The 63473-nt window shown below is 32.3% G+C and overlaps 5 protein-coding genes and 1 long non-coding RNA gene across 10 annotated transcripts; 4 read left to right on the top strand and 2 right to left on the bottom strand.

Moving 5' to 3' along the window:
- Nucleotides 1–15468: 15468 nt before the first annotated feature.
- On the bottom strand, nucleotides 15469–20277 carry Upf1 (Upf1 RNA helicase). Its single transcript, XM_070638142.1, has 5 exons — nucleotides 19982–20277; nucleotides 19229–19635; nucleotides 18305–19154; nucleotides 17656–18181; nucleotides 15469–17593 (listed from the first exon to the last, which is right to left on the bottom strand). The coding sequence occupies exons 1-5, from the start codon at nucleotides 20120–20122 to the stop codon at nucleotides 16269–16271; spliced, it is 3249 nt and encodes a 1082-aa protein (XP_070494243.1). The 5' UTR covers nucleotides 20123–20277; the 3' UTR covers nucleotides 15469–16268.
- A 65-nt stretch (nucleotides 20278–20342) lies between these two features.
- On the top strand, nucleotides 20343–22400 carry HDAC1 (histone deacetylase 1). The gene is made up of 3 exons (XM_070638146.1): nucleotides 20343–20479; nucleotides 20720–21565; nucleotides 21627–22400. Exons 1-3 carry the CDS (start codon nucleotides 20431–20433, stop codon nucleotides 22241–22243), a joined length of 1512 nt encoding a protein of 503 aa, XP_070494247.1. The 5' UTR covers nucleotides 20343–20430; the 3' UTR covers nucleotides 22244–22400.
- Nucleotides 22401–22738: 338 nt separating this feature from the next.
- LOC139088849 (protein suppressor of white apricot-like) lies at nucleotides 22739–25967 on the top strand. Of its 2 annotated transcripts, none has more exons than XM_070638162.1 (5): nucleotides 22739–23096; nucleotides 23776–23948; nucleotides 24014–25327; nucleotides 25431–25560; nucleotides 25699–25967. In XM_070638162.1, exons 1-5 carry the CDS (start codon nucleotides 22918–22920, stop codon nucleotides 25886–25888), a joined length of 1986 nt encoding a protein of 661 aa, XP_070494263.1. In that variant the 5' UTR covers nucleotides 22739–22917; the 3' UTR covers nucleotides 25889–25967. The 2 variants fall into 2 exon arrangements, with proteins under 2 accessions (XP_070494263.1, XP_070494264.1); XM_070638163.1 differs by lacking the exon at nucleotides 22739–23096 and adding an exon at nucleotides 23234–23532.
- Nucleotides 25581–27341, bottom strand: LOC139088850 (uncharacterized). The gene is made up of 3 exons (XR_011544256.1): nucleotides 27058–27341; nucleotides 26865–26997; nucleotides 25581–25914 (listed from the first exon to the last, which is right to left on the bottom strand). It is a non-coding gene; the product is annotated as an uncharacterized lncRNA (long non-coding RNA).
- An 807-nt stretch (nucleotides 27342–28148) lies between these two features.
- LOC139088870 (inositol oxygenase-like) lies at nucleotides 28149–31554 on the top strand. Its single transcript, XM_070638192.1, has 5 exons — nucleotides 28149–28395; nucleotides 28533–28567; nucleotides 29147–29283; nucleotides 30002–30578; nucleotides 31334–31554. Exons 1-5 carry the CDS (start codon nucleotides 28375–28377, stop codon nucleotides 31440–31442), a joined length of 879 nt encoding a protein of 292 aa, XP_070494293.1. The 5' UTR covers nucleotides 28149–28374; the 3' UTR covers nucleotides 31443–31554.
- A 9851-nt stretch (nucleotides 31555–41405) lies between these two features.
- Nucleotides 41406–60492, top strand: LOC139088851 (zwei Ig domain protein zig-8-like). 4 transcript variants are annotated; one of them, XM_070638167.1, is made up of 9 exons: nucleotides 41406–41805; nucleotides 52166–52384; nucleotides 52481–52706; nucleotides 53591–53842; nucleotides 54529–54726; nucleotides 54808–54870; nucleotides 56767–56894; nucleotides 57915–58083; nucleotides 59901–60492. In XM_070638167.1, exons 3-9 carry the CDS (start codon nucleotides 52649–52651, stop codon nucleotides 60125–60127), a joined length of 1095 nt encoding a protein of 364 aa, XP_070494268.1. In that variant the 5' UTR covers nucleotides 41406–41805; nucleotides 52166–52384; nucleotides 52481–52648; the 3' UTR covers nucleotides 60128–60492. The 4 variants fall into 4 exon arrangements, with proteins under 4 accessions (XP_070494268.1, XP_070494267.1, XP_070494266.1 ...); XM_070638166.1 differs by having other exon boundaries at nucleotides 41406–41834; nucleotides 52166–52706; XM_070638165.1 differs by having other exon boundaries at nucleotides 52166–52706.
- The last annotated feature ends 2981 nt before the right edge of the window (nucleotides 60493–63473 follow it).

Genomic DNA, 63473 nt, shown 5'->3' on the forward strand with positions numbered 1-63473 from the left:
AGTATGTTTGTGAAAATTCTCAAACATTTAACAAAACACAAACAAAAAAATTTAATAGCATGCGGAAAAGCGACTGGATGGAGAGATAAATAAAAGCTATGGGCAGCAACACGCTATAATTGCTTTCATGTACAGACAATTCTCGTCATTCGCATCCAACACATTGAACAATTATCAACAATAAAAAAAAGAAAAAAATTCACATGGAAAAGTTCAAAGCAGTTTTCACTGTAATTTATCGCTCAATTTGTTACATGTGAGTGTGAAAAACATTTCAATCAAATTACCTTCGCGAAAGAATCAGCGAGAAAAGAGTAAGAGTAATAATATGGCATATAAGCATAAATTTGTGGGGTGGTTAAAGCAGTGAATAACAGCAAACATGATTTTCATGAAATTGAAAATTACCATGGCTTTCATTTCGTTGCTTAATAAAAAAATAAAAATGCTTTTGCCAGCACAAACGACTCTTTAATGAAGCAATTTTCATTCACTGCTTTTTTGCACTTCATTGTTATTCACTTCAATGAATATTTTCGCAAAAAAATCTGTATCATGGAAAATTATTTTCACACACAGCCACAATAAAGAGGATTCGTATGATAAGTTCAACGTTTGGAGGAGACATGAGCGTATTTTTGGGGGTTGAGTGTGTTTGAGAACTTATGAAAAGTGTTTGAAAAGAAAGAAAGCATAAAACGTTTTTAACGGATTTCTTAAATTCGAATTATTAAGACTTTTGAGATTATAATAATTTGTATTATAGTAAATAAGCTGAATAAAAGTTTTGAACAAGATGAACTGAAAAACAGAACAAAATAAACTGAAGTTTTGAATAACCCGAAATAGAATGCTGAATAAGCTGAATCAAAGTGCTGAACAAACTGAATTGAAGTGCAGAACAAGTTGAACTGAAATGCAGACTAAGCTGAATTTAAGTGCAGACTAAGCTGAATTGAAGTTCTAAGTAAGCTGAACTAACTGCTAAATTGATTTGCTGAACTAAAGGAATTGAAGCGCTGAATGAACTTAATCGAATCGATGAATAAGCTGAACAAACTGAATTGAAATGTTTAACTAGCTAAAAGGAATTGCCGAATAATTTGGTTAGATGTGCTTAATAAGCTGAATTGATATGTTAAATTCGCTAAATTGAAATAAAGTACAAGCTGAATTGAAGTGCTGAATAAACTGAATTAAGGTGATGAATAAGCTGACATGAAGTGAACATGCTGTAAAAGCTGAATTGAAATGCTAAATAGGCTGAATTGAAATGCTGTATAAGCTTAACTGAAGGACATTACAAGCTGATTTGAAATATAGAATAAGTTAATTTTAAGTGCTGAATAAGCTTAATTGAAGTGCTGAATAGACTCAACTAAAGTGCTGTACAAGCTGAATTAACTTAATTGGAGTACTGAAACATTTAAACTAGTTGATTATAATTACTGAATGAACTGAATTAATATGCTGAATATGCTGAATTGAAGTACTGAACACGCTGAATCGAAACAGTAAACAATCTAAACTGAAGTGCAGAACAAACAAGACTGCAGAGCTGAATTTAATTAAAGAACACCATTCATAATGAAACCAAACTTCTTCCTGCCATCCAAACACGACAAAAACCTTCACAAAAACCACAACTTTATTGTTCAATAGTGCAGCAAAATAAAAGTATAAAAATAAGCATAACTGAGTGTTATGCTACGTGGTATGGAAACTTTATTAGTTTTGAAAGATGAAATGAGTTCATGGAAATGGAAATTATGTTTCAAAAGTGTGAAAATTATTAAACAGTAATTTATTAATAGACATATATTTACAAGGAGATTATGGGAAATCAATTGTAAAAGCAGTTCCATTTCCCCAATTTGATTGTACACAATAAATCACTAAATTCCATTCCTTAATTCTCATTTTAGTATGTGAAAGTAAATCGTATGATTTTCCAATAAATTTATTATCATATCACCTCATTTATTTCACATAAAAGCGCACTGTATTCAGAGGGTGGAAACAGAAATAACTTTACACACATATCGAAATGAATGAGAAACATTTTCATGCATTCACGAAGCATTTTGTGGTTCACATGAACAATTTAACTGATATATGTATACACATTTTGCTGCGGATATATGGAACTGGGAATGTTATTCGCGGCTTTTTATGAATAACAACAAATTTATATGAGAATAAATGAACATGTGTGGAAATGAGATTTATAGCATACATAGTTGGAGGCAATTTAATGCAATTATCAATGTTATTTGTTGATGGTGATAAAAAAAGGGAAAAAAGGGTAATTTAGATGAAAGGATTTTTACATTAAAACATTTGAATTATGTTTTATTTAATTGCTGAATGTGTGTCAATGGGGGGTTGTCTAGTATTGTAATTGAAAAATAAGGAAAATTTAATTTTTGCGTCTTTTTTTGGAACTGAATTCACTTAAGATGCGAAAGGATTTTTCTGCCTCATTTTTTACTGAGCATTCATTTGATGCGAACTATTTCTTTTCTAACGAACTGCCAGTTCAGCTTCTTTTTTTACTGAACGCACATTTGATGCAAAAAAATTTCTGCGTCATTTTTGACTGAACACACTTTTGAAGCAAAGGATTTTTGCAACATTTTTTTTTACTGAATACACTTTTGTGGCGAAAGATTTCCGCATCACTTTTTTTATGAATAAATTTTTGAAGCAAAAGATTTTGGCATCATTTTTTACTGAATAGACTTTTGAAACAAAGGATTTTCTGCATCATTTTTTTATTGAACGCACTTTTGATGCAAAAGATTTTTGCATGATTTTTTACTTAATACACTTATGTAATAAAAGATTTCCGCATCTTTTTTTACCGAATACACTTTTGAGGCAAAAACTTTCGCATCATTTTTTTATTGAATACACTTTTGAAGCCAAAGACTTTTAAATCATTTTTTTTTCATTGAACGCACTTCAATCGATAAAGTAAATCTTTACTCCATAATTACAATATCAAGATCCATTGGCCCACCTTCATCAAATTAGAATTTCTTTGAAGTCTTCAGACGTTTTCAACCTCATGTCGATTTATTTTCATCAAAACATTTTTTAAATTAAATTAAAATCTTCTACAAAACTATAAAAACATTGAATTAAGAAATATGAAAAATATTCTTAAAACTTTTCTTTGTTAAATTTCAGTTCATGTTTCTTAACCGAGTGGCATTTCAAAGGAATATCCACTTTTTATTGACTGAATGAATTTAAGTCACGCAAAGTTATTTTTTTTCATACGTCTTATATTAAAATAATCAAAAAATAACACTAAAAATAGAAATGATCCGAGTGATGATTGATAGTTGAAATGAAAGAAATATAAAAAACGAATGAATGTCACGATGGATTTTAAACTCAACAATCATGTTTATGCTGTGTGATGTTAGACTAATCAAAATTGTTCACAAGTTGTATTTTGTGTCTTTCATTTGAATTAAAAGATTGTTAATTGGTGTATAGTGGCTTTAAAGAGTTTGTGGCAGACAATCGACCTTGGAATTCATCTTATTTCGTTAGTTTGGAGTTGAATTTGAAAATGAGTTAGGAATCTTTCAGGATATTAGATATTTTTCAATATTTTCAGCTTTTTAGTGCTTCATAACATGAATCTAAGAAACCACGTGTTTAAATTTGATAAAAAAGTTAAGATTTTATCAATATTTGAAAGATTTAAGAATTCTCTGTTCTGGTATTAGTTTCTTGCCACTTTTTTGAACTTGAAATACAAATAACATTTTCAAGATGCAACTTCAATATTAAAATTATAGCCAAAAAACTTTTCGAAGTGGAGAAATTTTCAAAAATTTTAAAATTCAAATAATTTTTAACGGTTATTTTTCAAAATTCAATGTTTTTTCAAGAATATTAGACATTTACACAATTTTTGTTTAAAATTACAGCTATAAACTCCAAGATCCATGCACAGCGATATCCAAAACAACCACTAAAGTTGAAAGTTTTTTCATTCGCGAAAAAGCATACATTTGCATAATAAAATCAGGAATGATTCTTGATTTCTCCCTCTATGCAATAAATTTGAAATGAAAAGTTACAAAACGTCAGTCGAGAACTCTCAGAGGCTCATAAAAAGGGCAAGACGAGTGAAAAAAGGCAAATGAACAAAAAAGTTATGGTTGCACTTTTCGTAATACACACGATTACGCAAGAGAGTCGAATGAGTGAGCGAGTGGTAAAGGGAATAAACATGCAATAGCTATAAGTAAGTGGATATCATAATAATAATCATAATACAACATGGATGGAACTAAAAAAAAAGAGAAGAATTTCGCAAAGGGTAAATTATACATTTTTTAAAGGAAATATATCGTAAAAATAAGAGAAGTACTATAAAAATTTCATAATAGCCACATGGAAAGTCATGTTTTATACTTTTTTTCTGTGCTATACGGGAGTTGAAATAAATGAAATGCACGATGTACAGTAAGACAAAATTTGTAAAATATTTAAACGCGGTATATGCAAATATATAAATTTTTATAGTGCCATAATGTTGGAAGGTGCAAGATGTTAAGATTTTTTTTTTTTTACTTTTACGATAGCCGCATTAGCCATGGGCACACGCGAAAAAAGGATGTGCCAAAACTATAAAACTTCATCTGCGTTTTAAAAATTGACACATAAAAAAAAGAGCACACCGAATCACACTTCAGGTGGTTCACTGCTCATCGTGTAAACAGAGAGCCGGGTAATAAAAGTTAAGTATTAACATTCGGAAGTGATGGGATATACACAATCTCCTTCTACTTTGCTGTATAAAAAGCAGCCCCGTGAAAAAAAAGAACATAAATGAATTTAATATCATCATTTTTATGGCACGAATACAGTAAAGTTCATTTATTATGGTAATGTGTCGACAAAATATGTTTATTAAATTCATAATTTCTTTGAAATTTTTGCTTTAAAATCTCCCTTGTTTGTGTTTACTTCTTTCCATGCTAACTCGCGTTTCTTAATTTTATTTCATTTTACTACAATTTTTCATCATTTTTGAAGAGTAATTTGAAGGAATTGTGTGTTTTGAGAATGTTTTAATTCTTGAGAGTGAGGAGGTTCTTCGACGGATTTAAAGTTTTGAAAAACGTTGAATTTTTGACAAAATTTCAAATGCTAACTTTTGGACCGATTCAATTTTTTGAAAAATGTTAAATTTTTGGACAAATGTAAATTTTTGAAAAATCGTTAATTTTTAGACAAATTCAAAATTTTTAAAATCGATAACTTTTGGACAAATTCAAAGTTTTGAAAAATCGTTGATTTTTAGACAAATTTAAATTTTTGAAAAACGTTAATTTTTGGACGAACTTGAATTTTTTGAAAAACGCTCATTTTTGGTCCAATTTAGATTTTGAACAAATGCTAATTTTTGGGCGAATTCAAATTTTTGTACAACGTTAACTTTAGGACAAATCCAATTTTCTGAAAATCGTTAAATTTTGGACGAATATAAATTTTTGAAACACGTTAAATTTTGGACAATTTCAACTAATATTTTGTAATTTTTTTTTTTTTTGTAACTAATATTTTAATTCTATTGTCCTCATGAAGAATTGAATTGAAAAATTCAAGAGCTTTCTAACACGCACTTTCCATCGACATAAAGTATCTATGACAACTCGGTTAATGAAGGCCACATTTTTTCACATTCATACTTCCATCCATAACAAAATCACATAACACAACTCATATGTGTAGGGATTGCAATTATGCACACAAACAATAGACTTCCGCCTTTACAAATATCTCAACGTATGAATGGTCACTAAAGGACACATGTGCATCGCACTTGATGGAACAATTTGACAGAATCACAATAAACTAAATTGGTTGTATAACATATGTTAAAGTCAATTTTGTTGTATAAGATTTTAGCTTGAATAGTAAAAGTACCAAAATTGTCATTGAATTAGACTTAATGGTGATGTTGATAACAAAATTAAGTGAATAAATCTTCATTTCTTTTGTTTTATTTTTGTGTATTTACTTGGCGGGCTTCGGCTTGTGGGAAATTTTTGGGGATTACAAGGTTAAATTGTTGGATTTGGGAGAGAAAAGCAGAGTTACAAAACAGACAAAAACCGTCCAAATTCTTGATAATTTTTATGAATTTGTAAAAAAAAAACCATACAAATTATCAATAATTTGTAATATTTTTGCCTGTCACAGGTGCCTGTTTTGCAACTCTGAAGAAAAGTAAAAGATTTTTTAAGGGAAATACTGGAAAGTAAATGTAACGGTCATTTTAGATTTGAAATTTTTGTGTTAGGGGTAGTTAACAATCTGAAAAATTGAATTTGATCAAAATTCAGCTAAATTAACGGAAATTGATGCACAAGTCAACATATATGTGCTCAGTTGTTGTGGATTTACTGCTTATAAAGGAGATTAATTTAGCATTATTTAAATTCAAATCTTTATTGACAAAATCAAGAATTTAATGTGCTGATTCTCCCTGAATCAATAAATTCAATTCAAATGTTTATTTTTCTATAAAATATCCAACTTTAAAGCAACTAAATTACCAGGCCAGCTTTAATACGTCCAAAACAGCATAAAAACCTTTGAACTTTCGTATATCATTCATAAAATTCAATAGAATTTCCATATCCCAACAATTTTTTATCAACCAAGTCGCAAATTTGACTATAAAATGCTTCCAATTTTCACCAAATGTTACATCTCAATACAATTTATAACTATCAAAAAAGGAGAATATTTAGTCATGGCATGTAGAAAATTCTTATTCTCCCTCATTTCCATCCGTCCAACAAACTAACTTTAAAACAACAAGAAGAGATGACAAAAATATTCAAAAAATCCTAGAAAATCCCAGTGAATATAAAAAACTAAAGTTTTCATAATTTTACGCATATATATCAAGAAATATACATCAGTAAACATTACTATCATACTTTAAATTCTCATCGAGAAGCGTCAGTTACTGTTTCGCATGTATTCATCGTCCCCAAACATATATCTCATTCAAATGTCCTCGAGTCAACCCCTCCAACTCGCCCTTAAATTTTTTACCCCCCACCCCCATCATCATCAACCCACCTCTTACTTCCACCATCCCTCATACCATCAACATTCATTCAATGCCTTTTGTAAATTTTACCATTTTAAATATCCACGCATGTTTCTCTTATGGATATTTTTCGTATATATATATCTCAACTGTACATTTATATATATATAGACTAAAAAAGTTTTTTTTTTTGTCATGCAGAAAAAGCAGAGAGCGAGAGAGAGATAAAATATATATTTTTGTGTATTGTTCTGTGGAATGAGGAGGCCGACTTTCATGTCCTTCTGAGATGGGTTTTAATATACATTATGTAAGTATATCCATACACATAGTTTTTCCACATGTGAAAAATTTTCCAGCAGCGCTTATACTGAAAACATAAAAAAAAGCAGCACAGCACACGGAGAAAGAAGAAAATTTCTGTAAAATTTGTATTCTTCTTTTAGATGAAGGGGAGAGTTTGTGGATGACGTCATTTATTGATTTTGAAATTTAAAGGAACTGGTATACAGTTAAAGGTAGTGTGAGACTGAAAGGATGCTGGGTTCTCTCTTTCTTACTTACTTCGCTGCAAAGTTGCAAAACAGGCACCTGTCACAGGCTTTTGTACTCAAAACCATACACATTATTAAGAAATCGTACGGTTTTTACTTGTGACTGGTGCCTGTTTTGCAACTCTGCTTTGCTGACCGTACAGATCAATTGTGAACCAAGGCTTCATTCAGTTGTGCTTAAAAATGGTCCTATATCCGCTTGGCTATTATGAATTCACTGGAAAATTGTTGGATTCTTTGTAATTCAAATCAATAAAAATTTCTAACGAATTTTTGGACAACTTTTAAATTTCCAACGCATTTGCGAGATTTAAAATGTTTTGCATCCTTATTTTGCATCAATTTATTCAAAAACGAATAAAATTTTAACGGATTGTTGAGGTTCTGAATGTTTTGCATCTTTTTCGCATCTATTTGTATTTATTTTTAATGAGTTTTTGAGGCTCGGAATGCTTTGCATCTTTTTTTCGCGTCAAGATTTTTAAATTTGGGACAATCGTTACCTTTCAAACGTATTTTCAATGTTTCGGATGTTTTGCATCTTCTTTAACAGTAATTTATTTGAAAACAGCTGAATTTTTAACGTGTTTCTGAAATTTAAAATGCTTTACATCTCTTTGTCACCTCAAAATTTGAACTTCAAAAAGTCGTTTAATTTTGAAAATTCCAAAATACGCTAAATTAAGCTAACAAATTCATAATTTTGAAGCAAAAATCAATTGTTATCTGATAAAACGGTTGTTGATGATGATTAGTTTCTATTCCGTTGTGAGTCGTTTTGAAGCCACAATTCATCTGTACGGACAGAGAAGTAAGTAAGTGAGTAGAACGGACAACAAATATCTATTCCGGATTATAATATAGCTACTTCTGAAATTCACAAAAACCAAAATTTTTACAGCACCAGACCTCATCTAACCTTAAATACCAAGTCATCCAAGACATCACTGACCAACAACTCCCTAACTTGCCTCCTCATGTACGCACAAATGTATATATACATCTATATAGGCAGCATCAGCAAAGCAGCAACACATACATATTTTACTTATATGTAAAGTAAGCAGTTGGCCAGCATACTTCGGACTTTATACATAAAAAAAAAAAATACACACACAAGAAGGGAGAAAGTGAAAATAAAAAAATTGGAAACGCTTGGCCATAAAAAGATGCGGAATAGCAAGAGCAAGAATGAAAATTTCTTCCTTTCACTTTTCAATACACAGCACATCCACCACCCCTTTTACATTTTCATAGAATCATCATCGTAATGTTAAATTTTCACTTTCACTTTTTTTTTGCTGCTGCTGCTGTTCAGTGTGCTGTGTGGGGTGGGGTAGGGTGGGTGAGTTGCGAAGCTGGTCAGAACTCTGTGCTAGCCTTTTCATTCCACCCTCATACCACCTCAATGTGATTTTTTTTATATATATTTACTACAACATTACTGAAAATATAAAAAAAAAAAAAAAGTTTGAAGCATAGACAGGGGCTGATGATGTTAAAGCTATAGAATATTTTTGCTCTGGCTATTCTCAAGAGATTTTCATTCTTTTTTTTTCCGACGACCGACATCCCATCGATGCGAAAAATTTAAAAGGCTTTTAACACACTCACACTAGTGTATTTTACCCCTTTTTGTTGTGCTGTTTCCTATTCCTGCCTTGGCTTGTTCCTTTTTCTACATAAATTTAAGTATTATAGAACTTATTTTGTTGTTGTTGTTGTCGGAGAAATTTTTTTTTTTTTTTTGTCGTGGAGACTTTGGAGATTTTTTTGTCATTGTGTGTGTGTATTTGTGTCCATTCTCAAACCATTCAGTTCCAACAAGCATCAGTACATAAAGAGGACCGCCGGTTTGAAAATTATTTCATGTCACCCTTTCTCTCTTTTTCTCGATGCTTCTCTTAGCCTGGACGAAGATTGAAAATTCTTTATATATATTCGTGTATTTTCATTCACTCACCCATACCCTAGTCATGCTGAATGAATTTTGTATTCAACCTCATACCATTCAATTCAATACTTTTCTGCACGAAGGAAAATGACACAAAGATTGCATTAACTGTCAATTTTTTTTTAAGGACGGAAGCAACTGTTCATCGAACTTTAATAATAATTTCATTAGTTCCATCCCCCACACACAGAACCGTCTTACTCATTAAATGTTACAATTTTTAAATGACCACATCTTTCTTGTCCGATCTGTTCGTGTTATCAAAGTCAATTTATCATTACTTACTCCTTTTTTTTTTTGTTGAATTCTCACACTTAAATGATACTTTTCGTTATTTTGATGAGAAATGGATGATGGTTAATGGATATTGGATAGTTTTGTGGCGCATTAAATTGATTAAAATGGGATATTGGAGTTGATTTGATTTTTAACGGATTTTTGAGTTTTGAAAATTGTTGCATCATCAATTTATTGCTCTTTTGCATAATTTTTATTGAGATATACTTCATTGAAAAATTTAACTACAAAATAAATGTATTTTTCAACCTTGAAATGTTTGCATCTTTTATCGCATCACTTTCGTTAATTTTTTTTACGATTTTACCGTATTTTTTAGGAATAAAATGTTTCGCTTCTTTTTTGCATCACTTTCGTTAGAAATACTGAAATTCGTAAAGTTATAGATATTTGGAGTGATTCGGATTTTACTATAAACTGTAGGTCTAGGTTTGAATTCAATGGCTTAATGGACTCTCAATCGTTAAGCTGTCATTAGCCCTGAGACGCAAAATAACACGAAACTCGAAATTTCACTTTTTGAAAGAAATTTTTAACGTATTTTTTAGTTTTGTACTATTTTGCATCTTTTTTTGCCACACTTTCGTTAAAAATTTTTGAATTTTTCAATCATTTTAAAATGTTTTTAACGAATTACTGAACTTTAAAACTTTTGACATTTATCGAGTCACTTTCGTTAAAAATTTGAATTTTGAAAAGTCGTTAAATTTTGAATTTCAAAAATGCGTTAAATTTAACCTAAAGATTTGTGATTTTGATTTGATAATCTGTTCATATTTCACAAAATGTTGTTGATGTTTTGTCCTTATTGATCCAGTGAGAATTGTAGGACGAAAATAAAGTGGTTTAACCGGTTTATATTCCGTATTATACAAAACTTCTTCTGTAATTTACTTAAATTATTGTTTTGATTTCTTCTATATGATTGCTGATCTCACACTTTGCACTGACCCAATATCTCAAAACAGTACATAACTACATATGTGAATGACATTAAATTTCAAGACTATAATAACATATTTTTAAATTAAATTTAAAATTTTAATATAAAATGCAATGAATTTTTCCATCAAATAACCCTTAAAATAATATCAAAAAATTCCATCAATTCCGTCCAAACTGAATAAACCCAACTAACACCTACACATGAGAATTGCTAATAAGAATATCCATAAATTTTATATTGTCCACTACATGAAAAATTTTCCGTTTCGCATAAATTTTATAAGGACGACAGTTTTTTAAACAGAAAATAACAAGAGGGGGTGAGAATAGAGACTGCATGCTTTAAAGAATTTATCTCCATTATTTGATAAAGAAAAGTGTATGTTCATGTTTATAGGAAAAACAAAGGAAATTCTATAACATCAACTGGCTATGTTGAATTTAATTAAATCTCATTTATCATTTACGTATGCATGCAAAGGGGTTAAAATTATTTTAATAATATAGGGATGGAGCGGAAGAGTCTAATTTAAAAACACAAGACATAAGAAATTTTTGATATAAATAGAAATCATAAACAGGAATGACTTGTGTGGTTTAAGTGTTTTCTACCTTATAGTAATTGTTGTGTGGTTTTGAACGTGATAATTGCAAGGTTCTTAGTGAATTTCTATTAGTTATCACGGAAGGTATACTGGGGTGGTTCAGTGTGACGTCAGGCTGTTAAATAAGGTTGTTTACCTTTTTCTAACCTCAATCCTTTTTCTAAAATAAGATTTTTCCTTGACACAAACCTTTGGAGTTTTATACAAGCACTTCTATGGAAGATTAGATGATATTTTCTGAGAAACCAGCTATTGGAGTAGTGTGACTAAACGTGACCAAAATGACACACAACGCCAAAAAGATCATGAATTCCAAGCATAGCATGGAATTGACTAATCACAGTCTGAAGAACTCTGGGTTGTATTATCTGTGCTAATTTCAAATCTGTTTTAAACCGACTTGGCGATTATCTGGTGCTAAATATTGTCTATTTGACTCTCGTTCAGAGTGGCCTTGAATACCATGTTCTAGTCCAGTGGGAGACAACGTTTTGTTTTTCACCAACCTTGGTGGTAAGCCTTGATCAAAACCGCACATGACATACGGTTCATGACATCTTCTTGCTCTGCCAACCTTCCTTTCCTTAACTGCACTGCCTTAAAGCACATGTCACAAATCCAAACATAACTTAAGAATCATTACGTAACTAAGAACAGAGTTACAAAACAGGCACCTGACAGGTTTTGTCAGATAAACCATACACATTACTAAGAAATTGTACGGTTCTTGACTGTTTTGCACTCTACCTAAGAATTAAAAAAACTTAGAAAACGCAACCTATGAATTCTAACCTCAAAACCTCCACCCCTAACCAAAAAATCCTCAAAATTCCAACCACAATACATCATTTGCCAACAACTCCCTAACCTTAATTCAAAGAAAATTTTTCTAAAATCATCAAAAGAAGTATGAAGAAAAAAATCAATTACAATGTCCATAAAAGATTAAAATTCTTTTTTTTCTGCCTTCATTTAATGAAGGAATTTAAAATTAATTGAAAAGCAGTTTTCTGTGAACATCACGCGCAGGATCCAATTATGCCTCCCAAAACGCTTAACGAAGTGGACACTGTGAATAAACATTTACTTTATTTTTCACTTTCTATCATCAACCCTTTTTTTTAAAAATAAGAGTGAGTGAGTGAGAGCGAGAGTGCCTCATACTCTTGCGATATATAATTAATAAATATTTCGCACCATAGCACAAAATTCTCGAAGCTGTGCCTTTCATTTCTTTTTTTGATACTTTTTCTCCTTTGCCAGGCTCTAGCAAGAAAAAGATCTAAAAATTGACATTATGAAAGGGTGAGAAAGTGGTGCTCATTAATTTTTTACAATACCGGACAATATTTTTTTTTTTTTTGCGTAAATAATAAAAGACTTAAAATTGAAAAATTTTTCTTTGACGTGCTCTCTTGTGCTACATCCAATTTTTTTTCCATTTTCACTGAAAATCTACATGCATGTATCTAAAATGATGAAATATTTATGAAAGAATAAAATCCTACCAACGTAATATTTATAATATCCTGCTTGCTGGACATGTTGAACCCCTTTTCTTTTTGCCTCAAAGAATAACATGAAAATTTATCACAGAACGAGTAAATGAGCAGTTGGTGAGAGGTATCAGGAAGCGATTTTGATTGTTAAATTGAGAATATTTAATTTAACGGAAATTTTTGATTTGAATTTTTAAGTTTGAAAATTTGTCCACTTCGAAAAGTTTTTCGGCTATATTTATGGATTTAAGTTAAATCTTTAGGATGTAATTTAATATTATGATCTAAAAAAGTGGCAAGAATGTCATTTTATATAAGAATTGCTGTTAATCTATCAAATTTCATCAAAAAATCTATTTTTTTATGATAAATTAAGACACGTGGTCGACAAAAACTCAAAATCCAAGCTAAAGAATAAAATTTGACCAAAATAAATGATTTTAATCATAAAACCCAAGTCAAAAGCAGTGGATATGGAGAAAAATCATGTGTATATCCAAAACATTCGAATATATTTGCATGAATAACAAGTGAATGTTAATTTATTTTTTTCTTCCTTATGTTTATGTATGCAATATATTCGAGAAAATATTAATAATAATAAGAGCACAACAACAATAATATTAATATTAGCTACCACTGCTGGATATTATTTTATTTTTTTTTCTTTCTCAAAGAGTCTCTCCAAATGTCCACGCTCGCCTGCCCGGCTCATATATTTACACACATATGCAAAGTATTTTTTTCATATATGAAAAAAACTCAAATCTCACGAAAGGTTCGCCCCAAAAAATGATGAAAAATTCTACACTCGAATCTAATCTTTGTTCTTCTTCCTTCTTTTTTTTTCATATATTATATGTATGTACAACGTACGTACGTTGAATCGATTTATTCGCCTTAGTCCGAGAGGAAAAAAAAAATTCCTATCTAAATATTTATTGTTTGACGTTGTTTTGCATATATACCCAATTTTCTTTACCCCCCTCCTCTCTTACTCTCTAGCCTCTCTATCCATTCATTCTCATTTTACATATAACTTTTCATACTTGCGTCCATCTTTTGCGCCGTGCACCATATAAGAAGGAAAATGAGAGATAAAAAAAAATTGTCTATGAATGTTTTTTTTATCAACATAGATCTAAAGGGGATTGTTTGTGAATGATGGGTAATTAGAATTTTGATTTACATATTGAAATCAAGGTGATTTTTCAATTTTTTGACGGAAATTTGCATCAAATTTTTGAATTTTTAGGTTAGAAAACTCTAAATTGACCAGATGTAATGGATGGAGATATCTGTCGTTAGTGGGAATCGAACCCACTTTGTCTTAACTGACCTATTAATAGCCAGTCGACCATACAAGCTATGCTAAAGTCCGTGCTACCCAAAAGGACAAAATCACGATTGAACTAGATATCAACATATCCACTTGGGTTGGCAGCGCGAGTTTGAGGACTCAAAATTTCCCGAAAAATTCCATTTCCATCCCCAACATACCCGAAAGCCTTCCTAAGACGTCACCAATAAACAACCCCCACCTAAGCAACGAAATTTGTAAAAAAATTCCAATATTTCCGTTGACCATCCTTCAATTATATGTAGAACAACGAGCCTATCCATCCATCCTTTGATATTTAACATCATAGCTCCTATCTATACTTTCAAATTTCAACCCCTTTATACGCTTTATATTTTCGGTCCAGTTCAAAGAAGATTTTTCCAATTATCTTTCTCTCTGTCAAGAATGGATATATATCCACTGCTTTTTTTTATAGAAATGAAAACAGCACTTGGAATTTTTAAATTAAATAAATATATGCGTACATAGAACATGATAATGTTATTGAAACGAGAACAGAAAGAAAATAAACAGAGGAAATAAATGAAAAGCTTTTGATAATTTTGGAATGGGAAGGAATCAGATGGACATGTGAGGATTTGAGAATATTTTAGATTAACTATCAATTTTAAGATTGAAAATAGCAATTGTAAATGAAATTTATGAAGATGATTAAGCAAATAATTATCAAAAATGAAATTAGAGAAGTGTCAATTATTTGATACTGTTAAGAGTTCGAATCTTTTGATGATGTTTAAAAAATTTTTGGGAAATCCTTTCGTCATTTTTTCATGACCTGAAATTTTTTCTATTTTTTTTAACCAATTTTTCAAAAAACTTAAAAAGATTTTAAAAATATCCTAAAACCTCACAACAGCAGGAGGATTTCAAAAAGCTTCAAATCATTAAACAGTTAAACAATTGTTGAAAACCCTTCAAATGTTTAGAAAACACATTAAAACCTCACAACACCAAAAGTTTATCAAACTTTCTAAATGCTTCAAATCACCAAAGAGCTAAATAATAACGAAAACCCTTCAAATGTTTTACAACAAAAAAGACTATTCTGAAACTGTACAACAGCAAAAGTTTTAAAAGTCCAAAATATATTTAAAACCTTTCAAATGTTTTCAATCATTTTGAAAACCATACAACAGCAAACTATTAAAAGTCAACAAATTTGAAATTTTGCAAAGGAAAATGAAATTTATTTCCAAAAAAGAAAACTCGTGAAATTTTTGTTGTTTTTTTTCTTCGTTTTTTGAAACAAGTTAAAATTGATAACAGACTTTTTTTTTCAGTTGAATAAGAAACAAAACTAAAGATGGAATAATAATAAAAAAAATAAAAAATAAAAAAGTTCTTTTCTTTTAATAAATTTGTTGCAGCGAATTGAAGATTTTTTTCTCTATTTACTTTCGTTTCATCATGAATGATTATCTCTCACTTCAAACTCCAAACATATGAGTAGTCTCCAAGAGCTCTTACTTTATTAACGTCGCTATTTCTGATGTATTTTAAAAAAATCACGCATCAAATGTGTATATCCTTCAGTCGTCACAATTCATCGTCGTAACTTTTGGCATCCAAAAAGTTCTTTTCTGACCATTTCAATGTTCGCGAAGGAAGAGAGATTTTTATGCAATATTCTATAATTTTTTTTTTGTATTCTTTTTTTTTCATATTTAATTTGTAATGAATTTGTCGTCAACATCATTCAAATTGGATATTATTTTTGATTTTTTGTATTAAGTTTTTGATGAGTCATTGTGAACTGTTCTTCGTAAAAAATTTTCCCACCTCATTTTTTCATAATTTTTTGTTTGTTTGTTGATGTTTAGTATCATTGTTGATGATGTCTCATGACATGTTAAATTGCCATCTTTCATGCTCTTTATGTCCATTGTGTTTGTTTATCGCAGCTTTGATTTGCATTCTAAATCAATATGGTTCATATTGCAATCATCATTAACTGTTCATCAAAAATTTTGCGACTGGAAATTACTATAAAATTTATCAGGACCTTGACTGTTTGCGAAATCTTGTGATAATAAGCCATCGCCTTGTGATTCTAAAAAGTCACCTTGTGAAAAGTCAGCATTAAATCCTGGCTGACTCATCATATTTTGACTCATTGATTGCGTTAATGGACCGGGTTGACTATTACGTCCGCGCATTTTTGATTGCGATGCACCGGCATTGCCGATTTGATTTGGTGGCATTTTCTTAGCACGACTTTGTTTGGCTGCTTGTTGAATTGCCGCTTGTTGGAAATATCTTGGCGGCATATTATTTGTCATATTCATAAACATACCAACGGGAACTGCCATTCCTTGTAATGCAGCTTGTGCACGATCTGGTGAAATGTATGATATTGAGTCATGTGCACGGAACATATCCATACCCCAAGTATTATTCATTCCCATATTTCCAGGCATCATTCTATCATTATTACTGTTATTGCCATAGAATGAACGTTGAGGCATTGCTTCTTTAGCATCAAACATTGTCGATGACATGAAATGTTGTCCAGGATTAAATGTATTGACAATTTTCTTCGGTTTTGCGAACTGTATCATTGATTCCTTCAAATTGTTAAGTGATCCTTCAACAAGAACTTTCTTTTCCTTATAAAAGTTCAACAAGTTATTCCACAACTGCTGTTTCGACAAAACTTTTGGATTCCCTACAATAATGATTCCATACTTTGCACGCGTTAGTGCTACATTGAGACGTCTTGGGTCATTCAAGAAACCAATTCCTTGATGTTCATTTGATCGGACACAAGACATGATAATAATATCCTTTTCACGACCTTGAAAAGCGTCAACAGAAGCAATTTCAATTTCTTGATACAATTTACTATGTAGACTTCCTTGATATTGCATATATTGAACGAGATAAGCACGTTGTCCTTCATATGGAGTAATTATTCCAATCTGCTCAGGTTTTAATCCAGCTTTTAAGAATCTTGTTGTGATTTTTTCAACATTTGCCGCTTCCGTTCGATTCAAATATGACGTTCCACTTCCGGCAATTTCTTCAGCTCCTTGAGTGACAAGGAAAAACATAGGACATTCAGGTGATGGCCACGGAAAATCGACACGTAATTTTCTCTCTTCGGCACAAACGCCATTCTGAAGTGAACCTTCATAGAAGAAATTCGATGGAAATTGCGACAATTCAGGATGCATACGATATTGAACCTCTAGACGGAATGGTCTGATTCCTAACACAACGAGACGTTCAAAAAGCGATTGAGACAATCCAGCTTTTGCTGCTTTCTTGCACATAACGACTGGGCCTGTAAAAATTAATATTATTTAGTTAATCATTTTAAAATTGCATACAATTTAGGGAACTTACCAAGCTGACAGTGATCTCCAACAAGAATTAACTGACGTGCACCGAGTACAACTGGAACCATCGCTTCTGGTTCTGTCGATTGCATAGATTCATCAATTAAGATTGAGTTGAATTTAATACGAGATAATCTTGGATCTCCAGCACCAACACAAGTACAGCAAATCACATCAGCAGCATCAAGCAGTTCCTTTTCTGCTTGCTTTTTAAGCATACGATAGCGTTTCTCATCTCCTGAAGATAATTCTCCAGTTTCGTCTTTTAATTGTTGTAATTTCTTTAATTCACTGTTCGTTTCCATATTACGAATTTGATTGTGCAATGCCAAAAAGCTAACTGGTGAGTCAATAGCTTCACGTGATTTTGCACATACTCGAATGACTTTTAAGTTCGTACGATGAATCTTTTCAGTCAGTTGATCAACTGCAGTATTACTTGGTGCACAAACTAAAACTGGACCTCCATTGATTTTGACCAATTGGTAAACAATCGTTGCTGATGTTACGGTCTTTCCAGTTCCGGGTGGACCCTATAAAATTAATAAAACATTTAATAATTTTAACGGTTTTCAAAAATTTGAAAATCAAAGTTCAAAAGTAATTTGAATTTTGATCTTTAAAAGTTCAAATTCAAAAAGTTCGTTAAAAATTACCTGAATTAAGGACAATGGTCTTTGGATGGCATGTTTAACAGCATAAACTTGAGAACGATTCAAATCAGGCAAGTTAGGGGCTGAAAAGTGCTTAGGTGGATTATTAATCCTAAAGGTTACATCATCAGCACCAGAATGACCTAATAATCTCGAATAGATAAAGTTCGACACCGAATTGTCGTCGACAGCAAACTTTCTTAAAGCCTGTTGCATTCTATCAAAACTAGTTCCTTTCCATATGAAATCAACAACAAAATTACTCGTGCATTTAGTTGGCGGATTTGAGCTATGCTTTAATTCCAATCCAACATCCTCTCCAAAATTATCAGGCACTTTAATGACGTGGCCAATAGCCGACCAAGATTCATGCAATTCTCCAACATAGCGTAAACGTAACTCGTCGCCATGCATTAATTTCATGTCTGAATCGATTTTGGCTAGCGTAAAGTATGCGATAGTCTTCTTATTCAATCCTGTATCCCAACGAACTTCAATTCCCTCTTGAGTCTGTGACTCTTTTAAGCGTTTATCATAATCAGCCTCGAGTTTAACAAGAGGACCAAAAATATTTTGATATTGATATCCGTCATCATATCTAAGCTGTACTTGTGACGGTTCCTTGTCAATTCCCGGCTTTTCTAAATCAGCAATTGACGCTTCAACATTTTCTTTCCATAATTCTTCAAGCTTGTTAATCGTGGCAGCAGTTACTTGACGTGCGCGAAGCTGTTCCTGCTCAGTTGGAATTTTAACGAGCCATGGAAGGAAGCAACGATCAGAAATTAATGGTTTCCAATTTTCCTGATCCCAATTCATATCCTTTAATGAATTTTGCGATGCGCACGGTTGTCTATAAAGTATACAAAAGTGTGGGAAAATAAGATTAACGTCACCAAAAACATTTCTTATCTTTCGTCTACTTACCGACACAAAAGTACAACGACCGAATCAGCTTTCGCGGGAATAAAACCCAAAACGAAAACATTGCGTATACCGCAAGAATAGCATTCAAGAACAGTACTTCCAAGTGGTCCGTCTTCGTGTAACGTAACTTCACGATGTTTGGCGCGAACTAAATGATGAACAATATGTGATCCAGACGTATTTCCACGTCCATTACAGAACCACTTTTTGCAAATATTACACATCACAACAGTCGATGGCTCAGATATTCCGCAATAACGGCAACTATGAGCGGATAATTCTTTTGATGATATTTGATCATCATCTTCTTCTTCAAACTGCAAATCATTTAAGCCTGATGTAATAGCATTAATCTTACTGCTAGTACTTATTGGCGATGGCGGTTCCAACTTATCAAAGCCATTGAGCTAAAATAAATGAGAAACAAATAAGTAAATTGCACGTATTATAAAATTTCTATAAAGCAATATAATGATAAGACTTGCTGACTCAAGGCTAAATGTAAGGAACGAATTTTTATAGGTTTGTTTCCTATAAATTGACTTCGTGCCACAGGTTGTTTCACTTTTGTAATACAATCAGTTACTTCCAATGGACAAATTAAAGACATTTAATTAGTTGAGACAAGGAATCAATAACGAGTTATAATACATTTTGATTATGTACAGATTTTGTGCCTTCTTTTCTCTTTTTATCGCAATTATGCGTCATCATTATTTTTTCTTGAATTTCATAAGTTAATTCACATTTTACCTGACTTCCAATATGATGATCTATCTGAGAAGCTTGCGATTGACTCGGCAATGTAAAGTCTTGAAAGTTAAATTGAGAAAATGATTGCGAAATAATGAAATCATCGTCTTCTTGAAATGATAGACTTTGACTATATGACATTTTATAATTCACTCGATTCTAGTTTTATTTCTGTGGTGCAGTTGCCGATGTTTTTGGCTTCTCTGCTTTCTGTCTTTATTAATTAGCGTGATTTTAATTATTTTTTGCGATCAGAAAATTGTGCTTTAAAAGTCGTATTTCGAATGATCATTCCAAATGTGTTTACTATGATTTAAATTTTTAAAATTCGTTAATTTTGAACTTTATTTTCTAAACGTAATTTATTGCTAATCGCACTCAAGTAATTTTTCTGAACTTAAGCAAAGTTTTGTGTGGTTCCCCATAAATTGAGCCAAATTTAATTAATTATGACGACTGTACCGCATTCAAAGAAACGTGTTTGTTATTATTATGATAGTAAGTATTATAATTAATTAAAGTATTGATAGTTTCTTAGAAAATAGTGATGAAAAGTGAAAATTGCAATTTTCAAATTTTTACTGGAAATGTCGAGACGCGTCACTTTACCTTAGTTGATGACCGTACAGTAGAAATGCTTACAATATAAAGCCGCCAAAGTGTTATATGAAGATAGTTAAGATAAAAATTTAAATTTAGTATAACCAATAATATTTTCTTATCTATTAATTATACTAGGTGATATTGGAAACTACTATTATGGACAAGGACATCCGATGAAACCCCACCGTATACGAATGACACATAATCTCCTATTAAATTATGGTCTATACCGTAAAATGGAAATTTATCGTCCACATAAAGCAACACAAGATGAAATGACTAAATTTCATTCGGACGAATATATCAGATTCCTCCGATCAATAAGACCTGATAATATGAATGAATACAGCAAGCAGATGCAACGTTTTAATGTCGGAGAGGATTGTCCAGTATTTGATGGCTTATATGAGTTTTGTCAACTTTCAGCGGGCGGTTCTGTTGCATCAGCCGTAAAACTCAACAAACAAGCTGCAGAAATTTGCATTAATTGGGGTGGTGGTCTTCATCATGCTAAAAAATCAGAAGCATCTGGTTTCTGCTATGTTAATGATATCGTTCTTGGCATTTTGGAACTTTTAAAATATCATCAGCGAGTTCTATACATCGATATTGATGTCCATCACGGTGATGGCGTAGAAGAGGCATTTTTCACAACTGATCGAGTCATGACTGCAAGTTTCCATAAATATGGTGAATATTTCCCAGGAACAGGTGACCTAAGAGATATTGGAGCTGGCAAAGGCAAATATTATGCTGTAAATGTTCCACTTAGAGACGGAATGGATGATGAGAGCTACGAGTCGATCTTTGTACCAATTATGACTAAAGTTATGGAGACTTTCCAGCCATCCGCCGTCATTCTTCAGTGTGGTGCTGATTCGCTAACTGGTGATCGTCTTGGATGTTTTAATCTCACAGTAAAAGGACATGGAAAATGTGTCGAATTTGTCAAGAAATACAACCTTCCATTCATGGTTTTAGGTAAGATCCAAAATTGAGTTTTTAATTAATTCATTTAACTAAATTCGCAATAAATTTACAGGAGGTGGAGGCTATACGATAAGAAATGTATCAAGATGTTGGACATACGAAACATCAGTCGCATTAGGCGTTGAAATTGCAAACGAACTGCCCTACAATGACTACTTTGAGTATTTTGGTCCAGATTTTAAGCTCCACATTTCACCATCAAATATGACGAATCTCAACACAACCGACTATTTGGATAAAGTAAAGTCACGATTATTTGAGAATCTTCGTATGCTTCCGCATGCACCTGGTGTTCAAGTTCAACCAATTCCAGAGGATGGAATTAAAATGGATATTGATGATCAGGATGGCGCGGCCGAAGATGATGATAATAAGGATGAACGCTTGCCACAGTCAATTAAAGATAAACGCATAATGGGAGATAATGAATTCTCAGATTCAGAGGATGAAGGTCCCCAAGGTGATGGCCGTAAGAACCGTGAATCATTTAAAAATCCAAGAAAGAAGCAGAAAACAGATGGAAAAGCTGAAATAGACGGAGTTAAAGAGGAAAAGAACTCGTCAGAAGAAAAGTCGTCCGAGACATCAAACCAAACTGAGAAAAAAGAGGAAAATGGAACGGCTACGAAAAAGGAAGAGTCAAATGAACCATTGACATGTGAAACTTAATTTAATTTAATTAATTATATCATACAGAACAATTATCAGAAATTTCTTTTTAATTTAAGGATACAGATTTAGTTTTATTTTTTTAAATATTCTCCTATCTCACATTCAATTAGCAAATACACACAATCAAATAAATTCATGTAAAAGTATTAAAAAAATATTGATTGATTTTTGTCGATAAATGGATGGAAAATAAAAATTAAATTTATTAAAATTGTCAAGTGAATACAACGAATTTTTGAATTTTGAAATTTTCAGGGTTTTACCTTTGAATAACTGTAAATTTGAATCTCATTTTACCGTTAAATCAGTTAGCTTATATTTGTTGAAATTTGATTATTTTTACTTATTTTGTCTGACTGTCATGATTAATTAAGGAAATGTTTTGGATTAAAAAAGACTAAAATTTATTAATCAGCTGCGAAATATATAAATTTCAGAAATTCTAACCTAAAAATGACCGAAGCGCTTTAGCCATCCAGTCTTCATTGAACTTTTATACTTAATGTGAAAAAATTTGCTATAAAAATCGTAAATAGACGAGAATAATTTAAGAATTTAGTCAATTAAAATAGAAATTCCGGCTATAAACGGCAATAAGCTTGTCAACAAGACACAGTACTACACATAGATCGATGAGGACGTTAAGGAAATCGTGATTTTAGGCGTTAAACATGAGTCATAAAAGTGGCATATTGAAAGTCAAGTCAAAATACGACACTGCAAAATCGGTTGATTTTTTGGTATTTGGCTATCATTGTAAACTATATAGAGATGACAAAAAGGCATTAGAGCTTGATAGAGAGAGTCATTTAATACCAGCACCATACGAACCAAAAGATTCAATTTCTAGGTATATATTTTTATCTACTTGTATTATTCTGTATGTTCTCGATTTTAAGACTTATATTTCGCTTCTACGCAGTGTCATGTACATATTAATGATTTATTATTGTACATTTCATACCGTAGAAACACTTATTGTGAACTAATGAACTAAATAGATTTAGATTTTGCAGCAACACAAAACATCCTACATAAAAAAATCCACGAATTCTTAATATAAAAAACATTCATTTATATTTATTAAACGTGTTCATCACGTTATCGTCGTCCTGTTCGAATATGTGCCTATCCCATATGTCTTTCCAATTAATTAAATAAATAAAAAAAGAAAATTTGAAAAAAATATTAAAATTTTTGGAAGACTGGGCCAATATAAGATTTCTCATTCTTTAGATGCTTTGAATGATGAGTAGCGATGATGATAAAAATGGTTGGTATAGATGGTAATTATTGCGATGTTCCATTTTATATATATTTTCTATTACATATGTTAATTGATTTTTATGATAATATAGATCCAGTGGTGCATTGATGAAAATTTGGATTAATTCATCGATCCATCTTTTCTTCTAATATGCCAATTATTCTGAATGATAACTGAAATTCAGACTTAATATCCATTCCATTTCCACAATAATTAATGCATTTTTCTTGTTCTCTCGATTTCTTTCAATTTTCATGACTAGATATGACGTACGAGCAACATTATCCGAAATAACACCATATGAATCATCATCAAACAGTTATATCAATCGATTGGATGGATTACCTCCTGCGGAACAACAAGCGGAACTTTTGGCTGAAGAGGAACGATATTATAGTCTCTATAAAAATGAAGTTGAAGAGGAAATGTATAAGGGTAAGTGCTTAATTAATTCAATTACAATTCATATGCTAATACCTTGGTGTTGTAAATTTTAACAGAGGAACTGGAAAAACGACAGACAATTGCAGGATATAATCAAGTAGAATTCAGTTATGATGAAGTTAAGGAAATTGGTCCAAAAGAGTCGGCGGACGTGACACAAGAGGAAAATGAGGAAAGTGATGATACACCATTCATACCAGGCGAGAATCTTAATTTACCAACTGACATGGAATATCCAAATACTGTTAAATTGAACCAAATCATCGAAAAGACTGCCAAATTTATATCATCACAAGGTCCACAAATGGAAATTCTTTTAAAGACAAAACAATCATCAAATCCACAATTTGAATTTCTCAATCATAATGGACAGTATAATGCATATTATAAGCACATATTATCAATGATAAAAAATAATACGTATGTATGGCAGAATAGTAAAATTAATGAGAATAGCATGGATGATAATTCAAATACAAATGATTCAAAATATGAAAACGAGGAAGTGGCAACGACATCGACAATAATTATACCAAAAATGCAGTTCAAACCATCTGCGGATTGTGCTTATACACAACTCATTAGTAAAATAACAAAAGCTCCAATATCAGAATTGGAAAGGAAGCAAGAAGAAGAAGAGAAAAGGAAACAAATTGTAACAAATTCAGATCCATCAAAAATAATCGGGGGATCTTTAAGTCTCGTTGCTAGTTACAATTCCGAAAGTGAAACGGATCATGAAGAGGACGAAGCCGAAGAATATAAAGGTCCAATACCGCCATCAGAAATTCAAATTGTAATCGATAAAACAGCAACATATGTTGCCAAAAATGGACCTGAATTTGAACAGAAATTGATTTTTAAACAAGATCCAAGATTTCAGTTCCTTCATGAAAATAATGAATATAATTTATATTATAAAATGAAAGTAAAGAGTTTTCAGCCATGTAACAGCATTAATATAGTGCCTCAAACAGCATCAAGCACAAAAGTCATTGAAGCGCCTAAAAAAGTGGAAATTGTTCTTCCAAAACCCCCGCCAGCGCCTGTATCATTTTCGATAAAGACAAAGGAAGAACGACCGCCATTAAAGTCAACGAGTATGGCAAATAGCGACGATGAAAGTAAAGAGAATTGTCATAATATTCCTCAAACGCCAAGTCCACCACGAATAACGACTAGCATCGAAGAAGAACTCGAACGACAAGTTGATATTATAGCCACAGAACGTGAGGAGAAGCTTGCAAAGGAAAGACTAAATGATAAATTATTAAATGCAGCACGAGCAAAAATGGGAATGTTGCCGAAGGAAAAAATGTTGCAAATTGAACGGAAAAAGAAAGCAATGATGTTCATCAATCAAATTAAAGGTATGAGGATAGTCTATAGTATAGACCCTTTTTATGCTACTTGCTACTTGCCTCACACAAAAGCTTCCATAATTTTTATTCTAAACATTCTTTAATCATTTAGGATCTAATGGCAGTTCAAATGGTGGAAGTAAAAGGGAGGATGATGTCATAAATCTCACGCAATGTGGTGAGGATTCAAATGATTCTGCGTCTGTTAAATCGTCAACAATGTCGGAGAAATCTCGATCTAGGTATGAATTTTATTGCTTCATTACTTTTAACGGTTCTTTTTTGAAATTCAAATTTTGAAGTTGAATTTCAAATCTGAAATGACCGTTAAATATTTTTGAACTTTACAAACATTTATTAATTTTCTTATATTTTCACAGAAAAAACTCATCATCTCGAAGCTCCAGATCAACATCTCGTTCACGGTCAAGGTCGTCGTCGTCAAGAAGCAGCGATTCATCGCCAAAAAGGAAACGTTCAAAGAAAAAGTCACACAGGAAAAGGAAATATCGAAGAAGTAGAAGTAGAAGCAGATCACCAGGACGATATAAGCACTCAAAGAGATGGTAGATTTGTTTTGGTCTGTGAATCTTATTCTGTTTAAATATAAGAAAAGAGAAAATAAATTTTTTTTCAAAGGATAAAAAAAGTAGTTGAAATTTTTATGTTATCAAAGCATATTTCAGCTTATTTACAGTACATCTAATGCTGGAAAATAAAGCATAAACAGGAAATATAAATTTTTATGATGTTGACACAAAATGATTTAAGCATTTATGTTGATAGCTTGTCATAAAAGTGCAAAGAAGAAAAACTGATAAATTATCATAAATTTCAGTACGTACAGACACTATTTTTATTCCACGTGCTGCATCTATCTCGTCAACAGTCAAAACAAATTTTCTAGTAGCTTGCATACAAAAAAATTAATCTCACATAATATTCATTCCTCTTTTTCCTTAAAAGTTGATTAACTTATAATAAAATATGAACCTTTTTGACATTCACATGCTTTTAACGGTAAATAATCTCATTGTCGTAAATTATATGCAAAAAAGTTGTAAATTTATTTGAAAAGACTTTAGATGACTTTATTTTTTTATGATTTTATGGAAATGAGAAAGTGCATTAGAGATTTGAGTGGTTATACTTAGAACTTTTAAGCATTTAACGACTTTATCAAATTGAAATTTTATACTTTTTGAATTTGAGTTTTAACGAGTTTTTAAAGTTTGAATTTTAACGACTTTTTGAAGTTTGAATTGTGATTACTTTTTTAAATTTGAACTTTAACGACTTTTCAAAATTTTGAAACTTTTTGAACATAAAGTTCAATTTTCTGGAAGCGTTGGATTTTCAAATTTTAATATGTCGTTTTTTCAAATTTTCAAAATTTAATGTTATTGCACCTAAAATTCAATTGATTGAAAATCGTTAAATTTTCAAATTTTGAAAAATCGTTAAATTTTCATTTATTTTTCTGATAATTGTTCCTTTCATGGAACTTTTAACAACTCAATTCTAAATTGAAAAACTTTTTTTTCACCTTTGCACTGCTTTACACATTAAAAAATTTGCAGTATAACTTTTGTTATCCATAAAATATCCCATGACACATTACAACTTGCTTAATTATGGTTCTTCTGGGATGTGTACTTTTTGTGTTGTTGCTGCTCATACTGAAAGAAACATTAGACAAACTTTAATAAATTAATCTGCAGAAAAAGTTTTTTGTGTACATATGTGGATATGATGAACAATTTTTTTTTATGTATGAATATGCAATCGTCTGGAACACACAAAGTGAAACTCAACAATTTTATTTTTTATAATCCTTTAATCAAAATAATTCGTTTATCATGTGATGGAAAGTCTGTCCATGCAGATGCATAAAATTGAAAAAATTAAATCAGTTTTCAAATCATAAAATCCGAATATATATTGAGTATTTCAGCAACAAATTGAATTTTAAGCCTATTTTGATTGTTTGCTAGCTTCAGATTTTATGAATTTATTACTTTGCCCTCGGGATACACCCCAAAATTTAAAAATAAGGCTAAGATTAAAAATGAAAAATTCCAAAAATAACTACGCACACGCTTATTATTTACTTTGGTTGATTACGGAGCATAATTAATGTCATTCCAGCTGAAAAAATTTTAATTTGTTTGTTTTGAAGCAAATAAATAATAAATAAAGCTTTGTTATTCTAATTTAGGGATCATTCATAAATTAAGACCATCAAAAGATTGAATACTGGATTCTCCAAAACTTTTTGTATTAACCAGGAAGGAAAATCCTTTTACTTTGATACTACCTTATGGTATTTTTGAATGAACGTAAAATTGAAGGATTTCGTCTCAAAAAGGTTTTTGCAGAACTTATTCATTCAATTTTGATTATTCTGATCAATTCTATTTCCATGGTTTTGACAATTTTCCCCTAAGTGCGCACCTTTAAAGCAAAATCCTATACTGTTGCCCTATCAATCTCATAACATCAACTAAACCTAACCTAGCAGGCCTTAACCTCAACAAGTATTTTGCATAAAACTTGCAATTAAGTCATATCAGCTTCATCCTACTGCAATCCTTCTTCCAAATCTTAGTCAACTTGAAGTTCCATCATGTACAATCAACCCCCAAAAAGCCTTCCTCCTTTATTTCCACACAGCTGATATAACCAGTATAAGTCAACAATAACCAAGATTCTCTGAACATTTAGTTGTAGTTTGATAAGCATTAATTATCAGTTCACAAAATGCTACGGCACGTGAGTCAAATGGAAAGTTTCAAGTTATCGACTTAATCGTCAACACTTTTACGCTGCACTTCCGAAAGGATCAAGTGTCAATATAAAGATAGACTTGGGGGCTTGATAATGTCTCAAAAATATATAAATATTTTTAATCTAACAAGCTGTGATGAGCTGAGAACATATAAAAATCATGACATTAAATCTACATCTAAGTCAGTGTGAATTAAATTGTGGAAGGAGACAGAACTGAATATACTTAAAGTGAAAATTTATTTAAGATTTTAAAGACCTTCATCAACATGAGATTAATTGTGAAGGAAGTAAGTGAATTAAATTAATAATAATTTTTTTGAAGTTCTTCAATGAAATAAATATAAAAAGTAATTAGCCCAATAAATTTTGGGGGAATTATGAAGACTTAGAAATTAAAATTCTCGTAAATCGTATTTCATTACAGCACCCAAAAGTGATAGATCCCTCAGAATTACTAAGGTAGGATTAAAAATTTTCCATCTCTTTATAAGGATTCTCGGTCTATTTTGAACGTAAATTTGTGAATTTTAATGTTGTGATTATTATTCATTTTGTCGTTTGAGAATTGTGAGTTTTAATTTTGTGACTTCGATAAATTTCAAAATTAATTTCGAATTCAAAAGTTAAAGATTTAAATTTTAAGTTCAAAAGTCGGTTCAATTTAAACTAAAAGCTTTTAAATTCAAAATTTGAATTTAGAGCTCAAAAGTTGTCAAATTTTGAACTTGAAACTCAAAAATTGTCAAGTTTTGAACTTGAACCTCAAAAGTTGTCAAATTTTGAACTTGAAGCTTAAAGTCGTCAAGTTTTGAATTCGAAATTCAAAGGTCGATTAAATTTGAACTTCAAGATCAAAATCAGAAAAAAAATTGAATTTCAACGTTTAAAATGAACGAAAACGACAAAGTCAATAAAAACTGTAATCAGAGCTTCAATAGATGTGAATGTCCAATTAAGACTTCACCCAAAAAAGCGTTCAAATCGTCTGCAAAGTTAAATATCAAAAGCCTCCTAATAAATCCTATTTAATTTATCTAGACCGGAGCCAGATTTTGCACAAAAAAATATATCAAAGTTTCGAGACTATACGATAGACGAAAATGATCCATTAAAGGAACAAGTGCGATATACTTACAGATTAATGCATAAAAATCAGACAGTTGATTTCGTTAAGAGTGAGTATAAATTAAATAGAATATGTGCTTAATTTATGGGAGTTTATGAAGTATATATATGAGATATGAACTATAAAAATTTATATGACAAAAATCAGATTTATGTCATAAGAAAAAAAGTTTTTTTTTTCCAGCATACCCTCATTTTCTATAAAAGTTTTAATAATATACTCGAATGGAAGAGCATATCAATGAAGTTTTGTTGTTGTTGTTGTTGTCTCATTCATATTTAATCTCTTCGATTTTTCAAAAATAAATATAAACATGAAGCTCTTTAAATAAAGGCGTCATTATTTGCGTCAACAGATTCGAAAGTTTAATAACAAATAAAGATGTCGATAATGTGGATTTGTTCTAACCGCGTTATTGAGTATTGTTTTCATTATTGGCTTAGTAACGAACATTTGAAATTTGAATTTTGAAGGGTGTGAAAATATGAAAATCCAACGAAATTTGGATTTCAAGGGTGTGAAAATATCAAAATTTAAATTTCAATCAACAGAAAATTCTAACTTAAATTTCTAACGGCTTTTTGAAATTTAATTTTTCATACTTTCACTCCCTTCAAAGTTCAAATTCAAATTTCAAAAAGCGGTTAAAAATTCAAATTCCAAAAAGCCGTTAAAATTTTTCCCATTTTCAACATAAATTAAAGCACAAAATAAAGCCCCAAATTCCATGCCCAACATTAATACATTTTATTATTCTTGACACACAGAGTGCCATGAAAATTGGTTGAAATTCGATCATGCAAACATGACAGTACGAGAAGCTTTAGAAAAGCTCAACGATTTAGTCGATGAAAGTGACCCGGACAATGATTTACCAAATATCATTCATGCATTTCAAACAGCTGAGCGAGCACGTGTAGAATTTCCTGAATACGACTGGCTGCATTTGACTGGATTGATTCATGATCTTGGAAAGATTATGGCATTTTATGGTGAACCACAATGGGCTGTTGTTGGCGATACATTTGTTGTCGGATGTAAATGGACGGATAATATTGTCTATCGTGATGAGAGCTTTAACGAAAATCCCGATGGATATAATCCAAAATATAATACAAAATATGGCATGTATAGTCCAAATATTGGACTTGAAAACATAATGATGAGTTGGGGACATGATGAATATATGTATCGAGTTTTAAAACATAACAATTCAACATTGCCTGAACAAGCACTCAATATCATTCGTTATCATTCATTCTATCCATGGCATACATCCAATGACTATGAACATTTAATGATACCCGAAGACAACGAAACTAAACAATGGGTTTTAAGATTCAAGTAAGTTTCTTTTTTCACAATTCAATTTTCATTCATTCTTTCCTCAATGAAGTGCAAGTGCTGCAGCTAAAAATAAAAATTATCTAGCACTTCTAAAATTCATATTGTCTCGAGGAGTAGATTGCATGATACAGCATCAAGTTGTCTTTCCTTAAGCTTTTTAAGCTTCGCGTTTTCTTTATTGGATGTATTTAGGAGCTAATAAATTTAAAGTTGAGAACTAAAGGAGTTTTAGAGGGTGGCATGGGGTGCTTTATCATTATATTAGTGGTTAAAGAGTTTAATGCTGTTGAAAAGTGCTTCATAATTGTGGGAATTTTCAAGGTGGTGTAGATGATGCTGTTGATATAGTTGTGGATGTGGTGTGGAAACTTTTGGGTGTGGGATGAGATTATTCATTGTGAAACTAGTTTTGTGTAACATAAGCTCCGGAAGTTACACGATGAAAATGTTGCAAATCCGGTCACAGACTAAAGTGACTTTAGCTTGGGGATGGATTTGTGAAAATCTGTCATCAGGTTAGAGATAAGTCGGTTTTGAGCTGGATTTTTGACCATTTCTATGGTTTGTGCCTTCTGGGAGCATTATGGACCGTATGGAATCTTGGGATTCAGTAAATTTTTGATTCCGGGTTTGAAAACCTTAATCATAAGCGAATGCCCTAATAAAATAGATCGACAGTACATTACAGCCATAACTCCATCCTTCATTCCACACCCATCAATAAATAATTTTACAACTTCCTTTATTTACAGTCGATATGATTTATACACAAAATCTTCCATCATTCCTGACCTAGATGCTCTCTGGCCATACTATCAGAGCTTGATTGATAAATACATCCCGGGGATCATAGAATGGTAGAAAGAGACTCAACAATATTCCCTTGATTTTTGTAACATTTGGCTTACAACATCCATAAATTTAGTGTCTTTTTTGTGTCTGTATATTAAATAAAAAACAATAAAAAAGTTAATTGAGCGTGGGCATTTTGATAATTTTTTGTAATTATGTCACAGACTTTCATAATGAATGCTGTACATAGGGATTACATCGAAGATGCTTTTAAGTAATGAAAGCTATACGAAAGGAATAGCAAGGAAAGAAAATTTAATCAATTTGTGCTTTTCTAACTTTGTTTTCTCCTCTTTCTTTCCATTAAATAATTCTTGTTTTAAAAAAAAGTCCTTAAGCTTCTTTCAGTTTAGTTCTATTTACCCTCAATGCCTTTCACTTCATGAATTTTAAATTGATCATTATTATTTTTTTTTTTTTGTGTGATTTACACAAATAGAACACAAGAATGAAAACTTTTGTCTTGTCATTTGATAAAAAGTCTGTCTGTTAAGTTAATTACTTTTGGTATAAAGTGCCACACAGTAATTATTCTGGTCATGATTATAATTATTAATGATTTTGAACTTCCGCTTACAATTGAACTGATATGAACAGCGTTGCTTCCGTATTGCTGCAGGATAGTGCTGTTTAATTAGGTATGGAGGAAATGGCTTGTATGTATTGTCATGCTATGTACAGTATTTGTGAGTTCCTGCTAAAAAATTGACATTTTAAAACAGCTATTGAATTTTTAAATTCTAACGAACATTTCAAATTTAAATATTTTTGAACTTTGAGGGGCTTTCAACTTCCTTGTATTCAACTCTTGCGTACAATAAGCATCAAAAAGACACAAAATAAAGCAATTTTTTGGCATAATTAAAGAACATTCCATACTTTGCCTACAAAAACACAAGAATTCAACATTAGAGAATCCCTCAGGCACAATCTTTGAACTATTAAGAGACCAAACAGACGGAAAAATTTAAATATTTTCATCATTATACTTCCCTTAAAGTTTTTCAATTTTCTAAAAGGAAATAAATTTCATATTCAGCATGCTGAATGAATGTTAATTCTTTTTTTTTTCCTCTTTGAATTCATTTTATTGCTTTCATTTAACATTCGATTTATTTTCATTTTAGGGTATTGCTAACGACAATAATTCAGTAGGAAAATGCAAAAAATAGAGATAAAGGATTAAAAAAACTTGGATGGAAGGACATTTAAATAAATTTCTGTTAAATTAATCTTTTTTTCCCGCTTTGGGGAGTCGTTTGGCTGTAATGGCATGCGTTAGGAGAAATCGTGAGAAGAGTCGTGCTTCTTGTCTCAGCAATTGGATCTATTTTGAGGTATGTATTAAAAGCGCAGCTAAATGAGTATTTTGTGTCAAACATCCAGTGATCAGGAATATTTCATCAATTTTTCAAGGCTTTTCGAGGGATATGGGCAGTTGACATGCAATAGTCAAGACACACAGTTTAGAAAATCTGAATAATTTGGTTCAAGACATACGTGAATCTGGAAAATAACTGGATCCAGTAAAACCTAACCTATTCTTTGTAATATGCCTTCCAGGAGAGTTTGAAGGCATATCTTTAACATCAAACACCAAAAAGAGTTACAAAACATCCAAACAACTCTAAAGAATCTCTCACAATACTTCTGTGGACGACTTTCTATATAACTGTTGAATTCAATCACAAACTGTTAAGGGGCCGTTCACTTATTACGTTCGCTTTTTAGGGGGGAGGGGGGGTCTAGGATTTTGTAACAGCCTCAATCAAAAAATTTTTTTTGTAACGACATTTTGTAACGATGGGGGGAGGGGGGGTCTAGAAATTCGTTTTTTTGCGTAACGTAATAAGTGAACGGCCCCTAATGCATATTAAGTAATTTCATGGGAATAACTTTTTTTTAAGGTCACACAAAATGTAAGCATCTAGAAGGAAAGAAATCAATGTCGAACCCTTTTCACTAAAGTCGGCAAGAAATAAAAAAAAAAGTGGGTGGAATGAAATCAAGAAATGAAAATTTTTCTAATCGAGATCCGTTTAGCTTATCAGCTTCATTGAGGAATCATGTTGCCAATCCAATATAATCAGATACATTTAATCTATATTTATAAAATAAATTTAATGCGTGAGAATTTAAGATATAATTTGAGGAATTGAGCTGGTTGGTTTGATTTCTGATTTTTCAGCATGTAAGTGACATTTTGTTAGATAATTTGATATACTTTATGGATGTTTGATTAAAGTTATGCATTATATAACTGTATATTTATTTATTTATTGATTTATTTGTATTGTATCCAGTTCAAAATCAATAGTTGAGTTGAATCAACAAATGCTCAATTCCTCTTTGTTGAAAAGGGAATTATTGATGAGATTCCCCGAAGAACAAATAAGAAAGCTTTTAAAGTTGTAAACAATCTCACAATGTAGTCTATAGAAGACTTACGAACCAAACAACAAATATCATACAGACATGGATATGATTGACTGTTCTGTGGTTGTTGTGTCCAGAGGAGGTTTGATTCGATTTTCAAATATTAAAATGGACATAATGTGGCTAATTAGACAGCACATCAAGAATCAAGCAGCATCCACAAATTAAGAACACTCTAAGAGACTCAAGCGACCACAATTCGGTTCTAATTCAACTGTCAGCTTAGCCACCACACAAGCATCATTCAAACCAGTGCTTATCGGAATATCAACACTAAAGGACTTACAATCAACTTCAAATGACCAAAATTGACCACAGTAAACAACTCTACAGCACATCATACAAATATTATCATCCAAATCAACTCAATTTCATAACGAATTGACCGTGAATATTCTTGATGTACATATCACTTGAAAATATCCATTATATCCAGCAGAATCCCTTTTCAGTTTGCATACCATAAGTGTACTCAATAATTGGTAATCAAATACAAACTGCATTCACTGTCGATTTGATAGTTTGTTGCAATTGCGGTAGGAAAAAGGAAGTGAAATCGATGAATTTGGTCTATAAATGAAAAGAATATCAAACCATTGTACATAAATTTCCCTTTTTGAATACAAACAAAAAAAATCATACAGCAGTTTGACATTCAACATTTTTGAAGAGGCGGAAGCACAAGTTGAAACTTTGTATGATAACATTTCAATTGGAGATCGTCAGACTTAAAAATCAACAGACTTTGTTTTATTTAGCGCCAATGTGCCGCAGGCAGAGACAGCAAAAATTTTTCATTCTATGATGTTGTCAATTGTTCCTTTTTTTGTTATCATATATTTTCAAGACTGAATTGTTCTAAATATACAAATGGATATTAGTTTTATCAATTTGTCTAGAAAATGATAGCATTTTGAAACTTTTTATTGGACATTTGACCTGGTTTCTTGGCTATTCTATTGGAAATTTTAAAGCAGCGTTGATAATTCGGGTGAGTTGAAGGATGGAGATGTGCGTATGAGGCTTGAAACTATACAGTGTATTATTCAATTGTTAATTTCAATTTTAACGGTGTTCTAACATTTGAATTTTGTTTCGTTAAGTTTAACGAAAATAGTTTTTGCCCTGTTTGTTTACATTTTGAGTGAGAAAAACACAATATTTTTCAAAAGTAAGTTTTTAATTAAATTAAAGACAATATAGTGAATTTTAGATCTGGAATCAAGAAAATAAGGAATTTTGGATTCAGTAAAGTCGTGTTATTTGATGAAATACGAAAATGATCCGTAACATTCGTGTATGATGAAAATTTTACATCGCTCTTCCCACAGGTAAGAAGAAACTAAAATTAAGCCTGATTGTTCAGATCGCAACCCTAATTTCCAAGAACAAAAAAAAACTAGTTGAACCCTACCAATGAAAAATGTATTAGATTTTATTCAAATAATCATGATAAATGGAATCGCAGATTTTTTTATATTTTTTTCTTCAAAAATAATAAGAATTATTACACGTGTTCCTTGATATTTCATAAAAATCTGTATAAAAAAGCTACTAACATACACAATAATGTACGAAAGTAAGTCCTAGAAAATTCATATTCTACAGAATTTTCAACATAAAGAGAAAAAAAAGTAAAAATATTACCAAAACGATTGTTTGAAGAACAGCAGCAAAATTAAGCAGCATGTGGGAATCATGTATTTTGTTCCCATTTTCAGTCTCGCATATATTCTTTTTCGAATCATAATAAAATGTTAGAATTTAGAGATATGTAAGTATGTAAAAATTTTTATGAACACAACATAGCAGGTACGAAATTTATTCAACTATTTTTTCATATATGCTGATAGCGATAGAGGATATCAATTTCGGGTAGTGACAACTCCATTGACACAATATGTGTTAAGGAACTCTAAATCCTCTTCATACTTGAATTTATTTGTTGAGATAAAAAGTTATGTCGATAACTAGATAAAAAGAATTAAAAATTTAAATTCCTTCAAACTATTTCCAATACTTTTTTGTATTATGTCTCATTCCATTTTGAGAAAAGCTTTTGTTGTTTGTGGGTATGGATTATATTGTTTTGCAAATATTTGAGAAATTTAATCAAATGAAAGTTCAATATTTTCCACAAAACATATTTCCGAAATACTTTTAAAATTGAAATAATAGAATTTGTATTTGTAAGTGAATAGGATTCTTCGATTATTGTCGAAAAATCTGTGGATAGATAGAAGAGCTGAGCTTAGGAGTTGGTGAGATGTTGCGTAACATTAGGTTGATTGGGTCCATCCAGCACTATGAATGGTGAGTCTCTATTCAACACCAGACAGGGTGAGTCTCCATCCAACACTGGGTAGGGTGGGTATCCATATTTCAAGTTTAATTCCCAAACAAAACGAACTCATCCAAAAATACCCGTCTGATCAATTATAATCCATGTTTTTCGCCATATGGAACCTGGAACACGCTGACCACACCATGTCAATTTCCAATATCAAATATAATATCGTCGCCATAAAAGCCACTTTTGTACAGAGCTTTAGGTAATATCCCATTGTCCATTTCAAACAATTTTCAATCCATAACTCATTAAAGCGATAAAGGTAGCTATAATGAGAATCCAACTTCAAAAGAATTCCAAATTTTCAATCAGAATTCATCATTCATGGACATAACATCCACACATGCCCCCAAGAGGTAAGCAATTTTTATTTCAAGCTATATGAATTTACCATTCGTACACACAGTATGCCGCATGAGATGCCAAATGTATGGAAGGATTTTCCTTCATTTCTTTTAAATCAGATACGCTTATTTATACATTTTGTCTTCCTCCTTACTGGAACGTAAATCCTTCATCTATCAGGTGATGTAGTGGTATTCAAAAATCCTATTTGAATTGAAATTTGTGTCTTGTTGGAAGTAAAATCTCTCTTTTTTGAGGTTATGGTGGATAAATTTATGAATAGAAATAGATTTCAATTCCGGATGTTCTAGATTCGATTGTTGCCATTCTGTTGATAAGGAATCGATAAAAATATTTTTAAAAAGATGACAAGGCTAAATTTAAATTGCAAAAAACTTTTCGAGGTGGAAGAAAAATTTGCAATTCATTTTTTTCAAAGGGCGGAAAGCTATGACTGGTGCTGGTCAAGCTAGCTTATTGGATTTTGAAGAATTTGCTCCTCACTGATCAATTTAGCAAGTTTAGTTCCCTTTAACAACAGAAATTTATATAAAGAACCAAAAAGCTTCCTCCTGTGAGGTTTCAAATCACTTTAAAAAGACGCATTTGATTGAATCCATATCCAGAAACACAAATAAACTCATTCCTATTGTTTTCTGTTTCTATTATGTGCCATTCACAAAAAAAACTTATTCTTTTCTATAAAGAGAGAGCTTTAAAAGGGTTGGAAAGTTTAATGAGAATGAATTTGATTTGATTCCAAAAAAAAAACAAAGTGTTTACAACTATGGCAATGAGTAAAAAGGAAATGATTAAATTTTTATTTACTATATGACAAACTTGTTCACACAAGTTGATCCTAATGACTTCTCAGTCTACATTTACTTTGATACAAAATAAACAAAAAAAATTGTAATTTATCATGAGTAAAAGTTTGAGGAAATCTGAAGAATTTATTATCATATTATCTGCAGAAGTTTAACTAAAGTTTACTACCCTCAAACCGGTAGAACTTTCCTTTTACTTTCACATATCATCACGCCATCCTTGACCTCACCTTCCTCACACATATTGAAAAGGGTTCATATTTATATCGAATTCTATTCCATTCATTCCTTTATTTTATTTCAAACTAAAAACCGAGCTAAATTGAAAGAGCATTTTTGAATTCTCTTGTTGTTCCACAATCCATTTCCATTATATATTATTTGGGCATGCAAGTTGGATAGCGAAGGAAAAAACTTGTATAAATGTGGGAATTTATGGATGACAAAGACGCATTAATGATTGGCTGAAATGAAGACGACTTTAGTGATTTGATGTTGAATTTATAGGTTGGGCCAATACAACCGTAAAAGCTGTTCAATCAGTGATGTATCCAGGGGGAAAAGTGGTTGAAGGTCAAACCCATGCCTTCATTTTTGGAGAAAAATCCTTCAATTGCTAAGGTTTTTTGAGGTTAAAAATCCCAAACCTCCCCCTCTCTACCCTTATTTTCCCCTGATTGCAATGAGCATTGTACTTAAACATGTATTGTGCCACGCTCCCCAACAAGCGTCGGTAGTTCTGTAAGTAAGAACACTTGACATGCAATCGAACGGGTGTGGGTTTGAATCCCACTCGGACTATACATGTAGGTGAGTGTTTTTTGTTCTCTAGGATCTTGGAAACAGTAAGATTCTGAACATTTCGTTCTTACTTTGACAGAAGATTAGTCATCGTTATCTTCGTCATCTTAGCCATCATTATCTTAAGTTACTAGTCTTGGTCTAGCCTAAGTCAAACTAGTCTCGATCTAGCCTAAGTCACTAGTCTCGTATTAGCCTATGTCACTAGTTTCGAATTAGCTTAAGTCACTAGAGTACTGCGACACACGTTTTAGACAACACTGCTGTAGACCACAGTTGCAACACAAGTGCCTGTGACAGACAAAAACCGTACAAATTCTTGATAATTTATAATATTTTCTTTAAAAAACCTTAAAAATTATCAAGAATTTGTACGGTTTTTGCCTGTCAGAGGCACCTGTTTTGCAACTCTGCTATAGACACAATGTGCTTTAATATTAATCCGTTATTTTTCTCTTCGTAAAAAGAGAATACAAAGAACACATACATTTTAGTCAGCACGTGCAACGATTAGACAATGTGTGGACAACATCCTCTCTACATCCCAAAAAGACGCATCAAAAAAAGGAGAGAAAATGGGAACAGAATTATTTCTGTTTTTTTAAATTTAATGTAAATTCCATTTATCTCCGACAATTTTTTTGTAAGCACTACGATGTGTTTTACATTGAATATGTACTTAAAAACAGCATAAGGAAAAATGTACAGCTCAATAAAATGTAATTTAATGCTTTCGCGTTTGGCTGAAGGCGAGAAAAATTTTGTTGAAACTATGGGGATACCTCATTTCTTCAGTAAATTGGATTCAAGTGTGCGGGTCAACATCACGATTTAATTAAATCGAAGAGCAGTTGAAAGCGAAATGCTGTTTTTTTTTTGAGAATCTTTCGAGTGAAGGAAATTTTAGGATGAAATTTATTGTAGGGTTCGGCATTTAGAGATTCACATTTTGATATAAATTCGAAAATTATTTATACAATTTTCCTCATTGCTGTCATTAATGTCCTTTAATGTTTACATTTCAAATCGCATTTATTTAAGGATTATGGTAATGCCCTTAAGTAACAGGATGTTAATTAATCATTTGATTGTAAGTTTGCCGAAGGAATATTGATGAAGTAATTGTATTTTGTGCTTGAATTAGCTATAGCCATTAGCACTAATGTTCATATTATGATGTAAAATATGCCATAGCTAAACATTCTAAGAATCATAAATAGAAGGTAAATTTTAATGAATGAATTGATGGAAACTTCTACAACAATGCTTAACATATAAATTATAAATATCTATATATAAAGTGCCTGAATCCTAAAATCATGTAGGATGAACGATGTTAATTAAAAACTTTGAATAAAATGAAACAATTCATACAGATTTTTTTTTTTTATTTTAGTTTGACCTGAATGTTATTAATTAAAAGTAAGAATACAAAAGAGTAGTTAATTATAGACATGAAATGAATTTGCAGGTAGGTGTGAAGCATACAATGTACTTTGACAATTTTTGTGAAATTTCCATACTGACATTGAAGTTTATATATAGATTAGAATAAGGTGGAGTGATATGAAGGGTCGTTTGAGAATGGGAACTCATTTCAAGAGGGGTTATGGCTAAGGATGCAATAAAGCTAAAGATTCCCAATGTTTCGACAGTAACCAATCCTTAAGAATCTTTAAATCAAAACTTGAAAATTTGATCAGAAATCTCTTAAAATATCTCTAATACAGTTTATAATTAGCTTAGGGATATCCAAGGAGACTATTATCCAAAAATCATGTCAAGAAGTGCTTGAACCTTTGGGAGTTTCCATGCCTTTAAATACCTTCCCTTCCACAGATTTCTAGCTTCGCTCTTTGGTGCTTAGTAGGGTTATCAATCCTGGGATAAAATGTCCTGATAACCGAAATTGATAAAGATATTACATACAGTCCAATTTCAGAGTCGAATACCTTAAGGTGATGAGTTAATTCGTATCTAATCAAAGCAGTTGCTTGTGACAGAGCCAGCTACAGACTCAAACTAAGGAAAGCCACGAATCGCAATAGATTTGTACAGCTCGCGTAGTAAATAAGTAAATTAAACAAAATTGATCAAGTTATCATGCTAATACATATTTGACATGAACATATATACATGGCGCAACTCACGTTCCATATTAGCTCTAACAGATCAGTCCAAGATCCGATCAATCTAAGATCAGATGCAAATGGCTCCCAAAAGTGACTGTTTTGCTAGCTTCAACTTATAAATATGATTCACATGCTAACTTAACAGTGGGACTCCAACAGCTGCTTTGACGATCGATATTTCTAGGAAGTTAAGAAAAAGACTTTTGTTTTATTTCAAATTTCAAGAATTGAGGTTCTTAAAAATTCTTATTTTTACTGATTTTTCACAACAATATCATCGAACCCATTAGTGAAAACAATGAAGCGAGCCGCAAGCACAGCGATATTAATCGTCAATAGATATTTTATCATCGGTGTAATGACAATTTCAAATTTCTAGGAAGGACACTTAAAAAATATAAAAGATAAAGTCGTAAATTTAGATCTGAAATGTCATCAAAATGTATTTTAAGATTGATTACATTGCTGGAAATGGTCAGGCTTCCAAGAATTTGTCACCCACAAAAGGGCTGTCAATTTAACAAAAAAAAAAAAAAAAAAAGCCACAAGTATGTAGGCTTCCGGCAAATCATTTTGAAACTGAATATTTTCGATTATCGTAATGGAATTCGATATACAGTAAAAGATTGTGGACCGCCTCAACACTTCCTCCACAAAATATTTCATGATTACCGGCAACATCAGCCTAGTTTAGGTATGTACCAATATACATTAAAGTAAATGATTACATTATTGGGGATGCATTAGAATAATTTATTTTACATTCATCAACTTTTTTGGGTATTGGCTTAAAATTTATGGTCGAGTTACATTAAGGACTTTCCAATTAAATAATTTTATTACTTTTTTACATTATTATTGAATTGAAATTAATGTTGAATATCAATTACAAATTAGTTCAAGAGCATCCGTACATAAATAAAAAAAGGAGAAGCATACACATGGCATGGAATGAATAAAATTCTTCATTGGAAATACATTCACTTCCATTGGAAATGAACATTTAAACAGAAAAATGTGAAAAGATGAAAACCGACTTCACAACAGAGTCACATTTTTCCATTAGACGTTCGCGATTCGAAGTGAATGGACGTATCTTGTAGATTTGTGCATCAATATATACAATTTGTGAACGGAAACATTTAAATGAAATAGTACAGACGTAAAGTGATGAAGGAACAGAACAGAAAAAATATCATAAAAAACACACAAAACTTTGTGCTTTCATAATCAAAACTTGTTGATGATTAAAAGTTGTTGTCACTTTCGTTTTGTGTGAGATTTATTATTCAACATATAAAGGATTATACCCGACGTTCATGTTATGTGATGATAAAAATGTGCAGCATAAAGGAATGAGAATTGCAAATATTAATAAAGAAAAATGTTTTTTTTTGTGTGTGTGTGAAAAATAAATGTTAATTTTCGTAAGAATAATGGAAATGCTTCCACAAGGAATCCATAAATGATTTATGCATTTGGTAATGAGTTGTTTCATCTTAGACTGTTGGTATGCAATTTGTGGTTATTATGAGATATGCTTGTTTCTCTACATAGTTTTTTTTTTTGGGAAATAACAAAAATAAAAGTTTTCAATTATTTTGAGGGTGGGATGCATTCGAGAATTGCATAATGAATGACATTGTTTGCTCGTAATAATTTTGGGTATGGATGGATGAGTCTTGTGTCAATAAGGGATTGTTCGATTGTTACGTTTATGTTTGTTTGATTAAGATTGCTTGGAGGTTTAATTAGGAGATATTAAGTGTAATAAATATGTGCCTTTAGGGAGGACATGAGTGGTTGCACTTGAGAAATTGAGAGAGGGGGTTGGAGTAGGTGGAGGACATCGTAAATAAGGGGTGTTTAAGATCAAATTCCAATTAATTTTAGAAGGACTTTGATTCTGAAATTCTGTTCTTAAAAAGCCGTAGGGATTGTAACAGCGTATCCAAAAATTACAGGAAATCAGAGGAAAAGTAGATTGGGTAGATGGGAGGGCAAGAGGGTTGGTGTCTTTCGAAGTAATAGTAGCCAAATTTAAAGAGAATTTTAAGTTTCTTTAACTGAAAAACCTAGCAAATTGGGAAACAATTCAAAAAGAGTGAGTAGTCAACCACCAAACACTTTCCCTTCCATGACTCTATTTCGAGGTTTAATCCAAATATTCATCTCTTACATTACATTACATTTCACGAGATGTTTTACCAAACAACTCAAGGCAAACTACTGAGTGACACAAATGAGAAAAGTTCCTTTTTGACTTCCATTGCTGCACTTTTTGGACTGCAGTAAAGTTTGCGGAATCACTGTATTCAATCATTGTTCTGTTGGTGACATCAAAAGAAATCCGTTTAAAAAAGTTCGCGTTTGTAAAATGTAGGTCGTCCTTAAACATTATATATGAGTTTTGTATGAGTTTGAATGGGCAAAAATACGCTAGAAGTAGACATCAAGAAGTGGACATTTACTTGCTATCACCTAGTTTTGTCCACTCAGGAAGACTCTGCTTAGCGATCAAAATTTTCCCCAATTTTCAATAGACATCACTTAAAGAATGTCCCTAAGCAGCATCAAATATCAATAAATTCTTTCCCAGCGTAAACGGATCGAGAATTCGTTTTAGCATTCAAGAATTCGTTTTAGCACTTATGTTTGAAATTTAGAAAACCGTTAAAAAATATTACAAAAATATAACTTTTTCTTGAATTTGAAACATAAATTTTAAATTTTACTGTTAATTGGTTGATAATTTGCAGAAATTATACTATATACATGGTTAGTTCAGTAAATATCAATTGATATTAGCAGTAAAAATTTCGTGTTTTTACCGTTAAATTTTCGATTCAAATTTTGGTGCTAAAAACCTTACAAATTCTTGCCAAACCGTACAAAATTAACGGTCAGTTTTTCTATTCGTTTACGCTGGATTCTTTCATATCAAATCCAATCATGTTCAATGAAAATTAATTCAACATATTTCCTAATTAAAGACTCAAGTTGATCGAAATCATTCAAAACACAACCAACAACCGAAGAATATCAACATCCGTAACTCAATAGAGCTTATAACCAATTTGTTTGCGATTTGTACATGCAAAGCGAAAATCAAAAGAGAAAAAAAAATATGAAATTCCTTCATAATTATCATCACGCCCACAGTATTACTTGTTTTTCCTCAACACCATCGACATTATGCATTCAATGAGTGGAATTTCTTGTCGAATCAATAGACTATTTAGTATGGCAGTATCTGTTAGTTTTCTGTTCCGGTTTTATGAGCTGTATTTATTAATTTACGTGTACCATTCATCATCATATGAATGTATGTATGTAAGTCTATGGATTATCATAGCAAAATAGCAAACAGTATCATGTGTGGATCTAAATTCACGTTATGTGAGGAAAAACAAGAAAGAACAAAGGAATAAAAAGCACAAATAATTCCTGTACACTTAGTAAAGGAAGCGAAGAAGATTAAACGATGAAAAAAAAAGTTTGCATGAATATTTCATAAAGCATATCTTCAAGTAAATATATTAAATTTACCAACCAGATTACCATAAACACAACTTAAATTGTGCCTTTTTTTCCCGTTAATTGACTTACAAGTCCTCATAATTTAATCAAACGATGAAGGAAATGTCAAAAAATATGAAGAACACAATTTAAATAACCTTCAATATGTTAATTCAATCAGCATAATTTAATATTACTTACAAGCTCCTTCCTTCTTCTGCTTTTGTGAATTTGACAAGAGGAAATTCCTTGATAACATATTCTTTCCAATTTTTCCTTCTTCAGTTTATGGGGACGTTTATAAATCATGTCCAAAGCATTAGCTACTCAAGACTAAATACATTATTAGTTCAGTGAATAACTTACTGGAACCATGCTCCGACTTGAAAACTAGGTTGCTACAAAAGGCTTTCCATTTGAATCTATTCCTGGTCGAATCACAAAGCTTGTAGAAACTAGTGTATCGGGTAGAAACCCAATGCGGATATATTCACACCGTCCATAAAAAGTCTCGCGGATAGGCCAAGCTTCGCTTGGCAAATGTTTGAGGGATCAAGCTCCAGCGGGTAGGCCAAGCTTCGCTTGGCAAATGTTTGAGGGATCAAGCTCCAGCGGGTAGGCCAAGCTTCGCTTGGCAAATGTTTGATGAATCAGGTAGGCCAAGCTTCGCTTGGCAATGTTTGAGGGATCAAGCTCCAGCGGGTCAAGCTTCGCTTGGCAAATGTTTGAGGGATCAAGCTCCAGCGGGTAGGCCAAGCTTCGCTTGGCACAGCTTCGCTTGGCACATGTTTGAGGGATCAAGCTCCAGCGGGTAGGCCAAGCTTCGCTTGGCAAATGTTTGAGGGATCCAGCGGGTAAGCAAGCTTCGCTTGGCACATGTTTGAGGATCAGGCTCCAGCGGGTACCAAGCTTCGCTTGGCAAATGTTTGAGGGATCAAGCTCCAGCGGGTAGGCCAAGCTTCGCTTGGCACATGTTTGAGGGATCAAGCTCCAGCGGGTAGGCCAAGCTTCGCTTGGCAAATGTTTGAGGGATCAAGCTCCAGCGGGTATGCTTCGCTTGGCAAATGTTTGAGGGATCAAGCTCCAGCGGGTAGGCCAAGCTTCGCTTGGCAAATGTTTGAGGGATCAAGCTCCAGCGGGTAGGCCAAGCTTCGCTTGGCAAATGTTTGAGGGATCAGACTCCAGCGGGTAGGCCAAGCTTCGCTTGGCAAATGTTTGAGGGATCAGACTCCAGCGGGTAAGCCAAGCTTCGCTTGGCAAATGTTTGAGGGATCAAGCTCCAGTGGGTAGGCCAAGCTTCGCTTGGCAAATGTTTGAGGGATCAAGCTCCAGCGGGTCAAGCTTCGCTTGGCAAATGTTTGAGGGATCACCAGCGGGTAGGCCAAGCTTCGCTTGGCAAATGTTTGAGGAATCAAGCTCCAGCGGGTAGGCCAAGCTTCGCTTGGCACATGTTTGAGGGATCAAGCTCCAGCGGGTAGGCCAAGCTTCGCTTGGCACATGTTTGAGGGATCAAGCTCCAGCGGGTAGGCCAAGCTTCGCTTGGCAAATGTTTGAGGGATCAAGCTCCAGGAGTAGGCCAAGCTTCGCTTGGCAAATGTTTGAGGGATCAAGCTTGGCAAATGTTTGAGGGATCAAGCTCCAGCGGGTAGGCCAAGCTTCGCTTGGCAAATGTTTGAGGGATCAAGCTCCAGCGGGTAGGCCAAGCTTCGCTTGGCAAATGTTTGAGGAATCAAGCTCCAGCGGGTAGGCCAAGCTTCGCTTGGCACATGTTTGAGGGATCAAGCTCCAGCGGGTAGCAAGCTTCGCTTGGCAAATGTTTGAGGAATCAAGCTCCAGCGGGTAGGCCAAGCTTCGCTTGGCACATGTTTGAGGGATCAAGCTCCAGCGGGTAGGCCAAGCTTCGCTTGGCACATATTTGCTGAATCAATTTTCATACAATATTCAATGTTTCAAAAATCATAGAAAACATTGATTTTGAAATTTTGTATGAAAACGAAAGTTTTTGGCTTTTTTAGAAGCAACGGCTGCACCTGCCATGCCCAAAATCTAATCAGCTCTTCCATAGAGCAACACGGATCGATTGCAAAAAACTAGAAGTCTCTACGATATCTCGTTATTGAGATTTCTTGCTGATTAACTTGTTTGTTTGCTTGTTTGTTTGCTTGCTTACAGAAAGCGAATTTTTCGATTTTCTCTGCAATGCCTCAACCAATTTCAATTCTGTTTTTTGATTATGGTGAGGAATTCCAGGCACAAACTTTTTGCGATAGAACAAAACTTGCCATTATGCTTAGTTTGGCTGAAAAATCCAAAAAACAGCTTTTCAAATCTGAACAAATTCAATACATTCACACGTGAAAACGGTGTGAATATAATTATCAGTTTTGACATCTAACTGACATTCCTTCATTACCGTCCTACGCAATGTTGTTTCAGTTCAGTGAATATCCACATGATAATACAGCTAGTTCAAACTATTTTCAAACAGATTTAATTAGAACAAACTTGAATTAGTCGACCGTATGTCTAGTAAGTAGAAGTGGCTCTGTGGTGGAAGGGTTTAGTACTTTGGTAATCTAATTGTTCAATACCGACCCAGCGATCAAGAGTTCGAGACTCGACAGGAGAAATTTTTCACTCGTCCTTTATCGAAATGTAATAGAAATCTGGTATACAGCTTTACTTTGAAAGCGTTCATGAAGTAATGTCCTCAAAGAAGTGAGGTTCCCCTGATTTCACATTAAACTGTCTACTTAGTGCAGTGATCCAGCGAAGATCCCTCAATCATTAAACAATTATTAGTCGCGAATCGTTCTAGCGGAGCTTTTATGTCTAAACTTGACATTTCATGGCTATCAAGTTCAAATATCAATTTTACAACAAGACGCAAGCGAACAAGATGCAATCGATTGGATCCATAGTCTGTTCCACTTCAGGTCCATAGCCTGTTTCACTTAGAAACCACATCCTGTTCTACTTTGAAACCACAGCCTGTTCAACTCTATGCTTAATGTATAGACTTAACTTATTCGACATAACTTTTAAACCAACCCCCTTCGTAATTTCTTTTTTTTAATTCATTTTGTCTTTGACTTTTCAAAAAGAAAAAAAAGTTTTTCCAACGACACGATTTATTAATTTTGTGATAAAGAAGCTCCTCTGTCTTGTGTAATTTCGGTAATGGAATTTCTTTCTTATCATTCTTGTGTATTCTTGCGTCATGTAAGTCAAAGATAATGAAATTTTGGAACAAAAAAAATAAAACCTTACAACAGCATGTAATTGAGACGTAACATTTATGAGATTTGGTTGTGCTTTGAAGGATATTAATATGCTTGTTCTTTTCTGAGAAGTATGTAACATGTTAAGAAGTTTGTTGTAAAGGAATTGTGTCTTTTAAGATGCTTAGTCGCATATGCATATGAAGGTAATCTGTACAATGAAGTATATTGGCATTGATTAAGCTTAGCATAATAGATGATATTGATTAATATCAATAAGATGTGCTAATTGTCTAGAAAATGTCACTTGTTATTTACAACTCAGAGCTATCTGTTGAAAACCATACAGACATCAATTTAAGCTGTTTATCAGTCTAGACAAGCAACAGAGCCAGAAAATACAAAACATCATAATCTAAGATCATTTAAATTAACAAATTCACAACAGAAAGGTATTAAAAAGTTTTGAAAATTGTAACAGACACGACAATACTCAAGTGTATATACCCCATCTGGCTATGATTTTGAATGCTGTTATCTTAAATACATAATTGACATTGTAAAAAGTGTTGACACACCTTGAATTATCTAAAGTTTCCTCCTGATGCAGACACAAACTTTGTCTTAACAAGATTCGTCCATTTTAATGTTCACAGAATTTCCCATTGATTTCTCAAGAAATGATTCAGGAAAAAAAGCTCAGCAACTTTCTCTATTAAGTATGGTAAAACTAAAAAAAAAATCTCATGAACTGCAATACAGCAGCAATGATTATCATAAGAAAAATTCAGTAGAAATGAAAATTTATTTTAACAACTTTACAATACGATTGTTTCTCTGCTGAGGATTTGGGAACGTTTGCTTATGACGTTAAGTATTTTAAAAGGAAATTTTTAAGGACTTTTTAGATTCCTCGAGTGTATCAAATTTGTGAGAGAGTAAGGCCTCTGTGGCTAGACAACAGACCGGATATTTGTAAACTTTTCTATTGTAATGACAGATGACAACGAGTTTGATTTCCATCAGAAGTTGAACTGTCAATCAGTACATAGAGTGTTGTCGGTATGACATGGATTCACACATGCTCGCGACATTACACTTTTAGGGGTTATTTAAGGTTCATAAAATCACTATATATTTTATTCTAACATCATTTAAACTAGTGAACATTTTCCAGACCTTCTGATCAAAATCTAGGTCCAGAGCTCAGAATCGACTCAAATCCTGCATGCAGTTCAGATCGGCACATGTTGAAATGTTGGTACGAAAACAACCGGATTTGCCAAGTGGCTGCCACTTTGTTCTAAATATACTCCTACCTCGTCGCCGTGGTGGCAACATTTCAAAGAGTGCCGATCGGGAGTCGAGTCTAATTAAGTCTACTTTTCTATATAAAATTCGAGTCAATTACGAGCTCTGCTTGGATCAAATGGGCAGGCTTTTTTATTTGACTAACTATACATCATGATCCCTATACATACAACTGATCCAAACCATTCCAAACGTGTACCTATAGCGAAGATGTAAGCATTCAAATCCAATATTTTATTCGGTATGCAATCTTGTAGCTGCACTTTCTATTTTTCACACTACAACTTAATGTTCCTGACCCATTTTCTTAATTCTTCCACTTGAATTGATATCCATACATTAAAGCAGTTTAAGTCCTTAAAAGTCTGAAAAAGAACACACTTGTGTAAATGATGAAGGATTTGAACCGATGAACCTCGAGTTACTTCAACAAAGCTTGAGTTAAACGCTTTACTGGCGCTTTACCAAGTTCTCCACTGAAGCACTTAACTTCTTAACATTATCCTCACAGGAATCAACTATAATTCCGAGCAACTTTATTTCACTTCGGTTGACTTCGATGTACTTCGGCATATTCTGATGGACATCCTTACCGAAAAGCCCCAACCACATAAAATTGTTCCTGATTTTAACAAAATATATATTATGAAAACTCCTCTCGATTTATTCAAGTTGGAATTTTTTAATACTTAAACTTTTTTCTGTGTCTTCATCTCAAATCACAATCATAAATGAGGAGGAAATAAGAAGAAAAGTTTTTAAACCACCTTCCATAAAATAAAATTTATTAACACTTAATAAGAAAAATGCGCCATCATCTTTTAAAAAAAGTTGTCGAGGAACTTCCAACACTTCTTGTGTGTGTTATAGAGGAAAAAAAATAAAAGAGGAAAAGAAGATAACAAAACCAGAAAAAAAGAAGGGAAAGAAAACTTTGTTGTTGTTGTTCGGGGCTACTTTGTTTGCTGAAGAATTTGCATATTTTTTCGCAAAAATAAAAATTTTGGTTCAGTGTTGTTATTAGGTTAGTGGACTGTGAAATTCTAAGATAAACCCAAGATAAACTAGCTTATTGTTCACTTAGATTTATATAAATTGGATTCTGCTTCAGATTCTTAAGTGGTTGTTTAGATTATCTGTGACTCAGTGATCAATATACTTACTTACTTACTTCTTTGGCCGTACAGATCAACTGTGATACATGTTCTTTCTCAGTTGATGTCTAACACTGGCTCTTTTGCTGGCTGTTCTTTGTCAATTGTCAATGTAAAGTACTACATTGTCTCTATCAACAGTCCCATTTCAAGATATCCAGTGATCTATATAGTATTTAGAAATAGGCCGTCATGACGCCATCAGGGCAACTACGCTTCTTGTTAATATGGCTAAGTAGTGATGCTCTAATGGACACGCTGTTCTGTTCAGGAAAGCTCATTGCTTTATATTGTCGAATACTTCCTAACTTAATTCCTTGGCTAGGGCGCACGAGTTTTTATGACCGCGTTTGTGAAAACGTCTGTAAACAGCTCTATCTTTCGATTCGGGTTATTGAGAACTCTATCGTCCTTATCAATTCATTGATTCCAGTAACTTTTCGGGATTGTAGAACACTGATTGATATACATCCGAGCTACCCAAAGCAAGTGAAAGAACACTTATAGAATCCATACCGAGCCTTAATGTTCTCAGAACTCGAATAAGCTTCCAAGCATCAGCCGTATGTATTCTTGTGTTGCCTGAAATAGTCTGGATAGAATTGTTTGAGTCTTATTTTACACTAGTGACACAATATAGTTCTAAAGACATTTATTCCAAGCTTTTTTGATAGCAAAACATCAAATTGACATGGAAGTGTCTCTCTGACTGATTGAGACATAATTTTCTCTATGATTTGACACAAGTCTTTGAGATAACAACACTGAATATCCTCGTATTTTATTTCTTTTTAAAAGCAGTAGCCTTTCTTAGCTTCTTATTTTTATCTTGGATGTAATATGTTGAATATGTTTATCATTATTATCATGACGATGTGATATGTTACTGAATATTCTCTCTCCTTTCATGTATTGCCTTCTTTTTTTCTACTCATGTTTATGTTAAAATAACATGAATATTGTAAGATATCCTTTTTGTGGTGGAATTTTTTGGGACACCGGAAGACAAAGCGCATTTCCTATTTCAACAGAAAAGCTTATTTTCAATTTATGGGAGGATAAAATAGGAAGTTGAAGTGCTTTTGTTAAGTAAAATATTTTTCAATTCATGTGAGAAGTTTAGGATTTTTTGTTGAAAATCTAAAGCTTTAGAATCCCCACTAAAATAGATAGGCTTTTGTGTGTAGATATTCAAGTTTGCAGATTTGTGTGGTAAATTCATTGAAATGTATTTTCAGTTCCATGCTCATTAAAAATCCTATGATTATGTTGCCATATACGAACTTTTTTGGAACTATGGCATTCAAATATGCTTAGTCAATGACATACATTTGGAAATTTAGCGGTAAATTATGCGAGACAAGAATTTTGCTGCAATTTTCTATTATACGACGCAAAATAGAATTGGTTCTATAGAGTACAAAGTTTGGAATACTTCAACCCTTAAATCCAATAAACTTGATATCCGAGAACATTCTGTTCATGAAAAAATTGAAAACTTTTTAAACAAAATTTCCTTCAATATTGTTGCCTTAAGCGATTGTTTTGAGTGAAATTGATAGACAGTTTAAGTCATGACGACAGAGAAGCCATGTTATTTCCTGAAGTTTCAACAGATTAGTCATTAACATTTTTCACTTTTGTGGTTGTTCATTTGAGATGTTGAATATTTTGGGAAGTGCGGGGATTGGTAAGGGTTTTGGAGGTTAGAATTTTAAATTTTAACATTTTTTAATGTCAATTCTATTGGCTTCTCAATTTAAAGGACTTATTTCTTTTAAGTTACGCAATGACGGTCTTCGCAATCAACTATTGTGATAGATTTACTAGGTTTATTAGCTCAGAAGTAGGGTTTTCAATACCGGTATTGATTTGTATGAAAAACCGGTATTCAATACCGGTATTACATGCATTTTGGTACCGGTATTGAAAATCCTACTCAGAAGGCACTCAACGGTTTCTCGAAATCTCGGTATCCAAGACTAAGACCAAGACCAAGACCAAGACCAAGACCAAGACCAAGACCAAGACCAAGACCAAGACCAAGACCAAGACCAAGACCAAGACCAAGACCAAGACCAAGAACAAGAACAGGACCAAGACCAAGATCAAGACCAATAACGTGACCAGAACTGAGATCGACATAGAGACCGAAAGTACAATGAAATCCTTCGAAGTCTTAGCTTCAACTATTCTCGACTGGGAAGTGTTAGTCTCTAGAGACACTCTTAAAGCACATGACATAGAAATAGCATAGTTAGACAAGACAATGAAAAAGGGTCATAATCAGTTGAATCCAACCTCAAGTTAGACTCACGCCGGTCTAGAGTGGTCTAGAGCCGAATTTTCCATCATTTCTATACCACGTGCTTTTCGAATGACCTAAAAGTATAAGAATTTAGTAACAATAAGAGCAGAAGTGGAACAAGAAGTAGTAGATGTCTAATATTTGAAGTACATTTTTAATGAGTGGTTGCCATCCAATTCCATAAATATCTAATTCTATCCAATCTTGGGAAAATTACTTAAGTTATACCCACGAGAACAAGTCTTATTGCATTTTTGGATCATAAATTTTAGAAAACGATGGAATCGTTTGAGGGAAAATGAAAAATTGACGATATTTATTGTTCTAGACGGAACGAGCATCTATAGAATTTTGAGAAGAGACAGTAGCAACATTTTAAATCAAAAGGAAAGTACAGCATGAAAAATCATGCTAAAAAATTCCACATAGACACTCCATATATTCATTATGTGAAGTACATCTAAAAAAGGAATAATGATGATGATGATGTTGAGAATATAAAGTACATTGTAGCTAAAAGGATGTGATGTGCAAAAAAATAAAAGAAGTATAAAGAAAATACGGAATGAATTGAAATTTTCTATTTAAAAAAAAAAAGAGTGTTTTCAATTGCAGTGTTAATAATTAATAGTCATTTACACAGTGAAGGAAATTTATGGTGATGATGATGAATATAAATGAGGACAAGTTTGAAAAGATTGCGATGATGACGCTCGAATAAATCGAGGCTTGATGACAATGTGATTTTATACTTTATTTTTTTTTATACTGTCGTGCGAAAATTATAATTTTCTGTCTGATACAACAAAAAATGGACTGTAGAAGCAATAAATTATTAGATTTATGGATTTTTATAATATGCATACTAGGTAAGGTGATTCATTCGCAATTTTTATGTAGTACTCAATTGAGAAAATGGAGTGTTGAGTAGTGGTTGGCAACTTGTGTATCGCGGCACATCAGTGAGCCATTATGAACCGTACATCGTGTAAGGTTTTGGTCGAGCCTAACCTTATTTGGTGATAATGACATTGCTGCTATTATTCCACATCTGCTTCATTACAAGGCCCAGAGTATATCAATGCAATGTCAGTAGACACAAATTTGTGTGTCGCGAATACACAATCGGAGTTAATGTGACTAGAAACAGCGAAAAAGCAACCGATTCCGGCTAGACCTTCCCTGGGATCGAACCTGGGACCTTTAAGTCGTTTGCTCGACTTCCTAACCAACTAGACCATTGCCGCGTTTTTGATTCTGGAATTGGTGTGACTAGAAACAATGAAAAAGCACTCGAATACGACTAGATTTTTCCTGGGATCGAACCCAGGTCGTTAGAGTTGGTAGTCCGAGATTCTAACCACTACGCCACTTCTGCTTTTTCGCTGCCTTCCATCTGGGTCGAGCTTAATCATCTATTGTCCCGCGTCACACAGGTTGCCAACCACTTGGTGAAGGAGTGAGGGAAATAATCCTTGTATTGTACATTGCTCAAATTCTATAAATTATATTGCAAAAAAAATATAAATTGTATAAAATATTCTCTCATTGTGCCAACATAATAATCTTGCATAGCTTGAACTAAAATACAAAAATTTTTCCCTCACTCCACTCACTTCCATAATTTATTTGTGACCAAAAAAAAACGAGAGAATTTTTATGGAAACTCCGCAACATGAACACACATAAATTTTAATAATTTTTCATTTATACAAATATATCCAATACGTTTTGTTCCTTTTCCTCCATTCAGATATGACAAATGGTGGCTTTCAAAGTACATTAAATGAGAATTTCACAAGATCTACCGCGATTGACGAGTATCAAACCGCATCAACGACAGTGACACAAACTTCAATTATACCAAAAATAAGTGTCACGTCAAATGCGACAAATTATGAGATCTTGTCCGATGATAGGAGCGGATTTAGTTTGACGCAGGCAACAATAATCAGTGAACCATATTTTGATTCTCAAACGCCAAAGAACGTGACAGGACTTGTAGGTAAATTGATATGATATTGACTTGATATTTTGTTACCGACGATGAGCGAACGTTGTTGAACATCGTAAATATATCTTCCCATTCACATTTAATAGATAAGTGTGCAAAAACAATTTCACATCGATGACAGCAACAAGTTAATTAGTCATTTAATAAACTTTTGTCGGTTACTTTATTGTCGACGCATATTTTGATTGAATTTGATTTGAAAAATTTAACGGAAAATTTTCAAAAATGTCATAGTTTCAGCCCCTTTCTCACTTGAGAGAATTTTCTGCAATTTTCCCGATAATTATACCACAAATCAAACATTTAATCGATGATAATTCACCTACAGTATGGCAAGAGCATGAGCGCACAAGTATCAAACCTCATAAATCATTTTTATCAATAAATTCAATCATATCAAATCCGTATGCGAGACAAAATGAACATTTGAACATACATATAATCCACATAGAGCACATATTGATAGAATTGCTAGAGAGAAAAATTCATTAGAAGAATATCAACTTTCATTAATTCAGATTCCCCTAACCACTTGTCTTTTACCTACATATAGATATATACCTCGAAATATAATTTATCGATTTTCCCCAAGCAGTCGTTACTGCAAAAAAAATAAGAAAGAAATTCCACTTTTCTCACATCTTATCTATTTCTATGTTTTCTATGTATGACTCTAGGGAAATCGGCATTTTTGAATTGTCGTGTCAAAAATTTAGGAAATAAAACTGTATCATGGATTCGACATCGTGATATACACATATTAACTGTTGGAAGTTATACGTATACAAGTGATCAAAGATTCCAAGCAACACATCATAAAGAGACTGATGATTGGACGCTGCAAATTAAATGGGCACAAAAAAGGGATAGTGGAGGTGAGGCATGAAATGAAAAATTTGCTTTGTACATGACTGCATTAAAATGTACAATTTTCTGTTTCCCCCCTTTTGTTACAGTTTATGAATGCCAAGTAAGCACACAGCCGGTTCATAGCTATTTTGTAAACTTGAATGTTGTAGGTAAGTGTCTAAAATTGTGTCATGTTAATTATCAACCGATTAAAGTAGTTCCGGATAATGTTTTAATTGGGTTAGCGAAACATATGTTTTGCATCATAAGGCTTTATTTAATTAAAATTTATTCATGCCTAGAGCAGTTCTGACGTAAATGCTTTTTTTCCGTAAGGTTTTTTGGTATTGTACGATACAAGGATGATGGAAAGCTTCATAATTTATAATGTTAAATGATATTTCTGGATTTGATACAAAACAAGACGCGTGAATAAGCCCGAGTAGCATATGATGGATTGAGTCATTTTTGGGAATCTTGCATTGTTATGGAATTTGAATAACTTGAACTAAAAGCGCTTTTGAAAGCAATGAAGAACTTTTTATCGATTTTGAATGTTTTAATCCTAGCATAGATATCCTGACTAATACTGTTCAAATTTGAACAGAGATTAACAATCTAAATTGAGTTCATTTTTAAATAGAAACTTTTGAAATGAAACAGGAACCTTCTGCGAACACTCAATACACAATTTCAATTTCCTGTACTCTTTATTTCTCTAAGAATAAACTCCTTCACATTCCTAAATCAGATTTAAGTAATTTTTCTCAGAAATCACTGTACATATTTAGAATTCATTCAAGTATCAGGTTGATAGGATTAGCAAAAACACAGAACGTAGATATTAATTTCATGAGAGGAAATTGTATGAATTGGGAATAATTTTCCTTGTAAATAAAGGATATCGTTTGCTCATGATTCCCTAAAGGAATCAATATCTAAACAATTGGATAAATGAACTTATTTAGTCCTGTATGTTGGTTCAGATTATTTGAAATTTAGTTTTGTAAACTTGTAATTGTAGTTTAATGTTTATTCTTCGGAGTTCAAAGCAAACTGTTAAGAAACGGGCCTTCAACTATGTAATTTTTATGTACAATTTGAATTGCAAATAAACGTTATTTTCTTAGATTGTAAATTATTGCAATTTGAAGTAATTTTCTTGTTGTGCAATGTTTTGACTTCAACAACAGCGTTTTTGGCTAAACTCCTGACTAGTATTACTAGACAAATTGACTCCAATGCTTTCTTCAAGAGGGAAAGATCCCACAATAGATTGAACAACTCCCAAAACACGTTATACGGATCATGAATCCTCACTACCATGAAATTCCCAACACAATGACATCATCCATATGCTAATCGGGAAGACTCAGTGATAAATTTAATTTTATCAGCTTAATTTAAGTGCTCATTTCAGAAAACAATGCCATCTGAAATTAACCTTTATAATAAATTAAATTTAACACGAGAAAAATATTCGCATGTGAGGCAGTGAATAGAAGAATTGCTGAACAGGGGATCTTCAAAAAAATATGATATTGTGTATGGAGCAAGCTGAGTGAATGATATGTGAATATAAATACCCATATGGGGGTTTGAAAGGAAATCTTCAGCATCACAATGCCGAGGTTTAAAATTTCAATTTTCAGTCAATAGATAACCGACACCAGTTCAATATAGAATAACAAATTGGCAATTTGTATAGTATCGGATGTTTTTGATACCTCAAATGCTTTGAGCATAGAAGTGAATACCGCATATAATCCTATAACCAGCACTGATAGCACACACATATATAATATATGTATTCACATATTATTTCCATCAATTTTCAATAACTTTAAAAGCGTATTACTTTATTTGCGTTTAAGAATTCATGGGATGTGAACCACTTGTGATTCTGAAAATTGCCATGTTCAAGGCATTCCATTTAATATTCTGTAATCGGTTGATGAGTAATGACATAAAGCTGTTGAATATTTAATGTAAAAATGTATTTTTTTAATATAAAATTGTCATCAAATATTGATAAATAAATAATATAAAAAAAATGTTTTTGTCAGTTCCAACCGCAGCAATTCATGGTGCACCAGATTTACACTTTGATAAGGGTTCAACAATCAACTTGACATGTACAATAAAATTTAGCCCGGAGCCACCTGCATACATTTTTTGGTATCATCTCGACGAGGTAAATATATAATAATAAAAAAAAAGAATATGAAAATAAAATGCATGAATAAATCTCTCTAGAGTCACATTCATAACGTTTAATATTTAATTTTTGAGTTATTATCGGTATGATGCAGTGATTCTCAAGCTTTTGGGATTGCGCTCTACTTATTCTCTTTACAATTCATTGAATGATAACCTTGATTGTTTTGTAAAATTACTGCTGCAGTCTCTGTTGTAATTCTGACAACATCATTACCTTGAATGGAGCAAAACTGCGATAAGTCGACAGCATGTCTAGCTGTAAACTTGATTTTTGTGTAACTTTCGACCATCTGGATCATTGAGATTCAGAGTTGCACTAAGGAGTTTCCAGTCTGTCTAATGATTGTTTAACGAGTGAGGGTGCGCCAGGCCACTTTGCTCTGTAGATCTATAGTTTATAGTGGGATCAGAACCACTCCTTTCTTGACGCTATTGTCAGCTTACTGTCTTTAGCCTACAAAGGGAGGCTTTGATCCACTGTATATAATTCGAAAAAGGACAGAAGAAAAAGTTTCTCTTGCCGAGTCTCGAACCCATGACCGTTTGGTTGGTATCCCAATAATTACGTGCCGAAGTACTAAACCATTCCGTCACCGAGCCACCTCATAAAATTAGATCTGGACCAACTGCCTGACAATATGTCTTATAAGCTTACACGAATCGTCAAGTACATAAAATTAGACATTTTAATTTTTTACATTTTTAGCGCATTTTTGAAATTTTTTTCAAAAAGGTAGCTTAATAAGACACTTTGTTCACGCTAAAAACTTTTTAACTAGACATCGTAGAGAGCTCGGAATGGTTTTAAAAGATCAGTGCCATATAGTTATTGCGGCGCCGGGAGTTTCAAATCAACACATAAATCTGTAATTAACAATTTTTCATTTGCAAAATCCCACAGCTCACAGCTTGAGAATCACTGCCACAATGTATCGTCCATAGTACATAAATAGTTATGACATTTTAATTTTTTACATTTTTTTAATTTTCACAGGTGATATCCTATGATTCATTGCGAGGAGGTGTGAGTGTAATTACTGAGAAAGGCGACATTACAATAAGCTCGTTACTCATACAGAATGCTGATTTAGCAGACTCCGGACGTTACAGTTGCTCTCCATCCAACGCGGATGTTGCTAGTGTTCGTGTTCACGTTTTAAATGGTAACCAAACAATTGTGATAGTTGTTTATGCTTTACAGCACACTCCAAAAAAAAAAAATCCTCTTATAAATGTTACTTCACTCACGAACATGCTATAAATGTACATTCATGATAGAATTAAACTTAATAACATTCTTATACTCTTTTTTTCATTATTCTATTCCATTCTTTACATTGTTTCCGCGTGATTTGACTTTTATTAAAGTTTTATCCCGGTTAAAATTTGTAACTCGGTAGTTTTTTTTGTGATAATGCTTTACCTTCTCTTTTCAATTTATGGTTTTCTATTAATATTCCTTAAGTTATTGCTCTGAATTGGTTTGGAAATACTTAAACATTCCGAAAGTTTTCTTGAAACATATTTTAACCATTTGTTTACTTCTTGTAGCAAATCTGTTGAGGCAGATTTTCACATAAAAATTCCTTTCTTGTCAAGTTAATCCAAAGTTTTTTTTTTGTGGGTAAAAATTTTATAATAATCTGTTTATAGTCTTAATATCATCGAAAAGTAACCTTGGACTTGTTGTGAAAACAGTATTTTTGATTATAAAATAATAACAACTGATGATAACTTTTGAAAGAAATTTAAAAAGTTAAAATTAGCCTATAACATTTCATGAAAACTTTATATTAAGAATATAAAAGATGAAAACTTTCGTCGAGTATGTCGAAGAAGGAAACTTAAAAAGCTTTAAAAAGCACAAATTAGAAGAAGAGATTTTGCGGTAAGAGAATAATTTTAAATTTGAGGTTGAGGGGTAGGCAACTATAATATTCATTAAAATTGAGTGTAATTATGTTTTCAAAAAGGGAAACACGGCTGTTCTTTTTAAAAAGGGGCATAAAAGATTTAAGGGGTGTCAAACACAGCTTTGAAAATTTCAAATCCTTTTTTTGACCAAATTATAACGATCTTAGATTAGCGGACAGAGGTTTTTCTTTACTGGAAATGAAATCACTATTGCTGCCATCAAGTGCGAAGTCAGAAATCTTGTTTTTTAGGTCTATGTAAGGAGACAGAGGTTGTAATTTTTTAGGAAACATCCTCAAAAATCCCCTTTGAATATTGCAGGTTTTTCTTTACAAAAATCAGTCATGGTGGCGTAATATCTTCCCCCCTCTAGTTCCTTCTTTTGTACTAATCCAATGAATTTATATTCCAAACAAAAAACATTCTTTCCGAGAAGTTAGGATTGAATTTTTCAAAAGTAACAATCCATTAATTTCATCATATCATCAATTATTTATTAAATTTGGTGAAGAGTGAAAAGAAATTTCAGATTTGACCAAAAAAGTGACGTCGACAACAACAAAAAGCTTTACATTAATAACACATCTATCATTTTTTGAGCGAAAGCTTGTTATTTGAAAAAAAAAAGTCGAAATTATCATTTGAAATTCTTTTTTCACCCAAAAAAAGTCGTAAAATTTATGTTGCGAGTTGTGGAAAACTGGTGGAAATACGAAAAAAAAGAGAGAAAATTCCATCAATGCCACATGATAATACAATATATTTTGATAAAAACATAAGAAATAAGCAGGAGAGATTTTGCGTGGATTATAGAAGAATCAGCATTTGTTGTCCCTATGTATATGTTTTTAGTTCTTCTTTCCCTCCTCTTTGTCATTTTCATTTCTTCATGTTTCTCTCACGCAATATGATTTTTTTTTTCTTTATTTTCCTTAATAACATGAGTAAAAGAGTGTCTGTTTTCTGTGTCATGAATGTATTAAATCTATTTACTATGTAAATTTTGTTAAGACAGAACAAAAATGGCAGTAATATTAAAAAACAGGAAATAATAATCTTCTATCAGTTCGCGCTTTAATTTCAGGTGGTGAACATCCCGAAGCAATGCAGACGAGCTCGTGTCAGTTACAATATCAAAGAGATCATTACATCAAAATGACAAGTTTAATGATAATAGTATTTTTATACAATCACATAATGTGGCTCACAGCAATAGCAACGAAACTATACAGCTTCTGTTACAGACACTCATCACATCTGTGTACAGGATTGTTCATTAAACTTAAAAGCTGATTTACAAAATCAACGACAGAAACAACAAAAACTTTAGACTTACTTGAAGACTTCTTTCAGTTTTTAATTGAAAGTAAAGTGGATGTAAACAGATGAAAACGAATTTCCTCAAATGAACAGAATGAACGAGAAATAAGAAGTAATAGGAATAAGCAACAAAACAATAAATCAAAAGCAAAATGAAAGAGAACAAACGAGAAAGAATGAAACTTAGAGTACAGATTGTGGGGGATCTGAGAAATATGATGTGAAAAGTTAGATAGAAAAAAAAGCGAAACTCATTTTTACAACCATAAAATTTAATGAATGTTTCAAACTTTATAACTTGTATAGAACAAAAAAAAAATGAATGAAAATAAATAAAATGATCCATGAAGCTTTGCATTGAAAAAACTTGTGTTCTATTCCTATGACTGTGAATGAGTGTGTGTGTGTGTGTGTTTTATGGTATTTTTATACAAAAATTAATGTGGTCAGGATCAGTGTTTAAAACAGACAGATTAAATGTTAATTAACCGCAAATTATATGCCACAAAAAAAAGAAATGAACTGCTTCTGGTACTTTTTTCTATGTCATGTCATTAAGGTTTTTTGTTTGAAACAAAATATTGTTAATGGAGAATTAACGACCGAATGAAATTTGAATTTAATACCCTTCAAATTCCATTTTTTTTATGAGACCTTTTAAATATTTGTGGTTGATTGAAATAAAATGATTGATTTATTGAGCTTTATCTTACAGTAATCCTCTTTAAATGTCATATTCTGACACTTGTGGTTTTCCCAGGTGTGAGCTTACATTTGCTTATGATTTCTTGATGTTTCTGATGTTTATTTAAAGATTATGATTCAAATTTCAGGAGAATTTTGAGAACTTTTGTTTCTCTATATTGTTACTGATTGTTACTTCGTGATTCCCTCTGGTAATGACTTTAAAGTTGTTTATGTCTAGCTTCTATTACAATGTGCTATTAATTGCAAAACTTTATATGAATTATAAATTAAATTTCAATGTTTATTCTTTGGAGTTTAAATGCAGACTAGAAAAAAGGGGTTTCTAGCTATGTAATAATTTGAATTGCAAATGAACGTTATAACATTATAGACTAAAGAAATAAAAATTCGAAGAAATTTGACAACAATGAAAGCTGATTATATCAAAAGATAGAGGAAAACAACAAGTAATTTAATCTCAAGCAGTACAACCTTTAGGTCAAAACAATAAATATCAATTTAACTTCCCAAATCAAATTTTCAGCCCTAATTAATTTGTCAAAACTAAGACAAAAGAAGAAGCGAATGTTCCTCGTCATTCAGTTTTAATAAATTTATAGAAAAAAAGAGCAGAAAAAAAATTTCTAAATTGTAACAGCAGTAACAATCAATCAAATGTCAGGACAAACAATAATATGTATGTATGTGAAATATTGTTTGAGGAAGATAGATGCTGGCATTTGACATGGAGTTAAATATCATTCACCGTACTATTCTTCTTTTACTGGCCCCTCTGATTTTACGTACCCTCCCACTTAATTTTTCTTCATATAGTGTGTAATGCATAATGTACGTACGATACAGTATTTTGTAAGATTAATGATTTAATGACTATTTATTCGTGATATTTTTCCCACCATACGATATTTATTTAGTTTTCACAAACTCATTTCGTACATTATTTTTCAGTTCCATACGTTATGCTCTCGAGAAATGAATTCGAGGATTTACTTTTAGTACGTGAAATGTTTAGCATCAAAAAGTAATAAAAACAGAAAATAATCATATGATATAAATTCCATTGAGGTAAAACCATAGAGCCGTAATATATCTCTTAAATGAAGTTATACATTCGTTCATTCAGCATATATCGTTTTTCATCGATAAAAGAACCGCTCTTCCATGTTTCACAATTTTTTTCACAAAACACTTTAATAACACAAATAATACATTGTGTAAGGCATTTCACAAGTCCACAGTCATGAGACCATTAATAATAGAAGATTCATTCTATTTATATTTTTTAGCACATTTTCACAGATTTATGATTTTCAAAATTGCTACACTTTGGAATGTATATCATGTCATTAACTGTTGCTGACTGAAAAATCTGATATAAATTCTGAGAATTGCTGTAAAATCAAGAATTTTTGAGTGCTTTGACAACTTTTTTCGATTCCTAGAATAAACGTGTGCAAACTCCATTAGGAATTCACGGAATTTCAGTATTTGTGTATGTACAGAAATGTATGTTTGTATTCCTGAATACAAACTCCTGAAAGGAGTTTGTTCATTAGTATGATCACAAAATTGAACAGGCTTTGGTATATTGGCTGACTTTACTGCATACTTACAACATGTTCCTATGTGGAGCTTAGGTTACAACAAAAGGCTCTGTTGCTGGATCTGTCACTTAGTTTGTACAAATTCTATGTCCGCAAGTTGAACTGATATTCTTTCATCACAATTCTACGCCAAGTAGCTTTTGGAGCTTCTGGTTGCCGTTTCCCTATACTCATAAGCACGTTCATTAAGGTGAGTCTGATCATTGTATATTATGGATTCGCATCCATATCATAATGACAACATCAACAGAGAATCGCCGGTTTTGAGTTCAATCTTTAACCATTCTCGACCTTATTCTCGCATTAGCAAATTACCATTAATGTCTCGACACCAAAATCGTCTTCCCACACGAAATCGTAGTAAATTGAAATCAATGACCATTTAACTGCTTTAGGCGATTTTTCGTTGTAATTTCACATCCAATACATCATAAAAGTTTAGAGAGTCAACGATCGATTTACATTTCTGTTTAGATTAGGCAGTGATGGACAATTCTTCGATTTTCGTGGCACACCTTAGTTGTAGGCCGCGACTGCAAGTGTACACGGCATACGCTTCATGACAGCACATCAGCGTGTCGTGGGACAGAGTTTACCCATAACTGAGACAAGGAGCGATCGGAAATTACGTAACTCCTAGTATGGGAAGGGATATGTTTCCAATTCCATTAGGGAGTCAAACTATGGTTCATGACCAAGCGATACGTTGGAGAGCGAGAAAGGAGTCTAAAGGTGTCGTTACGTAATTCCCAAACCTTCCCATATTAAACATTTAAACTCAAATACCAAAACGACAGCGCTTCCAGTTAAATACAAAAAGAAATAAAATCATTGTAATTTCTTCTGTTCAATCGACAGCATCCATCAGCAACAAACCCATATTCACTGAATATTCATTTCTAATTTGATCTAGATTGAGCTGCGAAATTTCTTTTTTCCTTTTTCCTACATGACCTACGTACCATCAATTTTGCTACTAAAGTCCATCACTCTTCATGCATGCTACA

This window comes from Chironomus tepperi, unplaced genomic scaffold, assembly GCF_022539635.2.
Source record: "Chironomus tepperi strain 1889 unplaced genomic scaffold, CSIRO-AGI_Ctep_v1 contig_171, whole genome shotgun sequence".
Lineage (NCBI taxonomy): Eukaryota > Metazoa > Arthropoda > Insecta > Diptera > Chironomidae > Chironomus > Chironomus tepperi.

Excerpts from the sequence above, each read along its gene's own strand:
- LOC139088870 (XM_070638192.1), top strand. The coding sequence starts at position 28,375 with ATGAGATTAATTGTGAAGGAA. Across the intron at positions 28,396-28,532 it reads TGAGATTAATTGTGAAGGAA|CACCCAAAAGTGATAGATCC; the intron begins GTAAGTGAATTA and ends ATTTCATTACAG. Across the intron at positions 28,568-29,146 it reads GATCCCTCAGAATTACTAAG|ACCGGAGCCAGATTTTGCAC; the intron begins GTAGGATTAAAA and ends TAATTTATCTAG.
- LOC139088849 (XM_070638162.1), top strand. The coding sequence starts at position 22,918 with ATGAGTCATAAAAGTGGCATATTGAAAGTCAAGTCAAAATACGACACT. Across the intron at positions 23,949-24,013 it reads TGAAGAGGAAATGTATAAGG|AGGAACTGGAAAAACGACAG; the intron begins GTAAGTGCTTAA and ends AAATTTTAACAG. Across the intron at positions 25,561-25,698 it reads TCGGAGAAATCTCGATCTAG|AAAAAACTCATCATCTCGAA; the intron begins GTATGAATTTTA and ends ATATTTTCACAG.
- LOC139088851 (XM_070638166.1), top strand. The coding sequence starts at position 52,649 with ATGGACTGTAGAAGCAATAAATTATTAGATTTATGGATTTTTATAATA. Across the intron at positions 52,707-53,590 it reads TTTTATAATATGCATACTAG|ATATGACAAATGGTGGCTTT; the intron begins GTAAGGTGATTC and ends TCCTCCATTCAG. Across the intron at positions 54,871-56,766 it reads TGTAAACTTGAATGTTGTAG|TTCCAACCGCAGCAATTCAT; the intron begins GTAAGTGTCTAA and ends TGTTTTTGTCAG.
- HDAC1 (XM_070638146.1), top strand. The coding sequence starts at position 20,431 with ATGACGACTGTACCGCATTCAAAGAAACGTGTTTGTTATTATTATGAT. Across the intron at positions 20,480-20,719 it reads TGTTTGTTATTATTATGATA|GTGATATTGGAAACTACTAT; the intron begins GTAAGTATTATA and ends TAATTATACTAG. Across the intron at positions 21,566-21,626 it reads CCTTCCATTCATGGTTTTAG|GAGGTGGAGGCTATACGATA; the intron begins GTAAGATCCAAA and ends ATAAATTTACAG.
- Upf1 (XM_070638142.1), bottom strand. The coding sequence starts at position 20,122 with ATGTCATATAGTCAAAGTCTATCATTTCAAGAAGACGATGATTTCATT. Across the intron at positions 19,636-19,981 it reads ATCATCATATTGGAAGTCAG|CTCAATGGCTTTGATAAGTT; the intron begins GTAAAATGTGAA and ends CATTTATTTTAG. Across the intron at positions 18,182-18,304 it reads GACCATTGTCCTTAATTCAG|GGTCCACCCGGAACTGGAAA; the intron begins GTAATTTTTAAC and ends TTAATTTTATAG.